Source organism: Quercus suber, unplaced genomic scaffold (genome assembly GCF_002906115.3).
Source record: "Quercus suber isolate HL8 unplaced genomic scaffold, Cork oak 2.0 scaffold_632, whole genome shotgun sequence".
NCBI classification, from domain to species: Eukaryota; Viridiplantae; Streptophyta; class Magnoliopsida; order Fagales; family Fagaceae; genus Quercus; species Quercus suber.
The window spans coordinates 346,725-418,813 of NW_027070074.1; the positions used below are offsets into that span (position 1 = coordinate 346,725).

The 72,089-nt window shown below is 34.4% G+C and overlaps 6 protein-coding genes across 6 annotated transcripts; 2 read left to right on the plus strand and 4 right to left on the minus strand.

Moving 5' to 3' along the window:
• Positions 1 to 8,264: 8,264 nt before the first annotated feature.
• On the minus strand, positions 8,265 to 9,377 carry LOC112007643 (uncharacterized). Its single transcript, XM_024040012.1, has one exon. The coding sequence runs from the start codon at positions 9,375 to 9,377 to the stop codon at positions 8,265 to 8,267; it is 1,113 nt and encodes a 370-aa protein (XP_023895780.1).
• An 11,459-nt stretch (positions 9,378 to 20,836) lies between these two features.
• LOC136064135 (RING-H2 finger protein ATL13-like) lies at positions 20,837 to 21,310 on the plus strand. Its single transcript, XM_065765474.1, has one exon. The coding sequence runs from the start codon at positions 20,837 to 20,839 to the stop codon at positions 21,308 to 21,310; it is 474 nt and encodes a 157-aa protein (XP_065621546.1).
• A 1,549-nt stretch (positions 21,311 to 22,859) lies between these two features.
• LOC112007592 (F-box/LRR-repeat protein 17) lies at positions 22,860 to 28,253 on the minus strand. Its single transcript, XM_024039962.2, has 11 exons — positions 27,465 to 28,253; positions 26,869 to 26,970; positions 26,127 to 26,271; positions 25,822 to 26,006; positions 25,562 to 25,666; positions 24,963 to 25,060; positions 24,620 to 24,831; positions 24,469 to 24,535; positions 24,290 to 24,375; positions 23,517 to 23,615; positions 22,860 to 23,211 (listed from the first exon to the last, which is right to left on the minus strand). Exons 1-11 carry the CDS (start codon positions 28,130 to 28,132, stop codon positions 23,146 to 23,148), a joined length of 1,833 nt encoding a protein of 610 aa, XP_023895730.1. The 5' UTR covers positions 28,133 to 28,253; the 3' UTR covers positions 22,860 to 23,145.
• A 17,942-nt stretch (positions 28,254 to 46,195) lies between these two features.
• Positions 46,196 to 54,487, plus strand: LOC112007576 (phospholipase A1-Igamma2, chloroplastic). Its single transcript, XM_024039945.2, has 2 exons — positions 46,196 to 47,689; positions 54,013 to 54,487. Exons 1-2 carry the CDS (start codon positions 46,368 to 46,370, stop codon positions 54,248 to 54,250), a joined length of 1,560 nt encoding a protein of 519 aa, XP_023895713.1. The 5' UTR covers positions 46,196 to 46,367; the 3' UTR covers positions 54,251 to 54,487.
• Positions 54,488 to 57,529: 3,042 nt separating this feature from the next.
• On the minus strand, positions 57,530 to 58,607 carry LOC112007589 (photosystem II reaction center W protein, chloroplastic). Its single transcript, XM_024039958.2, has 2 exons — positions 58,379 to 58,607; positions 57,530 to 58,012 (listed from the first exon to the last, which is right to left on the minus strand). The coding sequence occupies exons 1-2, from the start codon at positions 58,473 to 58,475 to the stop codon at positions 57,696 to 57,698; spliced, it is 414 nt and encodes a 137-aa protein (XP_023895726.1). The 5' UTR covers positions 58,476 to 58,607; the 3' UTR covers positions 57,530 to 57,695.
• Positions 58,608 to 59,554: 947 nt separating this feature from the next.
• Positions 59,555 to 65,370, minus strand: LOC112007647 (probable galacturonosyltransferase 6). The gene is given in 9 exon segments (XM_065765472.1): positions 59,555 to 60,161; positions 60,625 to 60,684; positions 60,687 to 61,119; positions 61,352 to 61,677; positions 62,685 to 62,755; positions 62,854 to 62,989; positions 64,396 to 64,440; positions 64,798 to 64,832; positions 64,961 to 65,370. Coding segments are annotated over 9 exon segments (1,494 nt in total). The 5' UTR covers positions 65,073 to 65,370; the 3' UTR covers positions 59,555 to 59,885.
• Between the last annotated feature and the right edge of the window lie 6,719 nt (positions 65,371 to 72,089).

A 72,089-nucleotide genomic window follows, 5' to 3' on the forward strand; every position in this document is an offset into this window, starting at 1 on the left:
CTTTCTGTTTTCTCTCTTATCTTTTTTTCTTTTCTTTATTTTTATTTTGTTTTCTTTTCACTTCGTAATACCTCTGTTTTTTTATCCTTCATACAGGGCACGACAAGGGTCCTCTTATAAGGCCTACCGTGATCTAATTTTACCACTTTACCCCTTAACCACCTTTGTCTGGTCTGGGCGTACTTGCCGACCACTAAAGAGTTCGTCTGTGTACCACTTATCCTCGCCAGACAAAGGTAGATTTGTGTCGTTTGTTAGTCCACCGTGGCACCCTTTCCTACCACGACATAAATCCTTTCTTTCTCTCTCCCTCATGGCATGCACCCAATAGTTCCCCCCTCAATCTTGCCTCTTTTGGGTGGTCTGTCATCCTCGCAGGACGTACCTCCTAAAAGGGTTTGGGCAAGAACGGCAAAATAGGTCTTTTCCCATCTCCCCACCACCAAACCATACCCCTTTTACCTCTTACCTCTGACCCATGGCCCCACCACGTCTCATATTGGCTAGGTACAGGCTGGTGGTGTCGGAGCCTTGCGCGTGCTTCCCTCTCATGTATGTCCAAAATCTGCCTGCTGCTCATGCGTTTACCGCATCTGGAGCTTTGTTTGCATAGTCTGCCGCACCTCTTCATTCTTTTATGCGGGCCGTTTTATAATTCACTGTTCCCTTTTGGGGTTGGGCTTCATTTAATACTTGGTTTTACATTTCTCTTGGGCCATTTCTTGATTGCCATCATGTTCTGCTATACTATTCTGTCATTCCTACTGTAATGACTTGGTCTTGCTAGTCCTCTTTTAGACTTGCCGCTTACCCTTTTCCCTAAATGGCTTTACATAGTCATGGGCTTTCTTACTTAGGGGCTCCTGCGTCCCCTTGGGCATCCTCAGCCCATTTACTTGTTTTGGACATCCTCGGCCTATTTACTTGTTTTGGGCTTCCTCGGCTCTTTTCCTAACTTTGAATTCTCATGGGCTTTTACTTACTTCATTGGGCTTCCCCAACCTAATTACTTCATACTCATCCTTGGAGTTTGTGGTCCTGCTAACAATTCCCTACTCTCTTTGCTTACATTACTTTGAGCCTACCGTGGCTCATTCTTACTTTACACTGCCCATGGATTTGTTATTCTCTCTTTCTGGGCCTTTTAAGCCCACTTGCTTCCTCGAGGCCCATTTATTTAGTTTATGGGCATGTGACCCATTATTCCCGCCGCTTGGGCTTAATGGTTTCTTTCTATGCTTGCCACTTCTATTTGCTGCCTGCATTGCTGAGTTGGGCTTCCTTCCTTCTATTTGTGTTTTACAAAAATGACCCTCAACAAGGGTATGATGAGTGTTATGCGTTTTGGATGAAATAAATTTTTCATCACACCCCTAGGTACTTTTGTGATTAAAAAATGAAGTAATCCCATATTATAATAGATGAAAATTATTAACATTTACCAAAAAAAATTGAAGAGCCTATCATATTCACTTGCAAGTATTCAACTAATGGGGAAAAAGATGTAAAATAAAACTTCTATATTTTAAGACCCACAAACTCACGTATACTTTGACAGTTTCTATTTCAATTTCTATCTCTCATTATTCTTCATATTAAAGACATTCAGTTTAGCTCTACACCCTTTTCTTTAAGATAGTAATTAGTATTTAGCTTACAAAATTATAGAATTTTTAAACAAATATTTATAGATTAATACATATTACTCTTAAATATAGTCACTCTAAGATTTGAATGTGATCTAATAGTGTTTTAGAACTTAACAATTCGATAAGTTATCTCTTTTTAAGAAAAATAAAATAAGTAAAAAGTTGAGTTTGAAATGAGTTTGGATTCATTAATAAATAAATGTGAAACAAATTTGAGATTAAATTAATAATTTTTTAAAATATAATTTGGGACAAGATTGAGATTTATATATATATATTTTTTAATAAATTCAAATTTAAAATAGGGTAAATTTCAATTTACCCACTTATGATTTAGTCGAAATTCAAGTTGCCTACCTACCCAAGGTTATCTTTATCTCTTTTTTTTTTTTTTTTCTTTTTGTATGGTACTTTATTTTCAAGAAATCAAGTACTAGGTAAATTTTTTTTCATTTTTTATTTATCTTTTTTTTTTTTTTTTTTTTTTTTGTATGGTACTTTATTTTCAAGAAATCAAGTACTAGGTAAATTTTTTTTCATTTTTTTTTCTTTTGTAAATTTTATATTATTAGGTGGATTATAAATATTGAATATAGTAATTAGTATTTAGCCAACATAATTATAGAATCTTCAACAAATATTTGTAGATTAATACATATTACTCTTAAATATAGTCATTGTAAGATTTGAATGTGATCTAATAGTGTTTTAGAACTGAACAATTCAATAAGTTATCTCTTTTTAAGAAAAATAAAATAAACAAAAAGTTGTGTTTGAAATGAGTTTGGATTCACTAATAAATATATGTGAAACAAATTTGAGATTAAATTGCTAAAATTTAATATAATTTGGAACGAGATTGAGATTTTTTTTTTAATAAATTCAAATTTAAAATATAGTAAATTACAGTTTATCCACCTGTGGTTTGGTCGAAATTTAATTTTCCTACCTTTGATTTGAAATTTGACACTTTACCTACTTGAGATTATCTTTTTCTTTTTCTTTTTGCATGGTACTTTACTTTCAAGAAATAAAGTACTGGGTAATTTTTTTTCACTTTTTTTTTTCTTTTGTAAATTTTATATTATTAAGTGGATTATAAATATTTAAAATAGTAATTAGTATTTAGCCTACATAATTATAAAATCTTCAACAAATATTTATAGATTAATACATATTACTCTTAAATATAGTCACTCTAAGATTTGAATGTGATCTAATAGTATTTTAGAACTTAACAATTCAATAAGTTATCTCTTTTTAAGAAAAATAAAATAAATAAAAAGTTGAATTTGAAATGAGTTTGGATTTATTAATAAATATTGTAGGGTCGGTTTTTGTAGCCCAAGCCCAAAGGATATGGGTTAAAGGCCCAACAAACCTAGAACAATGAATTTGTAGAGAGTGGGTGAAAGAGCTGGGCTGGTTATGAAGTAGACGGTAGTGAGCTAGATTACTTGCAGTGAGGATAACATGAAATAATGCTCAAACAACTCCATGAATGAATGTCCAAAGAGGTGTTTTATTGAGTGAACAGTGATTACAACATTCAGAGTTACAATAAAGCTTTTCTCTCCCTTTTTCCCTCCTTTTCCGTCCCCTATTATCAGGGATCCTTCTTCTTTATATAGCATCCTCTCCTATCATCTCCATCGTCCACTTGTTCTTCATCTGCATATCTACTCAAGTGCATGTCACGTCATGTGTCTACTTTTTATGATTTAGTCGAAATTCAAGTTGCCTACCTACCCAAGGTTATCTTTATCTCTTTTTTTTTTTTTTTTTTTTTGTATGGTACTTTATTTTCAAGAAATCAAGTACTAGGTAAATTTTTTTTCATTTTTTTTCTTTTGTAAATTTTATATTATTAGGTGGATTATAAATATTGAATATAGTAATTAGTATTTAGCCAACATAATTATAGAATCTTCAACAAATATTTGTAGATTAATACATATTACTCTTAAATATAGTCATTGTAAGATTTGAATGTGATCTAATAGTGTTTTAGAACTGAACAATTCAATAAGTTATCTCTTTTTAAGAAAAATAAAATAAACAAAAAGTTGTGTTTGAAATGAGTTTGGATTCACTAATAAATATATGTGAAACAAATTTGAGATTAAATTGCTAAAATTTAATATAATTTGGAACGAGATTGAGATTTTTTTTTAATAAATTCAAATTTAAAATATAGTAAATTACAGTTTATCCACCTGTGGTTTGGTCGAAATTTAATTTTCCTACCTTTGATTTGAAATTTGACACTTTACCTACTTGAGATTATCTTTTTCTTTTTCTTTTTGCATGGTACTTTACTTTCAAGAAATAAAGTACTGGGTAATTTTTTTCACTTTTTTTTTTCTTTTGTAAATTTTATATTATTAAGTGGATTATAAATATTTAAAATAGTAATTAGTATTTAGCCTACATAATTATAAAATCTTCAACAAATATTTATAGATTAATACATATTACTCTTAAATATAGTCACTCTAAGATTTGAATGTGATCTAATAGTATTTTAGAACTTAACAATTCAATAAGTTATCTCTTTTTAAGAAAAATAAAATAAATAAAAAGTTGAATTTGAAATGAGTTTGGATTTATTAATAAATATTGTAGGGTCGGTTTTTGTAGCCCAAGCCCAAAGGATATGGGTTAAAGGCCCAACAAACCTAGAACAATGAATTTGTAGAGAGTGGGTGAAAGAGCTGGGCTGGTTATGAAGTAGACGGTAGTGAGCTAGATTACTTGCAGTGAGGATAACATGAAATAATGCTCAAACAACTCCATGAATGAATGTCCAAAGAGGTGTTTTATTGAGTGAACAGTGATTACAACATTCAGAGTTACAATAAAGCTTTTCTCTCCCTTTTTCCCTCCTTTTCCGTCCCCTATTATCAGGGATCCTTCTTCTTTATATAGCATCCTCTCCTATCATCTCCATCGTCCACTTGTTCTTCATCTGCATATCTACTCAAGTGCATGTCACGTCATGTGTCTACTTTAGTTCTTCGTGAGTGGCGGTAGCTAAGGTTACACTGTTCAGGGGTCTTCTCTACATAAATGCGGCTAGAAAAGCTGTTGCAGTGCATTTAATGCGGTAGTAGCAGCTTTTCCTTTAGATATTTTTCGAGTTCTGATCATCTCCGGATCTACCCAGAACTTATCAACATCATTGAGAGTGTTAGGAAGATTATTCAGACCTTCCACACGTTTGTTTGATCAAGGCTATTTGTGGCCGAGGAATAGGACGTCCTCAGACCAGCAGTGACCTCTTCGGATGGTATTCCCCCTTTACTTTTGGGCTTCCTGCTGTCAGAGGGGCCGTCCCAACCACCTATTGCTCCTCGGAAATAAAAGAGTCCTTAACAGGGTGCCCCGGCCCATTAAGTAGCTCTAGGCTTTTACCCCCCACAAATATATGTGAAACAAATTTGAGATTAAATTGCTAAAGTTTAATATAATTTGGAACGAGATTGAGATTTATATTTTTTTAAATAAATTCAAATTTAAAATACGATAAATTATAATTTACCCACCTATGGTTTGATCGAAATTTAAGTTGTCTACCTGTAGTTTAAAATTTAACACTTTACCCACCTGTGGTTATCTTTATCTTCTTCTTTTTTACTTTACTTTCAAAAAATCAAATACCAGGTAAATTCTATTTTTTCACCCTTTTTTTTTTCTTTTGTAAATTTATATTATTAATTGGAATATAAATATTTAAAATAGTAATTAGTATTTAGCCTACATAATTATAGATTAATACATATTATTCTTAAATATAGTCACTCTAAGATTTGAACATGATCTAATAGTATTTTAGAACTTAACAATTCGATAAGTTATCTCTTTTTAAAAAAATAAAATAAATAAAGAGTTGAGTTTGAAATGAGTTTGGATTCAATAAATATATGTGAAACATATTTGAGATTAAATTACTAAAATTTAATATAATTTGGAACGAGATTGAGATTTATATTTTAATAAATTCAAATTTAAAATATAGTAAATTACAGTTTATCCACCTGTGGTTTGGTCGAAATTTAATTTTCCTACCTTTGATTTGAAATTTGACACTTTACCTACTTGAGATTATCTTTTTCTTTTTCTTTTTGCATGGTACTTTACTTTCAAGAAATAAAGTACTGGGTAATTTTTTTTCACTTTTTTTTTTCTTTTGTAAATTTTATATTATTAAGTGGATTATAAATATTTAAAATAGTAATTAGTATTTAGCCTACATAATTATAAAATCTTCAACAAATATTTATAGATTAATACATATTACTCTTAAATATAGTCACTCTAAGATTTGAATGTGATCTAATAGTATTTTAGAACTTAACAATTCAATAAGTTATCTCTTTTTAAGAAAAATAAAATAAATAAAAAGTTGAATTTGAAATGAGTTTGGATTTATTAATAAATATTGTAGGGTCGGTTTTTGTAGCCCAAGCCCAAAGGATATGGGTTAAAGGCCCAACAAACCTAGAACAATGAATTTGTAGAGAGTGGGTGAAAGAGCTGGGCTGGTTATGAAGTAGACGGTAGTGAGCTAGATTACTTGCAGTGAGGATAACATGAAATAATGCTCAAACAACTCCATGAATGAATGTCCAAAGAGGTGTTTTATTGAGTGAACAGTGATTACAACATTCAGAGTTACAATAAAGCTTTTCTCTCCCTTTTTCCCTCCTTTTCCGTCCCCTATTATCAGGGATCCTTCTTCTTTATATAGCATCCTCTCCTATCATCTCCATCGTCCACTTGTTCTTCATCTGCATATCTACTCAAGTGCATGTCACGTCATGTGTCTACTTTAGTTCTTCGTGAGTGGCGGTAGCTAAGGTTACACTGTTCAGGGGTCTTCTCTACATAAATGCGGCTAGAAAAGCTGTTGCAGTGCATTTAATGCGGTAGTAGCAGCTTTTCCTTTAGATATTTTTCGAGTTCTGATCATCTCCGGATCTACCCAGAACTTATCAACATCATTGAGAGTGTTAGGAAGATTATTCAGACCTTCCACACGTTTGTTTGATCAAGGCTATTTGTGGCCGAGGAATAGGACGTCCTCAGACCAGCAGTGACCTCTTCGGATGGTATTCCCCCTTTACTTTTGGGCTTCCTGCTGTCAGAGGGGCCGTCCCAACCACCTATTGCTCCTCGGAATAAAGAATTTGGAACGAGATTGAGATTTATATATATATATATATATATATATATATATATTTTATAAATTCAAATTTAAAATAGGATAAATTACAATTTACTCACTTGTGGTTTAGTCGAAATTTAAGTTGCCTACCTGTGGTATAAAATTTGACACTTTACCCACTTGATGTTATTTTTCTTTTTGTATGGTACTTTATTTTTAAGAAATCAAGTACTGGGTAATTTTTTTTTTCATTTTTTTTCTTTTGTAATTTTATATTAGTAAGTGGATTATAAATATTTAAGATAATAATTAGTATTTATCCTACATAATTATAGAATCTTCAACAAATATTTATAGATTAATACATATTACTCTTAAATATAGTCACTCTAAGATTTGAATGTGTGATATAATAGATTACCGCATTATAATGGATTCTTTAAATTAACCATTATCCAAAAAATAAAAAAGTTTCTGAGCTCGCGCTCAACACGTGCTTAAAGGTTAGTAACTATAATATATGTTGATTTGATATGTAGGCATACAACAATTCACCTCTAAACAGAATCACCCTCATATTTGCTGCATAACTATAATATATGTTTATGCACAATTTTTCTTGTTGTGTGTTTATAAATAAAAATATTAGTATTAGTTTAATTAGCTGGATTCAATAAGCACACTCTTAATTTTGCTTTATAAAGGACTACATTCATTTCTTTTTTTCTTTTTTTCTTTTTTTCTTTTTTTTTGGAGAAACTGATTGAATTTTATTGATTGATTAGTGTAAACGTATACAACAGAGGTATAAAATAACAGGCCAACCATGCTTGTTTCAGACAATAGCAAGCTCTTTAACATAATAAACAAAAAACAGAGAGGCTACACATTTCAAACTGCTTCTTGAGTTGCAGAGACCCACCGCTTGTGGGTTTCGTATATGGCCTTCCTCCTTCCAGAATCACCTTTGGATGTGTTTGGAGTTTCTCAAAGTAGAACTTATTCCTTGCATTCCAAATTGACCACGACAGTACTGCCCACTGCTCAAGCTCCATCTTAGACATTTGTCAAGATAGCAAAAGGATTGGTAGAAGCAAGGACAAAGAAATGAAGAAGAGCACCAGAGGGCAGAACGACATTACTGATGTATAGCAGCATAAACGGCCTGTAGCTTAAGTCTTGTATATAGATATTTAGATTAGCACGTGTAGAAGTTGTTAGTATATTAGCACGTGTAGTAACTGTCAGTTTGTTAGTTTGTTATTTGAGGGTCCTCTGATGTATATATATACAGGTTTCCCTCTTTGTAATTCATTAAGTGAAATATAGAGTTCATTTCAAAAACTTCTCTGTGTTCTTCTATTTTTCTGTTTTCCTCTGTTTTTCTGATATGGTATCAAAGCGATTTTTTGCTTCCGCTTAGATTCTTCAACAAGAATTTCATCTTCTCAAAAGCTAGGGTTTTCTTCTTCGAAGCTTTCATCCATGGCGTATTTGACATGTGCTGATTCACCATTTGGTAACTCAACAACACAATTAGCAACAGTAGTGTAAGTTTGAAAGAAAGAAATAGAACAGATAATGTGATCACTAGCTCCAGTGTCCATAACCCAAGTACTATTACCAAAAGCAGTCATATTCACAAGCTTAGCAGAAAATATGGAATGCTTGAGATTACCTGCCAATGGTGTAGACTGAGATGTTGAAGCTTGATTGAAGGAAACATTGTTAGCCATGGCAATGGGGTTGTTCTGAGCATTAGACCCTCCAATCATAGCAAGCAATTTCTGGCATTGCTCCATGGTAAATGGAAAAGATGACTGTGTAGAAGCAGCTGAGTCTTGAACAGAATCAAGAGACAAAACTTGATTTGCCCGTGCCTTGGTCTTGTATCCAGGGGGATATCCATGGATTTTGTAACACTTCTTAACAGTGTGACCAAGCAATCCACAGTGACTGCAAGTAGGCCTCTCCTTTCCTTTCTTGAATGTCTTGTAACCACGAATGATTGCCTTTGCTGCAAGGGCTATGGATTCAACAAAGGGACCATTGCTGCTGCTGCCTTGTCCAATTGACCTTTGCTTTTCATCATGAATCAATAAGGAGTACACCTTATCAACTGATGGAATGGGATCCATCAATAGTATTTGACCCCGGATGTGAGAGAAAGAATCATTGAGGCCCATCAGAAGCTGCATGATGGCTTCTCTGTGATGAAGATTGGAAATCTTTTCATTCACATGACATGTACACTTCTCACACAAACAAAGAGGTACTAGCTCATAATTCTGTATTTCATCCCATAAAATTGAAAGACTTGTGAAGTAATCACTCACAGAGAGCTCACCTTGAGAGAAACTGGCAATGTCCTTTTGCAATTGATAGATTCTCGAGCCATTCCCTTGAGAAAACATGGTTTGAAGCTTCTTCCAAACTTCTTTGGCAGTCTTGCGATGCACCAAGCTCGTTGCAATTTTGGGTGAAACGCAATTGATGATCCAGGAGACCACAATATCATTGCATCGTGCCCAGCTTTGAACAAAGAGATGAATTTTCTCCATTGCTAAAGTCAGAGAAACAAAGCCATCAATCAACCAAAACTTGGTTTTGATTCTAAGAGCTCTTTCCATTGATCATGCCCATGTGGAGTAATTTTCTTCTCCAATCAGTGGTTGAGCAACGAGAATTGCACCAGGACTTTCAGCGTGATGAAGAAAGAATGGATGAGATTCATCAATGGTGATGCATGCAGATGCTTGATCAGAAGACACCATGGATGAAAGCTTCGAAGAAGAAAACCCTAGCTTTTGAGAAGATGAAATTCTTGTTGAAGAATCTAAGCGGAAGCAAAAAATTGCTCTGATACCATATTAGAAAAACAGAGGAAAACGGAAAAATAGAAGAATAAGGGGTATTAATCCTTTGTCTGCTTTTCCTTTGTCTGCCCATTTGTCATCTCACCGATTGTCCACTAAACGTTCACACTTCTGTAATGTGATTTCCTCCATTATGGAGCCCAAGTTCTATCATCAAGCAGTTCAGGATCCCAAGTGGAGAGAAGCTATGGCAGCTGAGATTTCTGCCCTTGAAGCTAACAACACTTGGTCCCTTACTTCTCTTCCATCTCATAAAAGACCCATTGGCTGTAAATGGGTGTATAAGGTGAAGTACAAGTCTGATGGGTCTGTAGAGAGGTATAAATCTAGATTGGTGGCTAAGGGCTTCACCCAAAAGGAAGGTTTAGACTATCTTGAGACCTTTTCCCCTGTTGCCAAGCTAGTTTCTGTCCAGTGTCTTCTTGCTGTGGCTGCTGTGCAAGGCTGGTACCTTTGTCAACTTGATGTCAACAATGCCTTCCTTCATGGTGATTTGAAGGAGGAGGTCTATATGGATTTACCACCAGGCTTCCACAGCAAGGGGGGGCTGGTATGTAAGCTTACTAAGTCTTTATATGAACTTAAGCAAGCTTCAAGACAACGGTTTGCAAAGTTTTCCAATGCCTTACTTCTTTTAGGTTTTACACAGTCCAAAGCTGATTATTCTTTGTTCACCAAGAAGAATTCTACTTCTTTTATTGCTCTATTGGTGTATGTAGATGATATCTTAATTGCTAGCAATAATAAGCATGCAGTGGATGAATTGAAGGTTTTACTAGATCAGAAATTCAAGTTAAAGGACTTAGGAGATCTAAAGTTCTTCTTGGGTCTTGAGGTGGCAAGGAATGCATATGGCATCAATTTGTGCCAAAGGAAATACACACTTGAAGTGTTGAGTGATGCTGGTATGACAGGTTGCAAGCCAACAAGAATACCAATGGATCAAAACCTCAAACTTAGCAAGTATGAAGGGAAGGAATTGAAAGATCCTAGTTCATATAGAAGGTTAATAGGGAGGTTATTATACCTAACTATAACTAGGCCTGATATAACCTTTGCAGTACATAGATTGAGCCAATTCATGGCACATCCTAGAGAACCACACTTACATGCAGCTAACAAAGTTCTACAATATCTCAAGGGCACACCGGGGCAAGGACTGTTTTTCTCAAGCAAGTCAGATCTGCACTTAAAGGCCTTTGCAAATGCAGATTAGGCCTCTTGCCCTGATACTAGGAGGTCAGTGACTAGGTTTTGTGTCTTCCTTGGGGACTCCTTGATTTCATGGAAGTCTAAGAAGCAACAGAAAGTATCTCGGTCTTCAGCAGAATCAGAATATAGATCCATGGCAGTGGCTGTTTGTGAGATCATTTGGCTTTTGTATTTGCTCAATGACATTCAAATAACATATACCAAGGCAACTTTATTGTTTTGTGACAGTCAGGCAGCCCTTCACATAGCTGCAAACCTGGTTTTTCATGAGAGAACAAAGCATATTGAAATAGATTGTCATCTTGTAAGAGATAAGGTGTTGGAAGGGTACATCAGGTTGCTTCATGTTAGAACGAATTCACAAATTGCTGATTTGTTAACAAAGGCTTTGAATGCTCAACAATTCTCATTGTTGGTATCCAAGTTGAATATGGTCAATATACATGCCCCTCTTCCACTTAAGGGGGGGTGTCAAGATAGCAAAAGGATTGGTAGAAGCAAGGACAAAGAAATGAAGAAGAGCACCAGAGGGCAGAACAACATTACTGATGTATAGCAGCATAAACAGCTTGTAGCTTAAGTCTTGTATATAGATATTTAGATCAGCATGTGTAGAAGTTGTTAGTATATTAGCACGTGTAGTAACTGTCAGTTTGTTAGTTTGTTATTTGAGGGTCCTCTGATGTATATATATACAGGTTTCCCTCTTTGTAATTCATTAAGTGAAATATAGAGTTCATTTCAGAAACTTCTCTGTGTTCTTCAATTTTTCTGTTTTCCTCTGTTTTTCTGATAACATTTTATCCCCCAACATTTTGAACAGAAGGAAAAAAATCCTGCACCTCGTTGCTGCACTTCTACACCCTCCCCTCATCATTGCCCAGACATTTCTAGCAAACGGACAGGTTTCTGGTTGCTGGCTGCATAGTCCACAATATTGGGTCTACTTGCACACTTCTCTGCTGTAGATTTGCCCGTGTAGGGAGGACAGTGGAGCAAGCTCTCCAAATAAAAGTTTTTACCTTGGGTGGGACCTTCATTGCCCAAATCAGCTTCCACCATTTACCGTCTTCTTGAGCCCTTGAATGTTCAATATCTGCCTGCTGCCTAAGCCGAATAGCCACATGATAAGAGGATTTCACCGTGAACTCGTGCTTGCTGTTTTCCTTCCAAATCGGCTTGTCCCTTGAACATCGTCAACTCAGTAGGATTGCCAGTATTTCATTTCTAGTCCTTGTTGCAAACGTTGCATAAATCTTAGTTCTATCTCATAGTCGCGTATCCCTGTCAATTAAATCACCCACCCTTAAAGAGTGGTCTGCTGCCCCAATAAACACCGGTTTATGATCCAGCCAGTTGGAAGCTGCCACCAAAATCTGATTACCATCACCCACCATCCATCTTAAGGCCGCTAAAATGACCTCTCTAGCAGACAACAAACTTCACCATACATACGATGGTTTGTGACCCAATTCAGCCTCCAAGAACAAGTAATTTGGAAAATACCTTGCCTTGTAAACTCTATAAAACAAGGAGTGTGTGTGATGTATCAATCGCCATGCTTGCTTTGCTAGCATAGCCAAGGTGAAGGCATGTATATCTCAGAAACTCATTCCTCCCTTCTTCTTTGGTGTGCACAGTTTTTTCCAATTTATCCAGTTAATTTCCTGTCATCCTTTGTTCAACACCACCAACATTTTGCCAAAGTTGAGTTAATTGAGCCCCCACCATCTTTGGAATCTTAAAAAGACTCATAGAGTAAGTAGGAATGGCTTGTGCAATGGTCTTTATCATTAACTCTCTCCCCGCTTTTGAAATGTATTTTTCCTTCTAACCCATGACCCTCTTGCTAATTCGTTCATGCAGCTCTTTGAAAATATTTACTTTTGATTTTCCTCCCACCATTATTAGCCCAAGATATTTCTCAGTCATTCATAATCCTAGCTCCCAGCAGATTTTGTATGTCGCTCTTTACCTTGGCTCTAGTATTTCTACTAAAGAACAGGGAGGTCTTTTGTCTATTTATGGCTTGACCCGTAGCTGATTCATACATGCCCAAGATGTCAAGAAGGCATTGGCACTTCTCCACTGATGCTTCACAAAACAGAAGGCTATTATCAGCAAAAGGAAGGTGAGAGATGCGAACACCACCTGTACATGATAATACTCCTTGTAACTCAGTGACACTGTGTGCGCGCGCTAGTGTCTAACATACAATGTCACATTTGATTTTTAATTATTGTAGGTAGAGGTCGTGATTTCCCTATGGCACAAAGTGAGGTTTATGGTGCACCACATGAAATTCCAGCATTACCTCCTTTGCAGAGAAGATCAGGAGCTCAAGTCAAACAAGCAGCTAGTGGATCTTCCAGAGATGAGGCAAGACATATTAGGAGCCTAGGAGGTAACAATATCTTCAATGCTATAACCTGATTTGGTCTGTGTGTTTCTTAATATTTCTACACAACTCAGTGACTCACTTGTTTCTTGTTTATGTTTGTGGTTGGCTTAGGATGATGGCAAATCGAGAATCAACTAGATGCTCTAGAATAAGAAAAGAAGGAAGAGATGAAACAAATTGAGACAGAGGTAACGCTTTATGTTTGTTGTTAATGACTAAGCGCACACTGACTATCTATATCCTTATATCCGTGATTTTTTTTAATGGTTTTTAAAGTTTATATGGCTTTATATAGGTTGGTGTTCTAAAGGCTGCATACTCTAAATTATTAAAGAATCTCTCAGAAATGGAAAAAAAATAATAATAATAAATAAAAATGTGGCACATCTTATTATGAGCTTAAGGTTTTATACAGGCCGGCTTAACGAATTTAGGAGCCCTAGGCGAAAGCTTTAAACGGTGCTTTTTATTATATTTAATTATAAATTCATATATTTTTTTCAATAAAAATTTATTTTTCTTGCTTTTTGAGAGGCAAAATTACTAATTAAATTTTTGCATTCAAGTTCTGCTAATATTTCATTTTCAATTGATAATATAGCTAATCTACTTAATCTTTCTTGTGATATAGTTGATGTTAAATAGTTTTCCATTGACTTGGATCAAAAACATTTGTAGGAATATAATTAGGTTGATTATTAATATTTTCACTCTCCTCTAAATTATTTTGAGCTTCATTATCAAGAATGGTGACATTACATGTTTGAACATTATCATGACCACCTTTGTTATTATCATTTTGTTGTATATTTTCATTATCTTCTAATTCTTTTTGATGAATTTTTTGTTCATTTATGAAACCTTCACTTAAATTTTCTGCAAGATTTTTTTTTTTTTTTTTACTAGTAATAAATTTGTCCATAGCTCCTTTTTGAGATTCAATTAGTTCTTCTCTTTGTCATTTTTTTTTTTTTTAGTTTTTCATATCTAGATGGATATTTTCTAGTAGACATTTGTAATTAAAAAATATTTATGAATAAATAAAACACAATCTATAATAAAAAAGAAATTACAATTTAACTAGAATAATATAAATTTAATGTATAAAACAATAGAACTTGGTTTATCAAAAGCACAATTGCAACTTTACTTAATATGATCACTTTACACTTTAAACCTGCACAAATAAATTAAAATAAATATTAATACAAAGTAAATTATTCTAAATTTATAATTTTGTTATCAATACTCTTTTTTTTTTATTTAGCAGTAAACCATTTTTTTTAGCAAAATGTATAGGACTCAACTAAATTGGATGATTGGATTTGGATCCACTAAGAAGTAAGACCAGCCCACTAACAAAATGTGTAGGACTCAACTTGATAGTTGATCCACTAAGACTAAGACCCTTAGACCCGCCCACTATCCCTCCATCACCATGACTCCATCCTACTAAATCTAATTTCTTTTATAAAAAAAAATTAAAAAAAAAAAAAAAAAAAACAAACAAACAAACGTGTAGCACTAGGATCACTGGATCAAAAACATCCATCCTACTAAATCTAATTTCTTTTATAAAAAAAAATTAAAAAAAAAAAAAAAAAAAACAAACAAACAAACGTGTAGCACTAGGATCACTGGATCAAAAACGTGTAGGACTAAATCTCACTGATCAATACAATACTTTAACTTCCATCTACATCCACTAAATTTGACTTCTTAAAAAAAACAAAAAACAAAACAAAAACAAAAACAAAACAAAATTAAGTGGGCCCATTTGGACCATTCCATAGCATTCTAGAGAAATTTAAAGAAATAAAAATTTAAGAGAACAAACAAAAAAAAGAGTAAAGTGTAAAGTAGTGCCAATAAAAAAAAAAGAGTATAAGAACAACTAAACTAAAGTTAAGCAAAAAAGAAAGAACAAAAACCCAGCAAGGCTAGCACTCCAGCAGCAAACCATGAAGTCATGAAGAAGACAAAAGAGGCAAAGGAAGAGAAAACAAAAAACGAACCTAAAATGAAGATTTATGAACACACCAAGTCTATTGCCAACACCAATTAATGAGTAAGCCATCTAAAAAGAGTGTTTTTTTTTTTTTTTAGAATCAAGGATTCAAGATGGAGAGAGTCATAGAATGGGTGTTTTTTTTCTTCTTTCTTTTTTCTGTCTTTTTTTATTTGTCTCTTCTTTCTACCTTTTGTAATCTTTTCTTCTGCCAAGCTAAAGATTTGATGATGAATTAGCCTTCATGTCACTTCAGTATGAGAAACGGGCCTTTTGTAATCTTTTTTCCTGCAAGCTAAAGATTTGGAAATGGCATTAGCCTTCATTTCACTGGCTTTTTTTTTTTTTTTTTTCCAAATGAGAAAACAATATTATATAATATATTATTACTAGTTGGGGCCCTCTTACAAATGGGGGGCTTAGGCGGTGGCCTAAATGTAGGTTCAGCCGGCACTTTTAAGAGATGAGAATGAGATAATGAAAACACAGGTAATTAAGCTACCATGCATTGTCGTTAAACTATGCAATTCTTATTATGAGCTTAAGGTTTTATATAGGTTGGTGTTCTTGCTTTATTACTATTTTATACTTTATTTGAAAATGAATGCCATAGAGGTTATTGTGCTTTCATTTAAAGTTTTTGCATTCACAAAGAATATATATATGGTTAACATATCATATGGATTTCATCAGACCTCTATGCGGGAGCTACAAAGTATGCAACGCAGCAACAGACAGGATTCCATCCACTCAACAACCCAAAGTTTTTATCTATTGTTAACATAGATGTCTGATGTTCTAAGATGGCGCTTGTCAACAGCCGGACCCGATCCATCACTTACCACTCATATCCAATATAGCAAATTGTAAGGTGGTTTCTCCTGAAGATTTTATTCTGTCTTCCTCTTCGTCAATCCGCCTTGCAATTCTAAGAAACAAACTCTTTTTGTTAGTTTTTTGTTTTAAGGGAATTTGAAAGTTTATTTCTTTATATTATGTTGTTATTGTGGTACTAATAACATTTATTATCCCATCAATTTGTAAGATTTTTGTATTAAAATTGATAGTAGTTTTATCATTCCCCTTACTATATAGCCAAATTTTAGTAGTTTACCTCTCTCTTAAGTAGCTTGAATTGGCAAAGTAGATGGGGAGCGTCAATTTCGATCATGAGAATTCCGGGTACATTGTTTGCATTTCGGTACGGCTCAACATTTCTGTAAATCATGGAGTTTGGAATGTTTCCAAGAGCCACAGTTCTTGGTCTGGCAATGAACAAAAGTACTCTGATCGAAGATATAGCCATCTGCATGCGCACATAGAGAAAGTTTAATTATTAATGGCTTGTTTGAAAGTTTAGAGAGGGAGGAGAGTAGAGGGGAGTAGAGGGAAGGGGAGTAGTGGGGAGGAGAGTAGAGGAGAATGATTCACCTCCACCTTATTTGAATGTTTTCAAAATTAGTAAGGGGGAAGGGAGTAATTAGTCCTTCCCCTTGTGTAATTTTGTTAATATAATAATAGGTAAATTAGGTAATTTACTTGGTCAATAGTTTATGTACTCTACTCCCCCTCCAAATTTCTCCAATTTGGGGGAATTAAAATTGGGGGGCTAGAGGGAGTCCAAACCCCTCCAAACTCCTCCAAACCCCTCCCCCTCATTCTTTAAAAAACTTCCAAACAAGGTAATTGCATTACTCTCCCTCCCTCTACTCTACTCCCCCTCCTTTTTTAAACATCCAAACATGCCATAAGTGAAGTAAGAAACAGAGTGTACTTTTTGGAGAGTAGGGAGTGGCTTATATCTTTTTAATTGCATACTCGTAAAATTAATTTATATCTTTTTAATTTCTTCTTTTTTAAAATTCACAAACACACTAGGAAAAAAAAATCATATTTATTTTCATTCCAATTTAATCCTTTTATGGTGTACCAATTATGGTTTTTTTTTTTTTTTTTTTTTGCTGAATACTAATTATGTTTCATTTTATTCTTTGATAAACCCCAAGATTTTTTTTTTTTTTTTTTTTTGCTGAATACTAATTATGTTTCATTTTATTCTTTGATAAACCCCAAGTATATTGTAAATGAATAAGTGGTTATCCCACTTTTAAGATAAATATTTACAAGAAAATTGATTAGAATATTATGTAAAAATCCCTTTCAAGTTATTCTATTTCATCTATTTTCTCCCTCCCAAACAAGTCGGAAGAGCTTCGTTGGTAACATACCATTTTTTTAGGCACTTATTCAATATTTTTTACGTAATTTTTATATTAAAAATATTACAGTTCAATAGGTGGCCTAAATGATTAAATTAGTCCTACTGAAATCAACATTTTTTTTTATGAGTTTTAGTTATTTAACCTAGTAAAATCTCTTATCATCAAAAATATTATGTAAGTTCAATTTTAATCTTACCTACCCCAAAAATCAATCAGTGTATATGATAAACACAATTATCTTGGAGCAATTTATAGGTTAAAATCTACAGTAACTTTAAATAAATAAATAAAAAACAATTGTTTCCTCAATCAAAATCTCTAACTAGATTTCCTCTTTGGAACTCCAAACTAAATTTGGGTTCTGTTATGTTTTGTCAGAGATATGGTTCAGGTTGGATCAAAATAAATCCAAATCTCCAACAAAGAACAGTCTGGCCCAAGTGCTCCAAAATAATTAAAGCCTTAGCCTTAGCCTTAGCCTTGTTCAAACCAAACGTACTATTAACAATGCTAGCTCATCTTATGCCAAGTAATGGCCTAATGTGCAATCTGGGAGTGGGAACAAAAATAAGCTTACCCAATTCCAACTCTTTGGCCTAATGGGCAATCAGATTCAGAATCAATCCCACCATTGAATTTGGAGTTCACAAATTAGAATCTGTATGGATCCCTCTCTTATTTACTAAATTGAAAATGATTGAAAAACACAAATACATTATGTGGGTAATTAGTCAATGTGGTAGATCCTTTCTATGAAAGAGACTGTCACAAATTACCATTCTATTTTCTCAAATCTTATTATGATAATATATATTAGCATGAGATGAGATAGATAGTCAGATCCTGTACAAGAACTTAGAAATGTGTTTATTGAGAGTAAACCATATTATGATGCTATTCTTGTGGATATCAAATCAAAGGTACGATCAAGAGAAACATTGTGCCTCAAGTTCTAAAACACCCTTTGTCTTCAACTTATAAGGCATATATTTGTTACTCTGTTATATGTTGAGGATTTATGCTTGGAGGTAAGTTAAACTCCTTTGTCAACAAAATCAAAATGTAATTTGGTATATCATACCAATTTGTGTACTATTTTCTTTAAAATCTTGTTTTTTGGTGAATTGTTTAGTTCATTTTTGCTAATTCATGATTATTTTGTTATCGAATGGCATACAAGCAACAGTAATTTAGGCCTATATGGTTTGTACTTTGTCCTACTAGTGAAAGTATTTGTAAAGCCGGAGGGTGTCAAAATTAATATACTCTAAATTGGCACTAAGGCATGGGCTAAGAGCTGAGATCATTATGTGCCTCTTTTAGTATCTAGCATTAGTACTATAGTATAAAAAATAATTAGAGCTAGATCAAGTTGGGTTTTGTAGATTTGGTTCAGGTCTAACTCAGATAGTTTGTAATCATCTGATAAAATTTAATGATCCTTTTTTACTCATTTTAATTTCAAAGAATATTGATTCTCAAAAAAAAAAAAAAATCAAAGAATATTGATAAACTTGTATATACATTAGAAATATAGAAAATATTGATAGATTTATCAATGAGGTAGAGGAATTGAATTCAAAACTCATTGTGGGTGCGAATCATTTGAACTATTATTTGCGCGTGCATGACCTTCAATAGAACAATTTTGGTTACCAACATATATTCGTATTTTTTAACCTATCCAAACCAATGAGGTAACGCTTTTTGTTTGTTTTTAATGACTAACTCTCACCATCTATATCCTTATTTTTATGGTTATATGGTTTCATTTTTTTAGCAGTTTGGACTTGATAGTTACTTTAATTATTCAAGTAAAATGACTTTTACTAATTGAGTTAAAGGTCGATTTTTTTTTTTATTAAATAATTCAATAGTTAAGGCGTGGGAGGGAAGATTTGAACTTTAAATGTCTCCATTGAAAACACTAAGAAGTGCCAACTAATTAAATCATCAATTTATTGACATGCTTCACAACGTCTTAAAAAAAAACATATTTTGAGCTCGTAACATTAATTCAAGCCAAGAAAGAATAAATATTGAAAATCAAACCAAATATATCTCAAGTTATCGAGGAAGAATCTATAAAAACTTGATAATTTATTTTATATATTGCATGATGATCTACATCTTGAAGATAGAGTAAGTGTCATGACTAATATTGAACTCAACTAAAAAACCAACACTAGTACTGGATAACATTACTTTCTACTCTTATGTAATCTAAATATAGGACATACTAAGTAATGGAGCAAGAAACATGATGGACATGACTCAAAAGCATTGATCACAGTATCACATGTCATGCCTCATAATATAGTACTGTGACAAAAGGTTCTTATATTGGTCCAATATGGCCGTTTCAGCCCTTAAATTTGTATTTTCCAAGTCATGTGCCTTTTGATTTCCTTTAATCATAGCGCACTCTTCATGAATTTTCTCGATATTGTTCTCCAAAGAAGATTTTTGATTCGTCAAGCCTTTCGTATACAGATCTTTTTTATTGTGTGCTTTCTTTACAGCTTTTCGATTCTTCCTTTTTCTCTTTTCAATTTTTGCAGATGTTGCAGTCACACTCGCCATAACAATGGTAACTGAAATTACAACATAAAATCTTATTTTAGCTAACTTACAACAACAATTAACAACAGTGTACCATATAGAAAGAAAAGAAAGAATCAAATTAAACATATGTACAATAAAATTAATAACTCAACTTAATATTAAAAACATAAAGTAAATAGAACAAACAAATTAGAACTATAACTTACCTTGAAAACCCAATGAATATTAAAAGTAGTGAAAAACTTATAGAACTTTTTTTTTTTTTTTTTTTTTGAGAAAGAAAAACTTGTAGAAGAACTTGATAATAAGCTTTCAATTGTGTTGGTATTTATAAAGGATATATAGGGCCACACCCTGACCCAGTGCAGTGCTGTTTTCCTAATCCATTTATGTAACGGAAAGGTATGATGTGATTATTGACAGCGTGTTTGGCCGTGTTGGGTCTTAACTCTTATGTCATTAAGATAAAAATTATTGTACTATTTATCTATCCTAAAAATTAAATTAAATTAATTAGATTGAATTTGGGTAAGGAAGTTGTACTCGGATTAGTTGTAAAAATTATCTTGAAATTAAGAGTATAGGCGGTAGGTAAGTAGGTTTTCTATAATATAAATATAAATAAATAGCCGTGGGAGTATATATTCTTCATTAAATTGGAGTTCAAATTAATATTCAAAGGCGCAAAAAATCAATGAATCAAAAATCATTGTCTCTCTCAATGAACAACACGGCCATGTCGGCTCCTCCATTCTCGGCTGCGGAGCAGGAAATTACAGAGGTTGGCGGTGGCAATTTCAACTTGGCTCCTCCACTGATGATCGCCATGGAAGAACAAGAACAAGAAGATTATGATGATGGTGTTTATTACTACGAATTTGAGTTTGTTGATGATGAATACGATGGTGGTGTTAACGTTTTTCATATCGAATATGGTGGTGATGATGATGATGATGAAGGTGCTGTTTATTACATGGAATCATTCCATGATTATGATGGTGGAAGATTAATAGTAGGATTGAAAGTGGTGAATATTGAAGAAGGGCCATGGGTGCTTTTGGGTGGTGAGCACTGTGCAGTGTGTTTGGAAGAGTTTGGTGTTGGGTGGCAACCTAAGTTGCCATGCTCACATATCTTTCATCAAAACTGCATTATTCAATGGCTACGTATGAGTAATTTCTGTCCATTGTGTCGCAATAAGATGGCTTAGTGTTTTTTTTTTTTTTTTTTTGATGGCTTAGTTAGTTAATTAGTTTTTAATTTCTAGTTTTTTTCTGATTGTGTGATTTTTTTTTTTAATGCAAACTTCTACCACACTTCATACAGAACTGATCTGAACCTTTGTGTTTGTTTGTTTATGGAATTATGCTAATATTATTATTAAGAACTTTTTATGAAATCATTCCAAAACAGATTTTTTTTTTTTTTTATGATGAAGTACCAACTTATGTACTCTTTATATATGTTTATAGAAATATCTCCTTCAATGGTCTTACTCTGCATGTTTAACTAGCACTAGATATTTCTCAAAGACCAACTTGTGCAAGTAATACCCTTGAAATTGTGAAAGCAAATATCAAATTTTCAAGTTGCATAAACAAATCCTATATATATATATATATATATAAGATTCCTCATCAATAAACATGAAAGGCCCAATCACTGTGCCTATTTCTATCAGCCCCAAAGAATAGTAGAATAAGTTCTCCTATGTGGAAGATTCACATGAAACATGTAACTTCTCAATTTAAGAAAATTACAAAAAAAAAAAAATGCTGAATTTATGAAAATTATTATGAATTGTTAAAAAGGGATTTAATGGCCCATATTGACCACATAAGGAATCGGGTGAAAGTTTATAGACCATAAGACTTTTTTTTTTTTTTCTTTTTTGAGAATCTTATAGACCATAAGACTTGGATATATATGTGATTCTTAAAAAGAACTTTTAAATGAGATTACTAGACTTTTGAGTCAACAAAAGTGAGGTGAGTGACATTCACCTCTTTTATATAAGCATAGTCATGTATATTTCTTTTAATATTGTCTTATTATTGATCTTCAATTCTTATAAATTCAAATTTAAGGAAGGTTTTAAGTTTTGCTGTACGGCACAATAATATACATTTGAAAAATGAAAAATACTAAATACAAAGTGAACACAAGATTTGAATCCCCTCCTCCACTTGTTGTAACTTATAACAATTGAATTATCAAAAATAAACAAGAACATAGTAGGTTAGGGTGTTTGAAATATCTTAAGTATTATAAACCAAATCTTTCAGGGATACAATGACTTGTTTGAAAGATTAAAAGGCCTAAGAGTTAGCCAGGCACTTCAAAATCTAAATATAAATTTAGGGGTTTATGGCATACCAAACAGTAACAAAGGGCTGATTTTTAATATTAAATTTTAGGTACTGAAGTAAAAAGAACTGAGATGGCAAAACACAAGATGGCACATAGCAATACCACAGAAACAACTGGTATACAACAATACTAATCTACTACTATTACAGATGAACTAATCTACTACTATTACAGATGAATACTACATCTTAGGTTTCCCCAGGCAAAGTTCATATGTTCCACTTACATTTTTGGATGAATGTAACTGAAATTTTGAAAGAAAAACTGACATTAATCATTTCAATTTTGATTTCTAGATTTAGTGGCCAAAGAAGATTTTGTGATTCAGATTCAAATTAATACCCTTTCCAGATTGGTAGAAAGACAAGACATAAGCAATAAAAGAAAAATTGTGAGAATTATAGATCTTTATTTCATAAATGTGGAACTGATAATCCAAAGTTGGTCATCCAGTTTTTTTTTTCCAATAATGACATCAAGTTTGAAACAATAACACCAGTTGGTGTTTTTCTTTTTTAAAGGGAAGGTGATTCTACAAGGCACCAGTCCCAAGCATGTTTTTGCAAAATTATACTGTTTGAATACATGGGCCACACAGCCACGGGAAACTAACATAACAACAGATGAGATTGCACCATGTGTACAATAACATAAATCTTCAGAGAACATATGCGATCAGCTCACAAGAACATTACAGTGCCGTCTCTCAACCCTCCTTCGCTTCTTATCATCATCACATGACTGTAAAAAGAAAACGAGTATAATTCAGTAAGATATTTAAGTCCAGTAATTCACATAATCAAAAGAAGCATTAATTTCTAACAAAATAAGCTTCAAATCTTATATCTTCAAACCAATAGGGTGTCAGGCAGCCAATGATTGACAAATATATCAAATCAAGAACATATAAGGTGATTAGTATAGAATTTATCTCTATTGTTTTTGATAGAATAGCATGATGGGGGATTTTCCTATAACCAATTTGATGTCAGTACTCCAGAGATTCAAACAACGTTTGCAGTTAAACAAATTTTTTTCAGCTTTACCTGCGCACTTAGAAAATGTGGAACCCGAACCCTTTTGGAGCCATCAGCTAAACGTTTACATGGCAATACATTTTCCACGGCAGGGAAATCATTACTGACCTGCAAGCATGCAAGGGAACAACACAAGTGTAAGAACAATTTTATCTTTGCTGAAATCAAATTCAATTTCCTTAAATCATGGATAAAAGTTTATGCTATGGTTTTACTCTACAATGGGATTTAAAAGATTAATTAAGACAATAGTTAGGACCAGAATCTGAAGTTTAATCTACCAAGAGTTGTATCTTGTAAATGTTTTGTCTCAATAGTATATAAGATTTAAAATAAAAATTAAAAAGATATTGTAATCGCAGAAATAAGGTTTTCTGGGTCCTGGTTGCAACAAAACTCTGCCTTGTGAATCAGAATTTATGCCTAACATAAGGTGAATGCAGCAAGAATGAGCATATCCCCAAAAAAGAACCATTATTCATTCTAAGAACTTACAAAACTTATTGTAAACATGAAATTAAAATTCAGTTTGCTGTGCACTTCAACCATGTGTAGGAGTTAACTTTGCTTGCTATTAGTCTATTTCTACTATAGTTGCCTACCAACTTAGACGGTAAACGAATCAACAATTCCTAACGTTTAAAGATCAGAGAATTTAGCACTAACACAGTACAATGCGCAATCATGTTGATCATGCAATTTAGATGGATCTATTTCCAAGATTCAGTTTTCTGAATATTAAACGCAGCTTGTACACAAGCTGTTTTTGGATTCTATCTTACCTGAATTTCAACGGCCCCTATCAACAACTCTTGACAGCCTGATGCATGCACACTTTCTAATTTGGAGCACTGAAGTAACAGTCTCTCTGGGTACATAAACATGGTCATCAATTATATGTTGTTTGATAATAAAGAAAAATTACAATCATTACTTAAGAATGATTCATCAAATAACATACCTGGATGCAAATTCTTACAAGAGTTTAGATTTAGATCATTCAGTTCTGGGCAGTTTAAATATAAAGCCTGCATTCAAATTCACAAACTAAGAGAACAAGAGAAGACCATACAAGAATGCACAAAGTAACTTTTTAATTTAAAGAGTCTCACGTCTAAGCCAGAACAACCCCACAAACTGAGTTTCTTCAGCCGACCATGCTTGATAATCAGCTTTTGGTAAATAAGATGGTTTGCAGTGTTTCTTAATTCCCAATCACTGCTTTCATCAGGGATTCCATTTTGGGAATTGGGATCACAAATGGTCATGCCACAATCCATGAGCTCAAGAAGGGGCAATTGAGCTGTAGCAAACTGAATGCCACCTGAAAATTACAGACAACACTTCAATGAACAAAGGCAGTGTGAAAACAAAGATTACCAAACAAAGGACTAAAAATATACATATATAGGATTCAACAATGAATTAGATGAAGATCCTCAAATGGGTAATTACTTGAAGTAACATTTGGACAAAGAGCAAGGAGGAGTCTTGAAAGTGTTTCAGGGAACACATTGCAGATCATTCCAATGCCACTATCACTAATGCTTGATCTGCAAATAGAAGTATGGCGTTAAAAATAAAATCTCAAACATTATGGGAAGTGAAGAAGCTATCATCTTGAAGTTTACATATATTTTAACATTTTCTAATTTTATTACAAAGCCTACAAATGAAGGTTCAAGCCAACTTGATCAGTAGGCAAACTTAAGGCAAGTTACAGTGTTACACAAACTTGAAAGTTCTGAGATTCGTAAGATAAAAATGCTACTCTGCATCCATAGACATTATAATTACCTTCAAAACATGGGAGCATAAATTCAGAATTGGATATAGCAGCACTCATTTTTTAAAAAAAAGGCTTTGGCTCCCATGTGCAATTCTTACCTTATAAGTCCCTATTCTGGTATTTTCTTTAATATTAGGTCAGATTCATTTCATAGTGCTTATAAATTATGTTCAAGCCAGTATTTAACTCGGTAACAATACTAACACAATCAATTAACCATCTTATAGAACGTTGGAAACAGTTGTACTTGGGAGGAAAAACATACCCACTCAGGTCAAGCAATTCTAAGTTCGGATAGCTTGAAGCAATGGCAGCAACAGATGCATCAGTGATTTCAGATCCAAGAACAAGCGAAAGCATTCGCAATCCCCTGAACAGTGAAGCAGCCAACTTATATTATTGTTATCCAGTGGTCAAAATAGGACTTTCAGTTGCTGAGTAGTGAAGGATCTGAAGATTTCTAGACATGTTAAAAAAAATACTAAATCCCACACTAAAGTCATAAATCATGGATATGTGACAAACCTTAGATTTGCAGCAGTAAGAGCAAGCACAACAGAATGAGAAAGACGAACTGATGCAATGTGTATGTTTTGCAACCTTAAGCAATTCCTTCCCAAACCATCAACCATGGTAGTAAGATCAGTGCTATCATTTTCTTGACGATAAAATTCTAAGGAAATCTCCTTGAGATTTGGGCAGTTAAAAACCTATGGACACATACAAAGGAATTAACTTAAATGCAGAAGAGAGAGAAAACATTGAATTGCAATTCTAGAGAAAGATCACACCTCAAGCAATAATAAAAAGGAAAAGGGAAAAAAAATCACCATCTTAGAGAGTGAGTAAAGATCCGAAAGCCAAAGTGTAGAAAGGCTTGACGAACAAAGAACAAAACCCCCTAGATTAGAACACCCTTCCATCTTAAGGCTTTTAAGACATCTTTTATCCGCAACAAAACGACCCAATTCATCGCTGCATTTGAAATTCATAAAATCAACTCTATCAATAAATCAATTGATACAAACAGTTTTGTCAGCTTGAGGAAAAAAAATGGTAAATGCTATGGATCATGTAGCAGCAAAAATAATGGCCTAAGCACAAACTAAAATAAGTGGTAAAACAGAGCCAAAGTAGTGAACAGTGACCAGTTGGTATCCTAAACAAATCCAACACTCTTATGAAAATTTGAAAGCACAGCAACCACACACAAAAATTAGTTCAATTTAATAGCTTCATAGAGTAAACTATTGCACATAACACACACACACATGGGAGAATATATCCATAACAATTGCATCCAAATATCAAACAGAAAAAAAATTTCTGAGTCATTTTACATCCACTATTTTACAAAATTGATGCATTAATATACACATTTTAAAAGGCAAAAAAGTAATGTCTACATTAAAAACAAGAAAATAGATGTGAGAGAATAACATCCCCATCCAACAATAATAATAAAGTTACGCTTCTAAGCTAATTTTTAGATTTGCAGTGTAGATCACATTGTGCATTATACAAGACAACGCAATAATTTCACAAAAAGCAAAAAGTGAACAGGAATTATACCCATTGATCCGATTAATCGCAGTATCGGATTTCAAGATCTCCATAAATTCCAGATTAGGGCATGAAAATGCAATGCAAGCTAACATTGTTGCATCCAAATCACTGCAACACCATCAGAAACAAAAAAGAAATATTAGAAAATTCAAAATCCACAGTACCAATATTATTCTTTATTGACCATTCACATACTAAGCCTTATTTATTTTTAGAAAAATATATGTCAACCTCAAAAGAAAAAGAAAAAAAAACAAAACTCAATTTTCCATCATTACTTTACTACCACTGCATTGTACTATTAGAAAGCTAAAAACGCATTGAACGCTTGGAAATCATTAAAGAGCACATTGAAAATGCTATTAGATCGAGCAGTATAACATCGTTCCTCGCGTCGATCTATATAGATCAAACACTACGACGTCGTTTTCTCACATCGATCTTTATAGATCAAGTTCACATTGCACTTTTAGTTCGTGTTATTCATTAAGGTTCAGTTATTTTAAGCAATTCATGTTGTTTAAGCTTAACGTCCGTTAGATCAATCCGATCGGGCCGATAAAACCATAGATCTGACAGAGTTTCATATCAGAAACCCTAACCTTTCCATTCTAAGGGAGAGTCTGACGAGCCCTGGGCATTTCTGCAACACCGATCCTACGAAACCGACCTGAGCTCTGGCTGGAACCCTAAGCCTGAGCTCCTCCGCCGCCTTCCACAGCCTCTTCGACGTCTCTCTCCACGACTTCGAAACTCTCGCCGCCGACAACAGCCCCGCCGGCGGCAATCTCCTGAGTATCTCCCACAAGCAACTCGCCGGTAACGCGCCGGGCTCCGGATCCATTGAAGGATAACCGAAGTCCTCCTCCTCCTGCTCCTCTTCTTCGACCCCGGGTTCCGGCTCGGGGAAGCCGGCGCGGATGTCGTCGTCGAAAGAGAGGGCACGACGGAGGTGAGTGTAGGGCTGACGCGGTGGCGGAGGACGCGTGGAGGAAAGAGAGGCGGAGGAATCGGCACGCGAAGTTGGAGTGTTGATAATAGGACTAGAAGTAGTGGTGGCTGTGGTGGTATCGGTGGTGGTGGTGGTGGTGGTTGTGCTGGTGTGGCAGTTGTGGCCCTTCTTAGGAAGGCCACAGCGGCCACAGTTGTAACTCCCACGCTTCTTGCCACGTTTATGATCGGCAGCAGCGGAGGAGAACGTAACGGTGGGTCCGGCGCATGGAGTGGTGGGAGCATCGGCGGAGAAATGTGGTTGGTTTTGGTGCTGCATTGTGAAAATGAAAACTGAAAAGAAGATATTTGTGAGTGAGAGAGAGAGAGAAAGAGAGTGAGAAATGGGGAAAGAAATAAAAGGGTAATAGAGAGAGAAGAAGTGGTCGGAAAGACGCGGGAGATTGAGGGTTATTTCGCGCGCTGAGTTTGAAATATGTGATTAAAAATATGTATATAAAAAGAGAGAGAGAGAAAAGCGTAGCTGAACCTGAGCACTGAGGAGCGTGCTTTGTTATTTACATTGACCAAAATGACCCTCAGTGAGTGAGGCGTGGTGGGTGAGTGAAACACGTGATTTTTCATTTTTGGTCCTTATTTTAGAAATAAACAAATATACATATATATTTGGGGTATTTAATTTAATTTGTTTCCTATAGAGATATGCCCATTATGGAAATTGGAAATGGACAGATTTCGGATTTTATGTGGATCTTGGAAGTTATTGCTTGCTCTTACAAATTTACTAATCAATTTGCTAATGACATGTCAGAAATTTAAGATGCCTTTTGATACATAAAGTAATCTTTGATTTTTTTTCACTAAAAAAATAATAATAGTAAGGGGCGATCAAAGTTGCCATTTACGAGAGTAGAAAATCCAAATGAGTCATAGTTATGCATCCATTATCATCGAAGACGCTTTAATTATCATCCACCTCATTCACTACTAATATTAGGGATAGAATTATAATCAAATATGATATTCTCTTCTTCTTCTTTTTTCCTCTAAATATATAATTTAATAATTATGATAGTTATTTATTTGTGGCACAAAAATATAGTTTTTATTATCATTGTGTTTATATTTATTATTTATTCTACTAATTTACATAAAATACTCTCTCTTTCTCTCTCCCTCCCTTCAACAACCATAATCACTATGCACGTATCCTTCATTGATGGATGAATAGATGGCCTTAGTAAATAAAATATGGAAAAGTTAATGAATGCTATAAGACCATTGATTTATAAAATATTTTTAGAAATGTTTTATAAGAAAAAAAAAGAGAAATTAATTTTTTTGAAATTTTTTTATATTTCTATAAAAGTGATGTAAAAAATTTCCTAAAATTGTTTATTAACAATTTCTCTAAGGACATTCGTTAACATGACGCAGCAAAATTATAATAATAATATAATAATAGAGATAAGACTAAAATGCAAATTAACCATTTAAATTTGATTGAAATTTATTTCAGTCCTCTAACTTTACTTTTGTTCAATTTAGTCCTCTAAGTTTTAAATTCACTTAATTTAGACATTTTGTCCATGTTATAAGTATGGATGCTACAAGTACAAGATAATGAAAATAAAAGAGAAGACCGGTTTAAAGGAAACGTTTCACAACAATATTTATGACATATGTCATTATTTTACAAAACACTTGTGTGAAAAATGAATGTAATGTATTCTAAGACATGTGCAACCACGTCACATTTACATTGAATGACTTCTTATTAGGTGGGTCATGCTTCAAATAATTTTAGTTGGCTAGCTAGATGACAACATTGAACAAAGGTGACACCCTTTTTCCTACTAAAAAAAAGTGACAACCTTATTAAATAGCCTCCTCCACCTAGTAGAGAGAGGAGATTCAATTTATCAGTCACCTAAACAGAAAAGTACAATGCTTGAATTCAAATCCTCTATAGGAAAGAATAGTTTTATAACATAACATGATTGAATTTGCTTCCTATAGGCTATATCATTTCCTTTTCAAATCCAATGCATGTTGTTAGGCCATGAATAATTCCGACTGACCTTTTTATCTCTTTTGGATCTATGATTGTAACGTGTCGTTTTGACTGTTGTAGATGCTGTATGTGCCAGGATGAGGCTGAGGCTATACAACTTTTTCGTGGATGATCGATCACCAACGGAGAAACTGTGCATCAACTTTATATATATATATATATAACCATTAACATTAAGTATTAACCACACAATAGCATATACATTTTTTATACGCCTTTCCATCAGCAAAATACAGAGATTCAAAGACAAACTAGTGCGAATATTGCTATTCCATTTCCATAGCAAAGAATGGCGCCTATATATTATTTCAGCAAAACACAAGGACATTTCAGTCCAGCACTCGATTTATATTTTTTCCTAATTAAAAGAGAATAGTACATGTTTTTTGTTTTTTCTTTAAATTTTTTATTTTAAATATGAAAGCAAATCTCTATTTTAATTGTGAGCAAAATAAAAATGCAAGATTAGTAACTCATAATTTTAATGTCACATTACATGTTACGCGCATAACATGTAATGTGAAATTAAAATTATGAGTTACTCTATAAATTACCACATAATTAAATTTAAACTTATAAGTCTCTCCATAACTTACTATAGAATTAAACTTGTGAATCACTCTATAAACCTTGGGAGAAAATGATTGAGTTGAGGTAAAGATACAAAACAACAATATTAGAGAGTTGTTGATGCTCATTTTGAGGCCCAATAGTAGGAAAAAGCCCAACAATATGAGCAGAGAATAATTAATGGATGACTAGAAAAACCATTAAACCTGGATGGTAGGAACAATGGTTCACAGAGCCATAAAGTACACAAGTGGGCCTTGAGGAAAGTAGACGAGCCTAAAAGAGCCCGGAGAGAGAAATAGTAAACCCATAGCCATTGAGATAGTAAACCCATAGACATTATGTAATGTAGCAAAGTTAGCAAAGTAAGAATGGGTTACAGCCGGCCTGAAGTAATGAAGTAAGAAAGTAAAGGGTTGATGGGAAGCCCATGAACCCCAAGGATGAGGAATAAGGTAATTGGGCCAAGAAAGCCTAAGAGAGTTAATAAAAGCCCATAGGTATGCAGAATTAGAAAATTGGCAAAGGATGCCCAAGGAAAGCAAATGGGCTAAGGATGCTCAAGGAGAAAGAAATGGGACAAAAGAACCCACAAGCAATGAAATGGGTCAAGAAAAGTCCAAAGTAGCACAAGTATAAAATCAATGACCATATTAAGTCATTGGGAAAGGAATAAGTAGCAGACCCAAAGAGGCTCGACAAGCACAGGTCAAATAACACCACAGCAGGAACAACAAAATGGTATGGTAAAAAGTGGCAGCAGGATTACGGAAAGAGCAAAGAATGGGCTCAAGAAGGGAAAGCCTATAGTTGGGCAAGGCCCAACCTTTGAAGAAAGCCAGCTATAATGAATGACAAATTAGAAGGTAGTTCACGCCATAATGGGTCAAGGATGAGCGGCAAAATGCACAAACGAGCATCTAGACTACGGCAAACGCATAAGCAGCAGACAAGTTTTGGACAAGCTCAAGAGTGGAGCACACAAAAGGTGTAGACATTACCAACCTGTACCCAGCCAATACAGGAAGTGGTGGGTCATAGGTCAGAGTTAAGAAAGGGTATGGTCTGGCAGTAAAGAGAGGGGAAAGTCCATTCTAGGGTTCCCACTCAAGTTCTTTTGAGAGAAATATCCTGCTGGGATGACATACTACCCAAAAGAAGTAAGGATGAGTTGAAACCACTAGGTGCATGCTATGAGGGATAGGAAGAGAGAACACCCACACTGTGGCAGATAAAAATGTCATGGTAAGTAAGCAAACAAAATAATCTTCTTTGTCTGATAATGGAGAGTGGCATAGCTAACACAGGTAAGTGGTGGTGGCTGGACAGCTGATAAACAAGTGGTGGTCGGCAAAGACACCTAGACCAGACAAAGGTAGTTAAAGGCTAAAATGATAAAAGCAAGACACGGAAGGCAGTATATAAAGGACCCTTGCTGTGCACAGTAGGGGATCATCATCATGACAATAGTAATCACTAGGAGAGAATCACAACATTACTAAATAGGTAAGCACTAAGAAAAGAAAAGAGGAGAAAAAGAATTAGAAGTAACAAAAGTAGAGAAGAAAGAGAGAATCAGGAAGAGTAAACAGAGAGTGTAGAATGGGAGTCATGCACCAATAGGTTAATCATTTCTCTCATTCTAAAAGCCTACCATCTGTTAGGAAAAAAGACTCATTTGGGCATAAGTCATTCAGGTCCGTTCCCTCAGAGTGGGTAATTTCCGTGGCAAGATCATCCTGTGAAGTTACCCATGTTGAGGAAGTGGTTTCCTCCTTGGCCTTAGCCCCGTAGCACAATCAAATGTAGCAGACTGATCTTTCATTCTTCGATTATGTCTGCTCTTGCCATTGCCTCCAATCCTATATTTCATGCTTGTACAAAGCACATTGAAGTTGACTATCATTTTGTCAGGGAACATGTTCTTAGGCATGATCTTCAAGTTAAATTTGTTGCTTCTCAGGATCAATTGGCTGATCTCTTGACTAAAGTTCTTACTTCTCCACATTTTCATCTGTTGAGTTCCAAACTCATGTGCTCATCTCCCCTGAGTTTGAGGGGGGGATGTAAGGCAGCAAGTGGTTCGTAAAGAAGATGATACAAATAAAGATAAGAGACTGAGGCCAAAACACACCTATAGGAGCATTGGGCCTAGGAGCTCATTATTTATGTATATATTGGGCCTAAGGCCCAAGCCAAGGACTATAGGTCGTCCGATGATGAGTAAACATTGTCAAGAGAGTTCGAATTAGTAAAAGAAGAAGTTAATTTTAGTTATAATGGCCCAAGAGGGTGGTCTGAGGATAAATGCCTCATCGACTAATCAGAGCCGAGGTCCAAATAGGTAGTTTGCCGTCCAGGAGAACGTTTCAGGAAGTTCTATTAGTACGAATAAGCATTGCAGAGATATATGACAAGGGGGAGTCCTAAAATATCTAAAGGGAAAGCTGCTACCACCTCATTAAATACTCTGCAGCCAACTCTATAGTCGCATTAATGAGGAGATGATACCTAAATAGTGGTTTTCAGTCTACATAAAGACTTTAGAAAGGTACTGATGGGACAAATATCAAGAAAAACCATCTAGCCTATAAATGGAGGGTAAAGATGAAAGGGGAAGAAAGTATAAAAGGAGAATGAAGCAATGAAAAAAGGGGATCGAGAAATTAAGAGGAAAATACTGTAACAATCAAGAATTGCATTTGTAACCAAACTTGAGAGAAATATATAAGAACTGATTTTCTCAGATTGTGCCGAAGACGATTTTCTTTAGTCTAAACTTGTCTATTTTCATTCTCTTGTGATTTGAATCCACTTTAGTGATTGTCTGATTCACTAAGGCCCAGTTTTTCCAACCCACTCTCTACAAATTCATTGTTTTGGGTTTTTTGGACCTAAATCCATCCACCTTGTGGGCTAGGGACTCAAATCTAGTCCTTACAGCATCGTATCATTTAGTTATCAAATCCAATACGCAGTGTTTTGGCATCACTTAATGTTTAAGTTCAAAACGCATCGTTTACTAAATGTCTATCATGTATTTGGTAGTTAATTTGTTATAACAGATTTCCTTATCTTGCATCGGGTCTCTCTCTCTTCTGTTAGTATATAAACAGATCAAAGACTCTCAATGTAATCAGTCACGCATTTTATAAAAAATCCTTTCCCTCTAGATTTTTCTTCTAGACTTTTCTCTTTAATTGGCAGCAGGGCAAGAGATGTCAAGCTTGCTCTTGTAATACGCGCGCTCAGTATTGAAGTCAACAGCATGAGAATGAGGAGGAGCCATCGGTAAAGGTGATGAAACCACACCAGTCACTGCAGAATTCAATGATAGAGGAACAAACTCGTCTGCAAAATTATAATAAGAAGTAATACCATTAGCATTAGCAATTGGAGGCTGAAATTGAGTATTGTTCACTGCATTGAATTGTTGATTAACTTGTTTGAGTGCAGTGCAAGCGAGGTCCCTCTTGCTCTTGTAATAAGTGCGCTTACTAACAAAATCAACAACAGCAGCAAGAGGAGGCATCAGTAGAGGAACCGAGAAGGATGATGCAGAATTCAATGGTAGAGGAACCAAGCTATTTGATTTGGAAAAGGAAGCTTCAACATTGGAATCAACAGTTCGGGAGACCATGACAGGGTTAAGAAAGTTTTATACATGGAAAAGAAAGACCCGAGTCAGAATTGCTACAACTAGCAACTTTGGAGGAATCGATGGTAGCATACATTGGTGCCTCTGACTTAGTAATCTCATGTTCCAAACTAGAATCCAAAGGCAGTACTTGTTCATTCATATACATAAAAAACGAGTCACTTTGAAGCTTGGAGTTGGAATTGGTTTTGGTAACAACATCCTCTTCCTCCTCATCCTTGGAATCGACAGCTTGCACAGTTGAATCATTGGTTTCAGTAACAACATCATCCTCCTCATCCTCGGAATTGATAGCTTGTGCAGCAAAATTAGAAAACGGTAACTGTTGGATAAACAACATAAAATTCAACGCGGACTCACTTCGATGGAAGTTGTGAAAAGAAGACCATAAGGAGCTAGAGATTCCGCTCTCCGCAAACATCGTTATTAATTCTCTCAACAATGTAAGATAGAAATATAGGAAAGAAGGAAAGAAAATATACTACTGAACTTTTTGTTGAGTGCAATTATATATAGTCTGTGTATCTCTTTCTCAGTCCTAGTCTCGCATGCTCTCTGTCTCTCTGACAATGATTTTTTTTATTTTTATTTTTTTGGTGTGAATGACAGCTTAGGACAGCCATGATTCGAATTAGGAATTCCTGTTCCTTCTTTGAATTGGATTTGGCCTATAGTCGTTCCAACTAATTACACCCGTGTATTAACTATTAAGTGGCATGCACTAACTTGATAATCTAAAATTGGAAAAGACTAAAATTATCATCAGTTTTTTTAGCTTACAAATTGACGTGGTAATGACGTAATGTACATTAATCACAAAAAAAAAAAAAAAAATCTATCATTTATTTATTAGATAGTTTAAACTTTAAACTTATCAATTAAATTCATTATCACTGAAATTTAACTTTACAAGAATTTTTAATTCTAAAACACAAATATAATTAACTGTGTGCCACTCAAATATTCATTTATTTTCTTTTCACTCTTCCTTTATAAACTTCCACAAAAAAATAAAATAAAAATAAAAATCACTATATATATATATATATATTCCATTCTTTTATGATATATCCATTATATTTTCAAAGTACACAACATAGCTATCAAGTTTTCATTCCTCTTCTTATTTCCTTCCTTTCACTTCCATGTTGTCAAACATACTATTAGAGTCGAGGATGAATCCAAAGCTAAAGGATCTAAAGGGCTGTCTGGATTTCAAAAAATGCTCACTCATGTTGGAGAGAGTAAAAAGTTTGACCGTGGGTCCCAAGCATGTCTGTTTATTTACCAAAATGCCACGGAAACTCAGTTTCCATGACTTGAAAACACCCAAAACGTGTTTTCAGTTTTGCTAACTCATCATTCAAAAATCAAAGAATTAAGTGATGAAAACAAAAACTGAAAACAAATCTAAACACACCTTTCTGCTGTGGGATCTACTAATTTTGAGTTATGTGTGATGAAAATAGTGATAATAGAGTGATGGGTGATGAAAATAGAGTGATGGGTAATGAAAAACATGAAATCCAAGCAGCTCCTAAGTAGTTGTTTGGTAATTCGTGATTCCTATCTGATTTGGTAACACCAATTTTGCCATAGAGACAGATCTTGGAGGGGGCCCAAAGGGGCCCGGGCCCTTTGGCCCAAATTTTTTATTATTAGGTATGTTTGAACTCGTTTAAGGTACGCCCCTCTATTTCAAAAACTTAGCCCCCCTAGGCCTCCCCTAACAGCCCAACCCAAAACAATTAAAAACCCAATTAGATTACAACCTACAAACCCAATTCAAGAAAAGAAAAAACAGTGGAAGTCGAGATTTGAAAGACCGATCGAGAAACAGAAACTATCGGAAAGATTAGAGAAGAGACTGAAACTCACTCCGTCAGCCATGCCGCCGCCGCCACAGCCGTCAGCCACCCTGCCATTGCCCATGCAAGACTCACCTCGCTGCTAGGCCCGCCACTGACCCACTTACCCACGAGCCGATTTACCCAGTGAGAGCAACGATTGATCTACCCACAGTTCACAGCTTCACGCCGGAAGCTGCAGCCTCCAGCCTCCACCCGAATTCAGCTTTTTTGTCTCCTTCAACGTCAAAACCTAACTTTGATGATTTTTCTCTCTCCACCTGATATGTTTATGATTTGTGAATCTGTCATCTGTGACTCTCAGACTGTTTTCTTTTTTGCTAAGCTGATTGTGAATTAAATTTGAATATGTGAATGTGTTTGGAGTCTCTGCAGCTGCTGAGTGTCTGAGATAGTGAGAAGTGTGATGTGAATAAAATTATAATACAGAGAGAGTGTGTAGAGAATAAGCCACAGACAATCTTCCCCGTTTTGACAGCAAAGTTGGTGTTGTTTATCTCTCGTTGAAGAAGGTAAAATGATTGCTTGTGTACATAAGATGAGACTTGAGAAAATCTGAAATAAAATAGTGGAGTAGTTTTGAATCAATACTGATCCCATTTACATGCGAATTGGGGACTATGGGTGATGCACCCAAACGCATGGCATTGGCAGCCATGTGTCTTTGAATGTATTTTTCTTCATTTTTTGTGTGGGTTAATAACTTAAATATTAATTGGTAATGATATATAACTTATTTATTAAATATTAAAAAATAGTTTGTATTTTAAATCATTAACATCTAATTTAACACCTTTTTATTTTAGAAATTAGATCTCTACAATAAAAATATATTAATCCTAAGTTGAGGGAAGTTCAATTAAATTATATATTCTTAATTATGTTGTAAAAAAAAAAGTTATATCATTGTCATAATTTAATTGTTTATACTTTTTTTCCCTACCCATTTATATTTAATATAAAGTATGACCACCATACATCATTGGTGCGATGGTCACTTCACAAGTATAAGTGCTTGTAGGGTGTGGGGGGTAAGAGTCAGTGTTCAAGTTTTCAATAAGGAACTTCACACACATATACACTTATATTATGTTAAAGTATGAAAACTCATTTAAAACTGTTAGTAAATAATGTGTTAATTCATTTTTAATTTTTATAAATTTAAAATTATTAATTAAATTATTTATGATATCATCAGTTCGACTCCGATCCAACCATAAAATCAAGAATCACTCCCTTTTTTGATTCTTTCACCGATCTAATTTTTAAAACCATGATATATGAAAGAAATATAATTTTGACATTTAGTTTAGATCCAAAATCAATGACAAAGTCAAGATTTTAGTTTAGGAGGGGTAAGATATAAAGACAATATTAAACGACGATAAACTAAAAAAATTAATCGATATCAATAATCAAATGAATAAATAGTTGTAAACAACTATAATTGTCATACAAAATTTTATGTAAATGTAAGCTATATTTCTTTTTCATAACAAGTTTAATTTATTTAGAATAGCCTTTGACTTTATTTTTTTTTTTCATATTTTGAAACTATTGCATGGTCACTAACAATCAAAGTAAAAAATTAATCTAAATACATTAAGTTTAAACATCTAATTTAATTCTTTAAAATAAATTGAGAAAAAAAAATCGATCTAAATATATTAAGACTATAGCAATAACTTGTAAATTTGTATACAAGTATGTGAAAATGACAGACAACCAATTAAATTTGCCACCTAGAATAGTTGTGGAAATATATGTGTGTGAGTGTGTATATGTGTGCGCGCACGTGTGGTTATTAACAACCTAACAACCTCGACAATATAAAAACTTAGAATAGAGAGGTTATATTACTATGGTAAGTGGCGTGAACTATGAAGTTTTTCCTCTTTTTATTTTTGGGTGTCAGGCTTGTTTTTCTTTAACAAGACAAATTACTTTTTTTTTCCCCCTATGTTAGGCAAAGTATTTAAGAAAGGAACATTGATTCATATCACCAAGGGACTTTTCAAGAGGAATAGCCACCCCCCCCCCCTGGCGGCTCCGCTCCTGAATTCAATCATAGAAGATTTCGAATATTTAAAAGAGTATTGAAATCCCTTTTCATAGATAATATATTAAGAAACAATAGTGTTTTGTATCATTTGTCTCTATTGGTAGATGATTGCATTTTAATATATTAAGAAAAAATTTGTGTATTTTTCTGATAGTTAGTTAATACTATATGGATTCTTATTTAAAGTTTATTTTTTCTTTTGCCTATCGCCAGCCCCCTAACTTGAAGTCTTAGGTCCGTCCTTAATCAAAGGGGCAGTAGAAAAATCCATCCCAATAATTTTAGTACTAACTAGAAGCAAATAAATCATTGGTGATTCATGCTACAAGTCATTATGTAATTTCAAGAAAGAATCAGAGAGGAAATATCTATAGTTCGGGGCAATCAATTTAACATAAGGAAAACCTAAGAGCATTAGTATTGGCAGTACTAAAAAACTAAATTGCTATTTTTAGCACCATACCACAAACAACAAAGTACATGCTACATCAATGGTGCCACAGTTAAAAAGTTTAACAACCTTGCTACAGTAAACTGCTATCTTTAGCAATATACTATAGCAGCAAAGGGGAAAAAATATTTGTTTATTCTTTGTCTCTCTCTTCTCTCATTAAAAAATCATTTTCTCTCTTTTTGTTGGGAAATTTAGACCCCAGTTGATAGAATTAACAAGTTTTAAACCCAAGTTGTTAATTAGATTTATTATGAATAAACCTTGTTAAAACAAACAAACATCAATATCATGCAACGAAAAAAAAAAAAAGACAATATATGATGACCTAGGAAAATCAATGAAACAAATTAGGTTCACAGTTAAAAACATAGGGGTAAACCTTCCCAAAAAACAATCCACTATAATAAAGTGAAGTTTTAGATCTAGTACAAAATTTTTGTCTTTAGACTCTACAATCCCCGTAGATGAACTTATAGTAGAAACTTTCTATCGTTTCAGAACTTTAGAACTCTTTAATATATGAACGCCGCCCTTTTTGCACAAATCTCAGTACGTGACTAACCAAAGATGCATGACTCCCAATACGTGACTAACACACCAACTTGAAAAAGATTGTTGGCTGCAAAATTCTTCACTTCATCAACAATGAAGATCAATAAGCACTTTGTTACAAAACCCTAAGGCGCAAAGACGAAATAGCTTATTTCAGAGAGAATAAGGCACTCGGTCACTTTTTGCTTGTGTTCTCCTTGTATTCTCTTGTGTGACGGCCTTTGAAATATTCCTTATATATGTCTAGGATTGTGAGAAAAGAAACTCTAAACAAAGACATAAGCATGGGCCGAAAATCAGATCTGAAAAACTGATTTTTGTAATTCTCGATAGATAGTATTTGTCGAGCAGCTGTCGAGCTCGATAGATAGCTATCTGTCAGGAATCTGTCCAGTTTTAATGAACAGCTCTTCTTCACTTGTTTTTTGGACAGATTTGCATGGTTTCAATATTAGACTTGAACTCTTGTTCTTTGAAGTAATAAGCACATCTTAGATTTACCTAAATACAAGTAAAGTGCATTTTGTCAGAAGATTAGCTAATTACATAAAATATGTCCTTAACACTTTCTCTCTCCGGTCTTCTCTCCTTCTCTCTTTTTCTCTCCAGCGCCGTCCCTATCTCCCTCTCGACTAAACCAAGCCTTTCTTCTCTTCGTGGTGTCACCTAGGTTCGTTGAGATTGTTGGAGTGGGTTTATGGTGTGCGTCGACTGGGTGGGTTTGTAGTGGTGGGTTCGTGTGGGTTGGGTTTGTCTAGGTTTGTGTGGTTAGGTGGTTGGGATTGGTGGTTTTAGTGGTGATGTGGGTTTGTGTGGTCTGGTTGTGTGGTGTGGGTTTTGGCTCTAGCAATGGTTGGATCGCTGATTGGCTTGTGGTGGTTGGTCATGCCGTGGGTTGCTGTGGATGTGGTGGTTGGTCATGCCATGGGTTGCTGTGGATGTAGTGGATTGTTGATCAAGCTATATTTGTTTGATTATTATTGATTTTGTTAGAGATTGGAGATTTGGGTTTAGGTTTGAAAGGTGAGATTTTGTTGTGGTGTGTGGTTTGATTTTGGCTTGTGGTTATGGTGGTGGTGCTGGTGGTGGCGGCGGCAGCTGTGGGTTGTGATTTGTAGGGGTGTGGGTGGCAGTGGTGGTGGATGTGACCAGCAGTGGTGTGGGTTTGTTGTTTGTTCACAAACAGGAAGAGGCAGAGAGAGAAAGAGAGAGAAGAGAAGAATAAATAAATAATATTTAAATAAAGTGGTAAAAAAAATAGAACCATTGATGCTGGGTATATTGTTAAGCGTGGTGTTAAAATAGATAAAATTAAAGTAGCTTTTTGAGTTGCTATAAACTAAAAAATATAGTTCCATCAATGTGGATGTTCTAACAAAGCTAACTTTAAATTATGCAGTGAAAATATTTATTTATACTACTATTTAAGGGGTTTCTCCTTGTTTGAGAATCTTATTTTTTGGGTTAAAAAATGCCCTTACACCACTATGTTTAAGTAGAGACAAAAGTAAAGAATAATCTGGTAAAAATACAATTTTAACTCCTACTAAAACATTGCTTAAAAAATAGGGCTACTCTCCTGTTGATTTTCAAATTGTGTTATTCACTTATAAATTCTAAATGCGTAATATTAATAAGAAAACGTATAAATCTTGAATTAGAATAAATGAAAAATTATGACACTAAATAAAATAAATAAATAAATAAATAAACCCTCATTGCACACGTGAAGCATGTGTAATGAGACTAGTTATTATTTAATAATGTTTGCTCCATCCAAATAAGCTATCATGATGAGTTCCCTCTTTCAAATCTTTTCATACAGCTCATCCAACCAACCAGTCTTGTTGCTGGATTGCTCGCTAATTTAGTGCGTGTTGTTTGGATTATCTTTAAAAAGCTATACGTAAACCAAATAAACTAATAGAAAGTTAAATCAAACTCACTTTAAACAAAAACAAAAAAACAAAAAACAAAACTTTGTTGGAACTACAATATTTCAAACTCGAACTTTCTTTTTATATATATATATACACACACACTTTATAGTCATTCTTTAAAGTTTAGACTGTAATAGTTGGCAACTCTTGAAAGATTGTCAACAAACCAACAAACATGGTATGGCCCCTTTTATTAAATTTGCCATCATGTGAGTCATTCAATACTATCCTCCATGCCTAGCTATAACGTAGCCCAGAAAGTTGTTTGCCAATTGCCATGACTTGATCTCGGGCTGCTACTGCATAAGTCTAGGACTATGTTCTTTCTCTCACGGAGGGATGGGTCTCACCCATCATGGAGCTCACCCCTCTGCAAGAGGCAGAGAACATAGTTCCGGACTACACAATAATTTTCCTCTTATCAATAAGGCCTCTTAAGTAAACCTCTTTTTTTTTCTTTTTTTTTTCAATGATAAGAGTCCTAAAATCCAGCTCCAGCCTACTGTGTAATTCAACTGAATATTTAGATAGTCTTTTGGCCCTAGCTAGTTCTGCAAGACTAGCTGCTAATTTAGTTGAACCAAAATGTTATTATCTATCAACCTATATATTCACGGTTCCCTAATGTAATTGAATGTCAAGCCTATGATTTCACAGGCAACTTGCAAGAAACCTGTACTCCTTTCAAAAGTCAAAGAAGTTGGTACTTGGTAGTTGTCATCCTTATAACTTTATGAAGCAATCAAAGATATCACGAAAGTGAATAAAGAAAGCTTAAAAAAACACCACATATTAATTTTTTTAATTTTTAATTTTTTTTAAGTTTTAAACTAATCACTGCTATCTCTAAATTTGTAGCTGATACTCAAATTATTTTGAGTTTATCTTCTTTGCTATACAAGGCATTTTGAGAGTATTGGATGCTAAATTGACTTTTTTAGTCATTTTAGCAATCTTATTGGGGATATTCTTAGTACATTTAAGAAAAAAGAAATGCTATATATATAGCAATATTTGTTGAAAAAAATATATTTAATAAAAAACTATTAACTGGTATAATATTGATAAAATATGAAAATTTACAATGTGTGACTTAATAAGTAATTTTATATATTGACAAATTCTTTTTTTTGGGGGGGGGGGGGGGGAGGGGGGGTTTATTGTACTTTGTCAACTACTCCCTTCGTCCCACTTTATTTGTCATGTTTAAAAAGTCAAACTTTTTAAAGGAACATCATTTATTGTCTTGTTTACCTTTTAAAAATGTATAAATTTCCAAAACTACCCTTAAATAAATTTCTTGTTGATTTTCTTTTCAAATAGTTTTGAAAATAAAATAGGGGTATTATGGGGGGAAAAGGGCCCAGTCCAACATAATGGGCCGAGAGCCCATGTGAGAGCTATTTTGCGATCGAGAAGAAGGAGATGGTAAGGGCAGGGCCTATCTGGAAGTAGGACCCTTAGAAGGAAGAATTATTACAATCCGAAGAGGATATCTCCTGTCCGAAGAGGTTGTAATCCTCTGACGCAAATATTATAAATCAATTGAGGATGTAAGAGGCCAAAATGACCTTCCGAGGACTCCACCTGATCAAGATAAACTCTGAGTAAGCTGGGAAACGATAAGGATGAAGAAATATCTAAAGGGAAAGCTGCTACCACCATATTTAATACTCTGCAGCAACTTTTCTGGCCGCATTTATATGGAGAAGACCCCTGAACAATGCATCCTAACCTACCGCCACTCACACAGAGCTAAAAGAAGATGCTTGACGTGACACGTACTCAAGTTAACTCATGGATAAGGAACAAGTGGACGATGGAGATGAAGAAAAGGGGGGCTATATAAAGGAAGGAGGCTCCTAACGGGAATGAGGGGAAAAAAGAAAAAGAAAGGGGGAGAGAACTGGACTGTAACCCTAAGATCTTTGTTCATCATATAATCAATAATATAGCTCTTCGGATATTCGCTCTTCACGTGTAGTTTCATTTTGGTTTGTGCTTGAAAGCTGTGATTCGTTGTTATTAATCTCATATCTACCCTAACTCTTTCACCCATACTCTACAAGTTTATTATTTTGGACTTGGGCCACAAATCCTAACTCTATAAGTATAATAGGAACATTAGTAAATTAATGACTTTTATTTTTAGAAATATGACAATATTTTGAGACATCTCAAAATAGAATAGAGGACAAATAAAGTGGTGGGACGAAGAGAATAATTTTTATGATAATGTTCCTTTTTTAATAATTACTTTGTCAACTAATTTGTAGTACATGTAAAAGCATAAAACATTTTTATTGCCGTTTTCTTATAAAAAAAGGAGATAGAGTAACACACAAATGGCAATTAGAATCAACAAGCTACATAACCATTAAATTATTTTAAGTTCAGACGATTATTCATATGTACTTTTTAATATAACTCATTCAACCATTTATAAAAGTCACACAAACATTAAATAAATTATGTGACTAAATGCACATTGTGGTATGTTTAAAGGAAACGAGGAGGATTTATTTTATTATGGAATTGGATTTAATTATTATGAATTTATATGTGTAACTAGTGGCACAAAATTTTAAATTTAGTATCATCAAATAAGGAAAAATAACATATTTTAAATGAAATGACACTATATTTGCTTTTAATTTTTTCTCAAAAAGAAATTCAAATCTTTTAATTGCTTAATGGAGAAAGCATATCCCATTCGTCATTGGGGATCAGAAGAGATGTCGTTTGGCTCAAACTTCATCAGGGCCCAACGACATGGGGCTGGTTGTCAACTACTCTTCTTAATAATGCATTGAAATGTCTTCTTCAGAAAATGAAGGCAAAGGATATTTTTCTCGACAAGAAAAGAGATAGCAGATCTCGACAATCACTCACAATTATATTTATAAACAAGCAATTGCATTGTGTCCTCGTTGCCACCTGTATTTTATTTTTTTAAAAGGATTGCTGTCGACCTCAATGCTGAATTGAATTAAAAGCACGCATCGAAGTTCAAAGTTGTATTGGCATTCATGAAGGAGAAATGGAAAAAAAGAAAAAGAAGAAGAAGAAGAAGACAAAGAGTGCCACTATTGCAGTCTGACTAATACAATTACAGATGAAGTTGAGTCGTGACTTGTACTTCACATGTGAAGTACAGTGTAAGGTGTGTACAGTTGAAGACATGATGCAGAACAATTGGAATCTTTTAGGGTTTTATAAAATCAATTTATTGCACATGCTTGAATACATTTAATTAACCCTAGACCTTTGTGTTTGGGGGATTACAAAAAGATAATGATATATAAAAATATTTCGATTATATTTATAATATTTCTAGAGTTCTATTTTTCACTCTTGCTCCTATGCAGCCTAATTTGAATTTGCATCCTCTTGCTTCTCCTATTTTTATAATTAATAACTTTTTTTCTTTTTTGAGAAAGTTATGATAAATAACTTTAAAAAAAAGGTTAATTTGTGAAAATAATGTCAATGAATTTCACATTTTGCACTGTGGGGTTAAGATTTGTGGCCCAAGTCCAAGACAATAAATTTGTAGAGTGTGGATGATAGAGTTAGGTTAACTATGAAACTTACCATGGTTGATCACAACATACAAGTATAAATCAGCATCAAAGTATACGTAAAGATCAAATAAGCTGAAGTCCGAAGAGATTTATGATAAATTGGGTACAGGTTACAATTCTTAGGGTTACAGTCAGATCTCTCTTTCTTCCTTCCTTTTCCCCCTCCTCCCCTTTTTTATTAGGAGCCCTTATTCTTTATATAGCATCCTCCCCCATCATCCTTATCGTCCACTTATTCTTCATCTAGCTCCCTACTTGAGTGCATGTCATGTCATGTATCTCCCTCAACTTTTTGTGAGTGGCGGTAGCTGAAGTTATACTGTTCAGGGGTCTTCTCCACATAAATGCGGCCAGAAAAGTTGCTGCAGTGCATTTAATACAGTGGTGACAGCTTTTCCTTTTAGATATTTCTTCATTTCTCGTCTCCAGGCGTGTCCAAAACTTATCTAGACTGCTGAAGTCACTAGTAAGCTCATTCGAACCCTCCAGATATTTATATGACCTAGAATCTTTTCATCTGGGGATAATGATCTCTTCGGAACATTGATGCTCTCTTCGGACGGAGTTTCTTCGTCCCCATGTATCCTTCTTTCACGCGAAGTACCCCTTCTACAATTTTAGCTTCTTCGGATATACAATAACCTTCACATTGGGCTTTAGGCCCACTATGTATGGTTGAGTTTTTCCCCCCACATGCACAATTAATATATAGTGGACAGTGGACATGACCTAAAGTGTTCAGAAAAAAAAATCATTTTTATTAGAGTATATTAATAATACCATTTTTACTACGCACCAAAATAAATTAATTATATAAAAAAAAATTGTAGAAAAGTCTTATGTCCATAAACCTATTATCAAATTGTCTTATTACAAACCATATTACTATTGTAGAGAGATAAGGAGGATGCATGTAGATTTCAATACATATGATATGCCAGCAATTTCCAACAAATCACACTTATGATATGCCAACACTGGAAATGTGTTGCATTAAGGATAGATTCTCTCAAGGTCAAAAGAAAAATCAATATCAAGCTATCCTCTTACAACTTTAGCGCCGGTGCAAGTAAATTAATGTCACAAACTTCTGACATAACAATTCATATATAATCAATTTGTATTTGTATTTCTTTTACCATGGTGGCCATGACAGCTAATTAATTCATCTAAATACATCATTTATATAATTTTTATTATACACTGATTACAACTACAAATAATTGTGAAAAAAATGTTTTGTATTTACCAACCAGTTGATCTGGGCTAGCTCTTGAGAATGGGATAGCAAGAACCACAAAGCCAAAGAAGGTTGGTATATTTCTAAGCTTTTTCATTGGAAAGATCCCAATCCTCAACAATCTGAATTTTCCTTTTCCTAGAACTTTCTTGGAATCATAAAACTAAACTAGTCCTAGTCCCCATTTGTTAATTAACAATGACCTTGACCATGACCAAACCCCACATCCACATGATCCATGTGGGCATTAAACAAAATATTTTATAGGAAATGGATAACATCGACCAGCAATGCACATTGCACACCCTATACATATAGAGAAGAATAAATGAATAAAACTTGTGCCATAACTCACTTATTTGGCGAGTTGTGAGTAGTAGATAGGTAATGGTAGGTTCATGTGGGGTCACCTCTCTACCACTCACAATTCACTATGTGAAAGAGTTGTGACACAAATTGTGACATTTTAACTGAATTCTATAATCTTACACTATAATACCCCCCTGGTTATATTAATTTTCACCAACCTCTTCACATTTTTTGGTCATAGCTATGGCGATTTCCCTATCTAACACCAGTGTCCTTCCCTTCACCAAACAACCAAGGCCATTTCCGGTACCATTGCTAGCCAAAAAATCCCAACTTGAAGTTTCAAACTTCGCCACAAAAACACCTACATCTACAATATTATGCAGGGTACTCTCCAATACAAGCCACTCTCTCTCAAACATCATCACCGAGCTAGAGAAGCAAACACCACACCAAGATCAAGATCAAGATCAAGATGTACAACTTGAAAACATCACCACCCAAATTGATGATGATCATCAGCGCCAAGTAGAAGTAGCCGATGCTTGGCGCGAAATCCACGGTCAAGATGACTGGGTTGGCTTATTGGACCCCATGGACCCACTTCTCCGATCAGAGCTAATCCGCTATGGTGAAATGGCACAAACATGTTACGACGCTTTCGATTTCGATCCCTTTTCCAAGTACTGTGGAAGCTGTAGGTTCATGCGCCGTGACTTCTTCGATTGCCTAGGAATGTCCCACATCGGCTACGACACCTCTCGTTATCTCTACGCAACCTCAAACATTAATCTCCCTAACTTCTTCAAGAAATCAAGGTGGCCTAAAGTGTGGTCCAAGAACGCTAATTGGATCGGATACGTCGCCGTTTCTAACGACGAAACATCCAAACGCCTAGGCCGCCGTGACATTAGCATTGCATGGAGAGGCACAGTGACACGTCTCGAATGGATAGCTGACCTAATGGACTTTCTCAAGCCAATCTCTTCCAACAAAGTCCCTTGCCCTGACTCAACTGTCAAAGTCGAATCTGGGTTCTTAGATTTATACACAGACAAAGATGAATCCTGCAAATTTTGCAAGTACTCAGCCAGAGAGCAAATTTTATCCGAGGTCAAAAGGTTACTTGATATGTACGCAAACGAAGAGATAAGCATTACTATCACAGGGCATAGTCTAGGGGGTGCTTTAGCTATCTTAAGTGGGTATGATATTGTGGAAACGGGTTTGAATGTGTTGAAGGATAGTAGAGCCGTGCCTGTGTGCGTGTTTTCTTATGCTGGTCCAAGAGTTGGGAATGTGAGGTTCAAAGAGAGGCTTGAGACTTTGGGATTGAAGGTGTTGAGGGTTGTGAATGTGAATGATATGGTGCCAAAGTCACCAGGGTTGTTTTTTAATGAGCAAGTGCCATCTATGTTGATGAAAATAGCTGAGGGTTTGCCTTGGAGTTACTCGCATGTTGGGGTTGAGCTTGCTCTGGATCATAAGAACTCGCCCTTCTTGAAGCAGACTAGTGATCCTACTTGTGCACATAATTTGGAGGCTCACCTGCATTTGCTTGATGGGTAAGTGTTTTTAATTATTTCTATTGTTCATCTTGGACTTTTAATTCGCTTAGATTTTTAGTTTAGGATAATTGGATTTCTTTTTTTGTGAAGATTTGTGGTTTAGGATAATTGGATTGTTTGAGTTCGTTCGCCCAATTAACCTTAAAAATGAAAAATAAATAAATAAATAAATTGTAAACCTCATTTTTTTTCCCCATAACTGTATTTTTATTTCCTTAACATTTTAAAAAAAAAAAATTCAATAATAAAAAAAATAAAAAACCCATCCCCAAAACACACTAATGTTAGTAGTTGATTAACTGATTACAATTACTGTAAATCTAGGACCAGCTGGCGGGGGTTGTCATTTTTAATATTTTTGATAAACTGATGAGATGACAGATGTTATTAGTTGAAAATTGAAATAATAAGGATTTTTAAAATAATAGAGGAAACAAAGTTTAAAAGTCAATGTGTTTGTATATACTTTAATTACCTCATGATTTTTGCATTGATAATTTTTATCTAAACTCCAAAAATTGTTGCTTCAACATTCCTTCTCTCATGACCTCAAGAATGGAAATATATATTAGATTTTTTTTTTTTATACTTTGATAATTCTTTTTTTAACCATAAAAATTGTTCTTCAACATTCCCTCTTTCAGTCCAAGGGAAGTCGAAACAACAATTTGGGAGTTAAAATTTAAAATAGTATTAGTACCCCTTGTTGGTCCAATTCAACAGCATCACACCCCTCTTTCTCACAAAATGAGAGGGAATGTGACAGCAATAATTTGGGGAGTTAAAAATAAAACACCCTATGTTAAGTTTTAAGTTTATTTATTTATTATAAATTAGTAAGCTAGATTTTTTTCCACATTATTCAGGAATTAAAATGGGGGATTAAAAAAAGAAGAAGAAACATGTATACAATTTTACATCTCCATTTCTTACAGAGATTGCAAGTTTGTTTTTTTTTTTTTTGGATGAATCGGTCAATAGCTTTTAACCAATTAAATAAGCTTCACAATCACACTTCTATATCAAGTATCAACTAACTAAATAAACACCCACGCTACTGATCAAGTACTAAAGGCTAAAGCTGCTTAGCCTACCTAAAAAATAAACATAGAAAAATAGTATAAAACAAATTAAAATAAGGCTGTATAAACGTGACAAGAAACTAAAAGGTATCAAGGACCTAGGTATGGAATATATTTAATCCTGGAGATATCTCTTCAATTGTATTAAAAGGCTGGAAATCATTAAAATAAGAAACCACGCCATGTAATGAGATCATGTACATGTCCCCTTATAGCTGAATGGTCAAAGTGAAAAGTATTGATTTATCACACAACTAAGTTCCTCTAATTGGTAGTTAATGACTGGGATGTCTGTTTGTGACATTATTTAATAAATAAGATTGGAGTGAGATAAGCCTGAAAGCAACTAGATGCTAATGAATTATAAACAACTTAATTATGATCTAATTTCTATCTCTAGCAGACATCTTATGCTTATTTAGGAACAATGAAGTCCCAGTCCCAAACTTCTAAACCTAGGTTTCACACTAGTTGAATGAAAGGTCAAACCTCGATACATGATGTCTTCCTGTGATAGAAACGGTCAACAATACATTAACTATTAGAAAGTAGAAACACGATGACCCTTGACTTATAAAATTATCAGATTTTATGTTTACACTCCCAAGTACTTATTCCAACAATTTTAAATGGGCCACGTGAATACTCTGATATCTCTACTCTATTTTTTTTTTTTTTTTTTTTTCTGGTCATTTTCACCCCTACTGTTTCCAATCCTAAGTTCTGCAATCAAAAACATTCTTGATAATTGATTTCTTTCCTCATTCCATGTGTGAAATTTACAGTTGCTTTGAAAGGGGAAAGTGTGAATTACAAAGTAGGGCATCTTCAGGTTTGCTTGGTTACCACCTCCCCAGAACCACATCAAGGGTTAGGAAGCCTGGTTACAACACTTTAAACCAGTTAATGAAAAGTATAAATCACACCTTTGCCTTGATATGGCCCTGTCAAAATGGTAATCCAAAGGACCTGATGAATACAGTAACAATGAGAAGCATTGAATCAAAAAAATATTTAAAAACCTTCGTATTAGGCCTACGTCCTGTCGCAAACATAACATGTGAAAAACCTTCAGCAGTTCCTTTGTTGGTCTTCAAAGACAATGAACCGTCAGATGATTTTATGATAGCTTGGGGTGACTCCTCTGTGTGGAATTCAATTCCTCTTAGAGACATTTGTTCTGCAACAAAATCTCTGATCTGTGGGAGCAAACAGCACAAGTTTGAATGTGAAAACTTTTAGCCTTGACCACATAGGAAGTGTTTTAGCATTGTTCATGGTTTCTCACCTCTTCATCAAAACCCCTTAAAACTTTCTTCTGCCGTATAAATACATGAACTTCACTTGTCAGACCATTGAATATGCCAGCAAATTCCAACGCAATGTACCCACCACCAACTATTGCTATTTTCTCAGGCTTTGAGGGCAAGTCAAGCGCAGCATCTGAATCTATTACATATTCACTTCCAGGGATTTCAGGAATGAAGGGGCGGCCACCTACTGAAATTAGTATGTGCCTTGCTGAATATAACTTCCCATCCACGTCAATTGTGTGTGGGTCCACAATCTGTGGGCATTTTATTATGATGAATGTGTTACTTACAAAAAATGCATATGACATGAAGTAGTAAGAAATGAAGAGGAAGAATAAAGAAAGAAATAAAACTAATTTAGATGTAAATGTGGATTCAAAGCATCATCTCACCTTTCCACGACCTTCAATTAAAGTGACACCAGCATTCTTCAGAACGTTCTTGTAGATACCAGTAAGACGCTGCAACTCTGCATTTTTATTAGCCATCAAGGTGCTCCAATCATGCTTGGGTTCGACATCATATTTCCATCCAAAACCATGACTCTCTTCAAATTCATGAGAATAATGTGAAGCATACACCATTAGTTTCTTTGGTACACATCCACGAAGTACGCACCTGAAGTAGAAAGTTTGATGGAAAATGACTCACAAGCTCTTTTATTATATAAGCATATCTTCTCCAAAGAAAAACACTAAGGAATTTAGGCGCAGCCCAAGCTCAAAATTGTACAAAAGAGAACCACCTCCACAGTCAAAAGAAAGACACCGAACATTAAGCTAAGGCAACACTAAATCCAAAATTGTAGAGGACATGAATTTGGCCAGCCAAGCATGTGGAGTGTGAAGGAAGTATGATTCCCCCCCCCCCCCCCCGAGGCGGGAGCGGCAGATGGGTTCTCCTAAAGGTCAGTGTTTTCCTCTCTTTTCAAAGGCATCAAAACAAAACAGACACAAAGGAACTGCTCTCCAAACACAGTGTTTTCCTCTCTCTTCAAAGGCATCAAAACGGACACAAAGACTTGGGTCAAAAGCCTAAACCACATACAGTGAAGTAGAAGAATCTTAACTGAAAACAGTAAAGACAAGGCTAGTTTCCAATGGCAAAAAGACACTGAACCTCCAATGAAATAAAACTCAAAACTAAATCATTAAAAACAATCAAAACGAAGCACCATAAAAGCAATAATCAAAATTCCCCAATCATATTTCCAATAAGTATTTACACTCAACTTGCTATTATATAATAACCAACCCAACAATAATAAACCCCTCATAAAGCAAATGAAGTTCATTCAAATCTCACAAACACAATTTAAAGAACCCAAAAAAAAAGTCCAAAACTTTTCAACGCTAAATAAAAAAATTGTAAAACCCCACATAGCAAAAAAGCTTTAAAAAAAAAAAAAAAACTTACGTGCCACCAACTCCACCGGTGGTTTCGGAAGAAATGGCGGAGAAGGGAAGCTCACAGACTGCGACTGAGGCCCCAAAATTGGCGGCGAAGCGGGAGGCGCGGACACCACCGCTGCCAGCACCGATGGTGAAGAGGTCGAAGTCGTAGTGGCTGGGTGGCTCGGCGCCGTTTTGAGAGTCGGCGCGAGCGGCAAAGGTACGGTGGCGGGTACGGTGTTTGAGGTTAAGAGAAAGAGAGAGAGGAGATAGGGTTTTGGGATTGAAGAGAAGGCAGGAAGAGAGACGAGTTGGTATTGGGATAGAGAGCTTCTTGTAAATGGTTTTGAGTTTTGGGGATGATAAGGTATTGGTCACTGTGAGAGAGCTGGCCATTACTACTACCATTACACTTTTGTATTTGTGTTTGTGTTTTTTTGATTTTCTTTCTATGAGAGAGAGAGAGAACCCAACTGAACTGGGTAGAGGGTAGAGGCTAGAGCATGGAGGTAGAAGAATAAATATACCTTTTGGCTTTTGCTTTGTGGGTAGAGATTATTCTAGGCCCGTCAATGAGGAGTGGCTCCCACCCCTTCAGTTCTTGACGGTGGAGATTTGAGCCAACTAAGGTTAGGTGTGAATCTGTCGGTTGGATGAATTTTTCCGACCCAACCTGGCAGGGTTCAGAATTTCCCAATCCAATCCATATGTTCTAATTCATATGGATCAGGTTAGGTTGGATTGGCTTGTTTGTGCGTGCTGGTTTTGTGCCTTACAAAAATCGGGGAAAATAGGTAATTGGCCTAATTTACAAATTATGCAATAAAATATTTATAATTTACAAATTATTTAATAAAATGTCTCTGTTTTTTAAACTTAATTTTAATAAAATCAAATTACGGATATTTTGTCATTTAAATTTTTTTGAAAATTTAAGTGGAATTCGATATTGCTAATGTCAAGTTACACTTTAAAAAAATATACACAGAGCTCAATTTTGAAAATATTACCCATTTTTCCTCTATCAAAATCTTCAATAAAAATATTACAATTTGCATAATATTCTAAATTTACAAATTCATCAAGCTAACTCTCAAAATACCAAAGTCAATCAAGAGTAATAAAATAACTTATTTATATAGTAGCTCAGGTAATATTAGAGACTGATATCATTTCGATGTGTTTCGATACTTTCGAACAAGAAAGGTTTGATAGGTTAAAAAATATCAATCCGAACCTAACTCAACCTAAAACTCAAAATAAAATTCCAACCCAACCCGTTAACCACAAATATCAACTTGACAGCGGGTTGGGTAAAAGTTAGGTTAGTTTAAGAAACTTGGAGATTAAAAAAAAAAAAAAATTGAACTAAATTTTTACTCCTTAAAATATTTGATTTTTTTTTTTTTTGTTTGATGGGAAAATATTTGATTCTTAAACAACAATTTATTTGCTTTCAATACAATGAGATGTAAAGCAACTAAAATATTTGATCCTTTTCTTTGTTATTTCTTTCAAAGGAACCAAGCTTATCTAGATCGGGTGGACCTGCGTTTGGTTCTACAAATTGCCCGATTCAACCTTGGTTTGTATTGTTATTGCCATACTGGATATCATTTGAATTAGCCTATTCACACTTCAAATCCCTGTTTGCAAAGAAATTAAATCTAAATGGGAGTGAGTTATTGTAATTCGACGAATATAGTATTCACATATGGTAGAATCTATTGTGCCTCCTAAATAGGCAGTAGTTAAGTAATAAGAACTCCACATTATTTATATTATTGTGATTTTGTTATAATTAGATTCNAATAATGCCTGTAAACTAGTCTGTAACCATTCTTGTTGTTAGACCTCCGATTCAATCCAACATTAGAACATAATTTTGAAGAATATATTTTTCATTAGCTTACAAGGAACTAGATCCTCTCCATTTAATGGAGGGTTCATTTCGCAGTTATATTGACAGAATCTGTTGTCAAGTGAGTAATGTGATCGTTCATTGCTTTCCTTGGAGCAATCATCTTGATTAGTTTTATAGCACCGCATAGAATTTGCAATTCATATGTATGGTCAAATGGCCTCCCTTCCTTCATTTTTTTCGTGTGTCTTGAAAATAAAATAATGATTTATCTAGAAGGAATATAAAGTTGTTATTTATTGTTCATATAATTGTTATCAATTAAAAAAAAAAAAAAAAAAACCATATGAAAGTAACTAAGAGTGAGGTCATGATTTAGAGTCAGTCTATAGGTGCTAAATTTGGTTGGTAGTGGTACAGATGTGATAACACTTAAGATTGAGCTAAAAAAAAGCTCTTTGGAGTTCTAGGTTGCACAGTTTGATATTAACTTTGAACTTCTGGTTAGCGACCCCCCAACACCACCGCCCCCCCCCCCCCCCCCCCCCTCTCTTTCCATGTATTGCTAAATCTTATTCATTTCTCCTAGTGTTGAACATGGAGAAGTGAAGCAACAATCTAAGATAAGTAGCAAGAAGTCATTGGATTTTTGTTGTTTGATTATGTGATGCAGATACCATGGGAAAGGCCACAGATTTGTGCTAGCAAGTGGAAGAGATCCTGCACTGGTGAACAAGGCCGCTGATTTTTTGAAAGATCATTATTTGGTTCCACCCTACTGGAGGCAAGATGAGAACAAGGGTATGGTGAGGAACAAGGATGGTCGTTGGGTGCAGCTTGAACGGCCAAAACTCGATGATCATCCTCCAGATATGCATCACCATCTCAAGCAATTAGGCCTGGCTCATTAATGAAAAATGCTCTTTTGCTTTCTTGTTTGTAATTTATATGGGGTTACTGCTTAGAGGAAAAGTTCATTATATAAGGTCAAATAATGACACTAAGGCTAGTACAGAAGTTATTGTGTTAATAGTCTTAGGGTCCTCTAAAAAGCTGTACAAATTCAAGACATTGTACTTCTTATCTTTATTCTTCACACTTTGCAAGGTATCAACCAAAACTTAATTTATATAAGATCACTTTTGTTATGACGTAAGTTTACTTTTGTTATGACATGTTTGATAATCATTGTTAACACTAAAAATTGCCTCTTAAAGAATTTTTCTATAGATATAATATGATTTAAACATATGATGTGCTCTTCATGATAATTACTCTTATTATTAACTCAAGATACTAATTAATTTTTGGTGTAAGCAAGATTCGAATCTAACCTCCTAAAGAATAGTAATTGTAAAATGAGAGCCAAGACTAGGGCAACAAATGGGATTGAAGTTAATATAATGTATGTAACTGTTGAAAAGGCTTCTCTAACGATAATAGAAAGGTAAATCTTTTAGAAATTTAAGGGCCTCTATAATTTGGGTATTAAAAAATTCCTATGAAAAAGTATATAACAATTTTATTTGCGAATGATTATAGAGCAAATTTTGCTTACAAGAAATATAGAATTTGAAAGAAACCTGGTGAAGTGGTGAGTTTGCTCAGAGTTTCAGGAGCAGATATTGTATCTGGATGATCACCACAAATTGAAGTTGTAATAAAAACAGCCTTCCTAATTATGTCCCTCTTTTAGCATTAGTTTCTACTTTCTAGCAGTGTGGCTCTGCATAGAGCCAGTTGGTGCCAAAGGCAAGGATTCAACTGGGAATTAGTCAGTAACAAAGCGATTTCTCAACTTGAGTAACAAGGTCCCCCTCTCCCAAAGCATTTGTACATTATAGCAGAAGTGGTAGAGCAACACTGCACCTAGAGAAATAGAATGTAGCAAGAGGCAAAAACCGAAACCCACTTGTTTGTTTGACAAGATATACTGATATAGCAACTCTGACACCTTTACCTCAACAACAATTACAGAGTACAGGGTAAAATCTTATCCAAATCCGAATAGCAACAACAGACGCTGCCCAGATAGTTTCAGCCCAGTGATTACTTTCAAATTAGCTAATACTATTATTAACGACATATATTATTATTTGGCTGTGTAATGACATCTCTTTTCACTTCATCCTAGTTCTCCCCACAGGTTCTTTATATAGAACATCTTTAACGAATGTGTATAATCATAACTTTCAAAATTAAAACATCTTCAACCAACATGTTTTCTGTTACAAGTGTTCAAAAAGGTGGGCCTGAAACCAAAAAGAGAAAATAAAAGGAAGAAACATGTATTTCCTAAACGTAAAGGAAGGGTATGTTATGACTCCTGTAAGGCAAAATTACAGAACCATTACTATCGAAGACCTTTGTCTTCTGCTTAAGTATGTCGACAGTCCGGTGTGAAAATTAGAACTATTGATGCTATCTTGAGAAGCCCAATCACTTGTCCAAGTCGGCTTCTAAAATTTTCCAACTATCCCTTTACTATTCCACATTAGGATGTTCACTTGCAGTAGCCCAGATGACAACCTGCCCAGTTATTTCGATGTGTTTCGATACTTTCGAACAAGAAAGGTTTGATAGGTTAAAAAATATCAATCCGAACCTAACTCAACCTAAAACTCAAAATAAAATTCCAACCCAACCCGTTAACCACAAATATCAACTTGACAGCGGGTTGGGTAAAAGTTAGGTTAGTTTAAGAAACTTGGAGATTAAAAAAAAAAAAAAATTGAACTAAATTTTTACTCCTTAAAATATTTGATTTTTTTTTTTTTTGTTTGATGGGAAAATATTTGATTCTTAAACAACAATTTATTTGCTTTCAATACAATGAGATGTAAAGCAACTAAAATATTTGATCCTTTTCTTTGTTATTTCTTTCAAAGGAACCAAGCTTATCTAGATCGGGTGGACCTGCGTTTGGTTCTACAAATTGCCCGATTCAACCTTGGTTTGTATTGTTATTGCCATACTGGATATCATTTGAATTAGCCTATTCACACTTCAAATCCCTGTTTGCAAAGAAATTAAATCTAAATGGGAGTGAGTTATTGTAATTCGACGAATATAGTATTCACATATGGTAGAATCTATTGTGCCTCCTAAATAGGCAGTAGTTAAGTAATAAGAACTCCACATTATTTATATTATTGTGATTTTGTTATAATTAGATTCTTTTTAGGAAACCCAAGTAAAAAATGTGATCAATGAAAGTGAAAATTGGAATGGTGGGGGAAATAAAATATGACTTTTAATTTTTGATTTTTTATGATTATATGACATTTGAATTTAGGCAACAAAGATTTGAAGACTTAGGCTGTGTTTGTTTTGGGTTCAAATCACTTTCAGAAATGCTTTTCCATAAATGCGGGTGTTTGGTTGCGCAAGGAAAATAAATTTTCTAAAAAATATTTTTCAGTTGACCATGTGTTTTAATGGCTTTGACCCAGAAATTGGTTTCAATTAAATTTTCACTTCAAACCATTTTTGGACTCACGCGCAAAGAGAGAGAGAGAGAGAGCCCAGATCACACCTTCGACTTTGCCGACAAACCCAGAGCCTAGATCACACCACGAACCTAGAGCCCAGATCACGCCTTCGACTTCGCAGATCTATGAACCGATCTACGAACCCACGAACTGATCTTCGACCTAGAGCCTTCGACCCACGAGCCTTCAACTTCGTTGGCGACCTAGAGCCTTCGTGCCACGAACCGATCTCTCTCTCTCTCTCTCTCTCTGTGATTTTGATTTTTTGTGTGATTTTGATTGACCCACGAACCGATCTACGTTTCTATGTGATTTTGATTTTTCACTTTCTCTCTTTGATCTCTGATTTTTTTTTTGTTGTTGTCGTGGTGTAGGTGGTGGTGTTTTGGTGGTTTTCCTGTTGTGTGGTGGTGGGTTTTGCATGGGTGGTGGTAGAAAATAGCATTTTTTGAATGTTACCAAACACATGAAAATATTTTCTAAAACAATTTTCATAATGCAACCAAACACGTGAAAATATTTTACTTTCCCGAAAATAGCATTTCCGAAAAATATTTTACATTGAACCAAACACAGCCTTATATAGGTCATGACTCAATGTTATGTGTGTGGATTCAATTAATTTAATTAGTAAAGTTTTTTGTTGCTGAATTGGAGTTCTAGGATTAAATTATGTCTATGTTAAAAAAGAATCCCATAAATCATTAATGATGGAGCTTTATTGAAAAGAAGAAGAAGAAGTAATAAATAATTAAGAAACAAGTACAATACATTAACACATAAACGTAGTTTAATTTAGTACAATGGAGGAGGAAGGGCCAAACTCTTGGCTTTGTCTACATTCCCTTCAGCATGAGATTTGGGTTTAGAGGGACATTCCAGACTCCTCATCCTCTTCGAGAGAAGATGTGTAAATAATATAGAAAGCCCAAATGAGACCAAACACACCAAGCAGGATCCAACCAAGAAGGTTGTTGCTCAAACCAAAGGGAAGACCTGTCCCTTCAGTGCTCATTCTCTCATCCACTAGGGCCATGGCTGGGCTTGACATGGTTGCAGCGCAGATCGCTGCAATCAATGATGCTCCCATGCCCATCTTTGATTCACTTTCCTGCATTGATTTTGAAGACTTTCCCTCCATCGAACATCTCACTTTTCCCATCTTTCTCATTGCTGGCAACCCTGGAACCATATTTTGGAAATTATAGAAAGAAAAAAAAAAAACAATCACAAATATCATTTCAAAAAATGGTGTGAAGTCATGCTTCATTTACTTTAGCTTGAGCTGAAGTATCAATTATGATAAACAAACCACGTTGCATTGACCATAAAAAGAACATTCTTCTTCAAAGTCGAACATTTTTGAAAGAGTAAATTATTTCATAATCTTATGGATATGGACAACTAAAGCATTGCAAATCTAGATTGAAAAATTAAGTAGTATTTTTATAAGCAGGCAAGAAAATCATAGTAGATGCAAACTTTCCAGGCCCAGAATGATATGATGAAGAAGTCCACTAGAAGTGAAACAATAATAGTATGTCTTACCAAGAACAGGTGAGGATGAAACCGTAACCAATGGCTTGTATAGGAGACCCGCGCGGGTGACAGATGAGTTTAGAGTGCCAGCAGGGATGGTTGCCATTTCTCTTCAAAATTTGATTGCAAAAATGAAATCTAATTTTATTTCTGTGACGGTGGTAGAGCTTATTTCATATGTAAATGGTAAGAATTTACAAATTATATTTTATCGGTACAAAGTTTGTATCACACAGCTTGGATAGAATAGATTCGTAGCCCCTCATTAGATATCCCCTATCTGCAGAAACCCAACCAACTTTCTCCACGTGTCTCATAATCCGTTCACAACCAATATTGCTCTCAGAAGTGAGAAGCCCAAGGCTTGTTAACTAAAAATCTTGGGGACATTAAACTTCTTATATGAGCCGAAACTGTTAGTTTCGCTATACATTGATTATAAATAAGGATACAGTTTAGTTACAAAATTGGTTGTAGCCTAAGGTTACAAATTCACTTAATAAAATAAATATTACTGCATATTTTGAAAATCTAACCGTTGAATTACATGGTCTTTACGTTCTTAATGCACATGTCAATTTTTGTGTCAATCGGATATCATTTACTATATAATCTATAATCTTATATTTTATGTATAATTTTAAATTACAAAAACTTGTAATTTAAAAATTTATTGATGACATAACTATTAATCTTTAATTTTCTTAAAATTTTGCAAACACAGAGGATATAAGAAGAAGATGCAATCCAATAGTGGATTTGTCAAAATTCACCTTCAATAAAGAGATATTGAGTAAGTTTGTAGCCTAAGGCTACAATCGATTTTGTAGCTAAACTTTGTCCTATAAATAAATGCTCACGAAGCTCGCACGATGGTCCACTTTTGGTCAGTCATTTCCAAGTTTTACCCGAAAAAGCTGGAACTCTGATCATGAATAGAAAGGGCTTAACTTGAACAAACTACCATTTTGGACGGAATATTCAGTTAAAAGGCTATATCATCATCACATATATTAGGCTTCATCTGATATGGGACAATACACACGCACACAAGCTGATAGTTGGACAAACGATTAGGCTCGTAAAGACTGTTAGTTCAATCAATAAGTAAACTAATTGGTGACGTAAAAAAAAAAAAAAAAAAAAAGTACCAAAGCATAACTTGTGAAGAAGAAGAAAAGAAGGTAGCAAAGTAAGTGTCTATTGGAATTTGGAAGTGTAAGGTGTTTGAAATCAAGTGAAGTATCTCAATTGAGTTATGTACATGCAAGAACTAACCACCATTACAACATCCCCCAGGGACTCTTATTTCACTTCAGAATATTGCTATAAATTGACTCAAAAAAACTCCTAGAAGCTTGCGGCCAGCAAATTTTGGCAAAAAATGAGTTGGACTTTACATGAAGAATCGCTAAAGAGAAAGAATCAAGTGAACAAATGCAGATCCAAGAACAAGAAGCAATTGGGTGGCATCTGCATCTGTCAGTTTATACCACTGAGTCAAGCATTATTTCGCCTACTCTTGGATATTGCACTGTTGCAAGTAAGGGTGGTCATACTTGACATATTTGGTCCAATAGTCCTTGTACCTCCGAATTGCAATATCCAACCATGGCTTCGTAACTCCATCGTAGTGTATCACTGCTGCCTGTTCAATGTCGGCTCGTCTAACAGCTGAGTCATAACCAAGCCCTAGGACATGCCATCGCCTGTCCAAAGCCATTGTCTGGTTATAGAAGGTAATCCAACCTAAGGGCAGACTCCCAGCCTGCCACAATGACCTTTCATTACCCTGCAAATAACCACCCAGCAAAACAAGCATGAAAATATATTGCATAATAAACTTCATATATACATTAACGGAGAGATATGTGCATTTGTGATTGTATTATGCATAGGTAATCTATATAATAGTGACCATCTGGTAAGCGATTAATTGCAAAAAAATCTTTGCTTATATTAACAGAAAACAAAGCACAATCTGCCTGACTTTTCTTTGGAGGTTGACAGAGAACGAGGGAGAGAATTAGAAATAAGAATTTAAAGATATAGAGACCTAAAAGTACAAATCTCCAAAACAAGAAGAAACACCAGTATCTTAACCAGCAAACACGGGAAATAAATACATAGGAGACAAACAATCATATCTTTAAAGAAGGCAGCACTGGTAGGTGTGCTTCTTCTGGACAGCAGAGAGATCTTAAAATCCCCTTAGATATAAGCATGCAAATGCAAGGACAAATGTAAAAACTTACCAATTGCAAGTACTTATGGTAGACAGAATTTAAATTTTTTGTCTCCACTCTTGTAGATCAATTTATTCTTTTAGCAATACCAACAAGTTATTGATCGGTAACCCAAAACCACCAAAGATGTTAAGTTGAGGCATTACCATGGCAGCAGAGATGGTGGAGTTCACAACAACTGCACAAGCCAGAACATTGTCAGAGAAGACAGCATAATGATACAGCTCTGCATCTTGCAACTTTTGTTGGTTAGGGAGCTGTCTCTCCTCAGGCTGCAGGGCGAAGTATTCAGCAGTCAGCCGCATAGAAAGGCAGTGAAGGCCCTTGGGAGTGGTCCTTCCGGCAAGGCGAACAAGATATGTTGCTTGATTTTTCTGTGCCCGTACAAGCTCTTCAGTATTTTGTGTCATAGCTCGAAGCTTACTGACCATAGCAGAACAGTCTGGGTAGACAAGGCTAGCTTTAGACAATGTAGCCTCCATCTTTTCCAGTTTCTGCACAGAACTGCAAATTTCACTGTTTTTTAGATTAAAAAAAAAAAAAAAAAAAGACATTTAAACCATTCCTTGTGAAATTAGAGCTCATCACGGTTTCCTTTCTTAGAACTCCACATATACAAGCAATCATTACATTCTTATTTACTGATCATAATTTCAAATACCCTCTTGATTTCCATCTCTAAAATCAAACATGTTTGCAAACTAAAAGCAACAGATAAAATCAGGAATTTTTATACCTTTCGGACAAACGTGAATCCTTGGTGGCTTGACTAAGTGCTCGTCCCACCTCTCTGATCCGCTGTTTCAAATCTTTCACTAAACGGGACTTGCTGTCTGGTGGTGCAAAGTTCAAGTATACTTTGGCTCTAATCATTAGATCTTTCATCTTTGTAATATTCACGTCTGTCACTTTATATGATTGGGAGCGTAAACTATGATCAGGCCAGACTCTTGTTTGATTAGAATGTCCACCTTTCACCTCTTTAATCTTCTTATCAATCATTCTCCTATACTGAGAGTGTGCATTATGATCGCGTTCAACTGTTGTTTGATGAGATTGCTCCTGCAACCAAACCTAAATTAAAAACAGAGGTACAAGGTTCTGCTAATAATTTATTCAAGTCAATGAGAAGAACAGATCGCCCCTGCTTAAATATACCAAAACTACATACACATATCTAAAATATCAGAATAAGAAGAAAAAAAAGGGGGGGGGGGGTGTTGGGGAATGACCTTTGAACTAGAGCTTAGTGGTAAGATCTTGAGATTTTTTAGAAGGGTTTATTTTCATTATATTTATCTCATTGGCTGAGGATAATAAAATTGAATAATCACATCAACACCAATAATTGATAACAAGCATTAAATATATTGGCCCCAACATTAAAAATCCTGACATATCATCTTCATCCTCAATAAATCTTGAATTTCCAGCCAAGAAGATCCGACCAACCCACACAACGTTCACATTGAACGTGAAATTTACAAAGAATACTCCCTGATTTCAGAAATATAAATCTTGTTGAAAGTTCTTGAAGTACTCCTTGGATGTCTACCAGGTATTTTGATATACACCATTGGCTAATAGACTAACATGTTAGAGAAATTTGATCTGAGATATATAGAAAACCAGCACCCGCAAGGCTAACTCTTTTTTTTTTTTTTTTTTGGGGGGGGGGGGGGGGGGGGGGTTCTTTCCTTTCAATTTTAACTTTTAAGTAACATTGCCCAATCTAGGTTAAACGTGGCATCATACAGAGTAGAACAAAAGGTTGACCTTGTTTAACAGATAAAGCTCTACCTACTGTAAGGATGAATAACTCAAGCAAATTACACTACATACATTATATATGCGACATAGATTTGCATGCCAATTATATTTTGAAGCTTTTATATTTATACAGTTATGACAAGCATTGTCATTCTAAAGGTTGAGATTTCCATAAATTGCAGAATTTTATCCTGAGGGATCTTCCATGTGGAAGGATATAGGTGTCAATGCAATTTTCTGTACTATAGTCACAATTACAACCTGCCCTGAAATGAGCATATACTTGCATGAATACATACCTTCTCCCCAGCCATTGATGGTATTTCTCTTTGGTGAAACTGCTGAGCTTCTTCTCTTTCATGATTAGTTTCTGAAATATATGGAAACTACAATCAGGACCACAGTCAACAAAGAGAAAGCAAAATAGATAGAAATGGAATAGATGCGCCTAACAATGCCAATACCAACCATTTCTCTCCAAAAGATCAGTGATGTCTCCGTCATTTTCAGATTCCTGAGTCTCACTATCCTCATTAGCACTATAATTAACTACCCTATCTTCATAAATAACTTGTTTTGGCCCTTTCAATTCTTCGCGAGCTTCCTAAAATCGCAACAAAGACAGAAATCTGGATACATAAATAATTATTTAAAAAAAAATCAAAATCAAAATAGAATGTTAACACTTTACATAAAACTCTATCGAGCAATAAATATTATAAAAAATATAAATTANTGAGAGTAATAACTATTAAGGCTATCTCTAAAGCAAGCATCCTCTGTTTCTCTGTTTGGTAAAGCAATTAAGACTAAGTAACCATTCTTTGAAAAATATATTTGTATTGCTTGAACTCTGATTTACAAGAAGAATAACACTGCACTATTACATATTCCAAAATTTAAAGCTTAACAATTTCATTCTTGATCCCCTTTTTGTGATAATAGTGTTTATTCAATGGTCCTGTGGAAGAAAACTTTGAAGGTTAAATTTATGAACAAAACAAAAATGTGCTCAAACATTTCAATATGAAAATGTTCATTGCTAAATTCTCTATCCTAGGCCGAAGCCCTATTGTAGTTTCTCTATATTCACTCATTATAACCTCAAAATGCACAGTAAGAGCAATTAGTTGAGGTAATAGCTTAGAATGGGGTTTAGGAGAATATGAGCCCATATAAAATAATCAAAGAAGTAAACGCAGTGGAATCCCAAAACGCTGAGATCCTAATCAAAGAAGTAATTGCAGTATGCACCATACTAAGTAATGAAGCCAGCCTTATCCTAACTGTCCGGCATCAGACAAAGATTTGAAATACTGTACACCATAAGCCACATTTTATACTACATCATAAGCCAGCACATCCTTCTTCTTTATCTCATCCATTGTCCTAGCATCCGCTAATATGTTTTCACTCCCTACCTTGACCAAAAAGCATTTCCATGTGTGCTTTATTATTTACTTAAATCAGTAAAATAAAAATCCGTCTCTCTAAAAACTGTGGGCAGGGGGGCGAGAGCCATACGCATTGGGCATGACCATTTTTGATAAATCAATTGTTATACCAAGTGTGGAGGGGGATTTGAACCTTGGTTCTTCTCATAAAGAAGACCAAGTAGTGCTGCTAAGCTACAAGGGAACCTATTTAAAAAAGAGCCCTTTAAACTCGCCTTTAGCTAGTAAAACTTATAGCAACTGAACCCACCAACCAGAACTAGTTGCTAGGTAATCCAAGGGCATTTACCACCCCTCACCCACCCCCCCCCCCCCCCCCCCCCAACCCGGGCTAAGCATGCCCAGGAGCCTCTCTTTTTTCTTTTCTTTCCTTTCAATTTTAACTTTTAAGTAACATTGCCCAATCTAGGTTAAACGTGGCATCATACAGAGTAGAACAAAAGGTTGACCTTGTTTAACAGATAAAGCTCTACCTACTGTAAGGATGAATAACTCAAGCAAATTACAATAAATATTATAAAAAATATAAATTAATTAAAAAAAAAAAAAAAAAAACCTGCTTGATCGCATTAAGTCTCAAAGCAGCATCAGTCCTATATTTCTGCAGCAAACAAGGAAATTATATCTTCAATCTCCATAATAAAATATAACAAACACACTCCATTCAGTTGCTAAGAAAGTCTAATTACAGTTAGATAAATAAAATCAAAATTACAAAACTTAGATTATTTCACAATCTTTATAATTTCAGTCTCCAAGAAAGTAAAACCTCCACTTAACTGATCCTAAGCAGGATTTCATTTCTCCTAAACGCCAAAAAAAAAAAAAAAAAAATCACAACCATCAAGGCTTTCAATATTCTCTTCCGTTTTTGTTTTCGTTTTCTCAGTAACCAAACAGAGCATAGCTAACATAAAAATTATTTAAAAATAAATAAAATAAGAAGCTATAAACATACAATAGCAGATAAATCCTCAACAAATTCTTTCCGTCCTGCAAAAACAAATTCACAAATACACGATCAAACATTAGGAACAATTCGACCTCAATATACAAACTATCGAATCACGTATATACGTATACATATAGATTATATGAATGAAAAGAAGAAGAAAATATACCGATGGGAGATAGGTGCTTGAGCTTGATGGTGACGAAAATGATTGGAATTAAGACGGAAACACAGAGCAGAAGAAGGAGGAGACTCCTCACGCATCGACGAAAGTGTTTCATCGATGAGAGGCGTAGACGAAGAAACTCTCTCTAAGTCTTCTAGGGTTTCCAATCCTTCTCGGAATGCACATTTCACGCACGCTTTCAGATCACACTCGATTCAATGCTTCATTCACAAGCAACACATAACCAAAGATCAATACCAACACAAAAAATAAAGCAAGCGTTTCAGATATTATTCCTTTTTTTTTTTTTTTTTTTTTAAGCTTTAAGTTTTAGAGAGAGAAAGATAGGGAGCTTCAGCCATGTTCGGGACTCTGGGGGGGAAGGTAGTTTCTGTTTCTGTTTCTGTTTCTTTTTCTTTTATTTATTTATTTATTTATATATATATATATTATTGTTTAATGAAATTTATTTTATTGGGTGTGCGATATTATTTTAGATATGGATGACGAGGCAATGATGGAGTTGGATGAGGGGCATGGATGGTGTATGATGATCGAGTATTGCACCGTGTTTCTATGTTTGAATGGTCGCGATGACGATGATGTTGATGTTAATGATGTGATTGGTCACAGACTCGCATGGCAGGCATCGGTCGTTGATCTTGATCATGTTAATGATGATGATGATGCGTTTGATGTGATGGTGTTTTGGCAGCCAGCAATGTTCATTTTGTTCTCTCTCTCTTTTGTTTTGTTTTCATTTCATTTTACCATTCAGATTTCAGGTTCTTATTATTTAACAGAAAAGGTTAAAAAAGGTTTCTACTGAATTGAATAGATAAATGGGTTAAAGTAGGAAACAGCCTCAGCCCTGAGTGAAAAGTTACATATCATATCGGATCTGAAGAATGCGAGGAAGGTACAAGATTGTATATACTAATAAGTCTAAGATTAAACAAATAATTGATCTCAAGTACCAGCAAATTTTATTAATCTAAAGGAGATTACAATAAGTTAATTTTTGTACTAAAACATGTGACGGGAAGTTTGTACATATATGAATGATCATTTTCCGTTGATGTATGTGTAATGTCTTGGTGCTAAATGTTAATAGAGTGAATCACAATTATTAACACAAAGCATATATTAATATTTCGGTGAAATGATAAACAGATTCCTTTTTTTTTTTTTTTAAGTTTTTATTTTTTATATATAATGCTTGTTTTACTATGTTTTTATTTCCATAAACGTGGTACAATTATTGATCAATTCAAATTTTCAAAAATTTGCGTTTTCATTGGGATCCTTAGCTAGGAAGTATGAACCACCTTGCTTTTCTGTGAACATGGATGCTGGAGTAATAAAAGAGTTTGGTATTGTATTGGTACTATAAATCACACTTAAAGCTGCCGAAAGTCTTGCCTAAACTTATGACACATTGACACAAAGTCAACAGCTTTAAACTAAACTCTTTTTTTTCGTTTTGCCGTATGTGGCGGTTTTGGTTATCCAACTCATAAGATACCTAACTAGTAAGAAATTCATAATTAAGGTCTTTTTTTTATACAATTTATTTTGTTGAAAATTAAAAACTGAATATACTATAGTAAAATAATTTATAAATGTGTGAATAGTATCGTAGGAGATATTTTAATATTTTTCTGATGAACGGTGCATGAACAGTGCATTGTCTCCAAAAAACTGTTGAGCATGAATCAAAAAAAGAAAAAAAAACGCAAACATGAAACACAACTCAAAACGTGAATTCAAACAAATACTTAAAATGAGTAAATGTTAAGCTCTCAAAATCCACAAGTCAAATCTATACATCGGTTATATATTCTTCTTTCTTGCCTTTAATAATTAAATGCCTTCTTTCTTGGGAGAGGATAGGCCAATGGGGGGATATAAAGAAAAGAAAAAACAAATAGGAGTACAATTTGGATTTTTTTTTTTTTTTGAAGGGACAGTTTGGATTAAATAGAGCGTGAGCAATTTTTGAGATTGAATAAGCCTATCTGGGGTTTAAAAATCAAATACAGTATGAAACAACCTACCACGGGTTTTTTTTTTTTAATCTTAATTTAATTGGAATTTAAAGCTTAAAGATTAGACTTTGGGTTATCTACTATCTTATCAATCAAACTTAGTAGAATCTTTTTATAAAATTAAAAAAAAAAAAAAATTAGTAGAATCTATCATTACTCATTTTTCATACATGATATTGAATTGAATATTTGGATTCGAACTAATTTAAAATTTTAATTTACATTATTATGATTTACTTTTTTTTCCCCAACTTATAACTCAATTAGTTAATACTTTATTATATTACTATAGATTCAAATCTTACTCTCTCCATTATTGAATTATTAATATAAAAAATAGCTGGATTCTATGAACCTGAAATTTTAAACATTTTAATGGATGAGACGGACATGATTGTGGTTGAAGTTAGATATTTTTTTGCAAAGATACTTACAAGAACAGTAAACTGTAGCTCGATAATATGTGTCTTCAAAGTAAAAATAAAATGAAGATATTCTAGGAGTCGGGAGAGCCTTCATAGTAGTTCCTACACAGGAGAGAGAGAGAGAGAGTAAAACATTTTATTATGGGGACGTGGTAGCACTTTAGGAGGTTCTAGGTCCTAAGATTAGACTTTTCTTTGTTTGGCTCGTTAAATATTGGATGTCTAAGCCTATAATTATAATGGCTTGTGGACCGTAGTAGACTAGTCGGGTGATGGTGAAGTGAGAAGCACCGTGAAAGTGACAATTGATGATAGCGAATTACCGATAATTACTACCATCTTAACAATTATCACATATATATTATCATTGTTGATTGTTGATGGCTTTTAGCTGTGTTGTGCGGTATGGTACAAGTGTACAACAACTTTGTGGACCCAGAAAACCTTTTTTCTTTTTTTTAAGGACATATTTCGAATTTCCTTTTTTTCTAAATAATAGTACATTTTTAAGAAAGGAATATTAATTTTGCGTAATTTGTATAGAGTGGCTATCAAAATAGGAAAGGAAAATTAATATATGGGCCAATAGAAAAGGAAGGAATGTCTTATATCTTGCACTCTTGCTACTGCTTTGGTACACTAACTATACCTACTGCTTAGAAAATGGAGGTTGTTTTCTCCATTTTGGACAACCAAAGAGAGGCGGTCATGTTAGCCATTCGCAGTTTAAAAGGAAAAAAATTTCCGGGAGCTTGGTTATCCATCCAGCATGGAATCTCTTATTCATTGGAGGTGGAGTAATTCTTAGATACTTTTTCGAAGTACAGAAAATAATACTTCATTCTCTCACATTTATAATAGAGTCTACTCATTAAATTTATGGTAAAGTAGCATCATTTCTTTGAATACTTAAGAATTTTTCAGTATTTTCTTTTTCTTTTACTTAAAAAAAAAGGATTATAAGGTGAAAAGGTACTATTTAATTTATATAGTAGAGCAATATAGAAATAAATGAGAACACTTCTGGTAGTGGTGGGAACGAGACTAAAATTGCGCAATATCAACACCCACTAATGATAATAAAAAAGGAATTTTAAAAAAGGTGGAATTATATTCTCAATCAGCGTTTGAAAGATGGAAATGGAATAGAAGCCAAAAACGTAAACAACTTTAATTGTTCAAGAATTTAACCCTTTTATTATTTATTATTGGCTGCATCTCATCATCATAGTACCAAATAATTGAAGGCCCCATTGGTGGTGGGCTCTTTTTTCTTTTTTTATTTGTTTTTTATTTATGAAAGGTGGGCTCTTTTTATTGACACATTTTATCAAATCTTTTGTGCTTTAACTTAAGGAAAAATGGTGTGGTTAAAGCAATAAACTGGTTTTATACTTTTACTACTTCCTCTCTCTCTCTGATATAGTCAGCATATATCTCTAATGCAAAGCCCCTCTATACATAGATTGAAATTTGAAATTATGATAATGTGGATAAATTCATTATAACTAAAATCACTAAACTGAAAAAATAAAATCTAATAATATTAAAAAAGATAAAAAGAGCACGCGTTTAGCGCATTTATCATCCACAAAATTAGGTGCAAATTAGAGAAGGAAAAGGAAAGGGAATCTCCTAAAAATTGGAATCGAAATATAGAATAACGCATGCTAATTGCCATTGCTCTCTTGAACTTGCCTGTACGGTTGTACCTACCTTCTGTCACTTGGCCTCTCTTTCTCTATGTCTCACGCGCCTATACACTGTGGAGGATCAGGATAACCATCCAATTTCCGAATAATACTTTTATCTACCAACACAAAAATTGCAGGGCCTATTTGTTAATATTGTTTGAAAAATCGTTTTTTTTTTTTGTTTAAATAATATAGTACGTATTTTTACAATATTTTTTTTATTTATATAAATTTCTAAAACACTTAAACAACTTTACTATAACAATATTATCAAACGGGTAAGTGTGTATTTGACTCTAGCTTAAAAAACCAGTTTATTTTTACTACTATTCATGGCATACTGAACTTTTTGGTACTGTGGGAGTAAAAGTCCAAAATTGTGTATTGGGCCTAAGGTCCTATTTGAAGACTAAGGTATGTGCGAAGAGGAGAAAATGATTAAGAAGGATTCCAAGTGAGAGAGATATACCTGAAAATAATCAAGGGATATAGTCCGAAAAGAACATCAGGAGTCCTAACTAAATTAGTTGTGTGATGTTACAGAAATCATAATTTACCTTTTAAACAAGTTTTTTCAAAAAAAAACTGGGAAACTTATAATTATGTGCTAACTAACATTGCTTGTGTAAAGTAAAAGCCACCACATATGATATATCTCATTGCTCAGTTGGCGGCCAATACAGCATATCTTCGAGTGAGAAATTATTAGGTGATTGATTGCCATCAGTTAAATCGGCGGATGCATGTCTCCTATTAAAACATTGCTACATTCATAAAATATTGGTAATAAGAAGTTTTAGCATTAGTTGTGTGAATTTTGATTACAATGTTTTGATACTTTTGAAAGACACCCCAAACATTTTTCGCTTTTAAAACCAAGAATACCCTTCTTCCTACAAAATAAAAACAACAAAGTTATTATTTTAAACTTATATTTTGATCCCTAAACAATATGTCAAAATTCAATTTCATCCTTAAACTATCAATTTTTTCAATTTATTCCCTAATATTTTGAAAGTGACTTAATGTTACTGTAGGGTAACACAATCTATTTGTCTGCTTTGGGAGGTAGGCCACAGGCAAGCTTAAAGTGCAACATCCTGAGCTTCTATCCCCCTCACAGCTTTGTCCTTTCAAGTGACGTGGACATGCTTTGTGCAAGAGTCCCACATAGAAGAAAGAAGCGCCCCCCCCCCCCTCCCCCATGCCTTATAAGCATGAGCTGAAGGCATGAGGGTACTCATGCTTATAAGGCATAGGGGGGTGCTTCTTTCTTCAATGTAGGACTCTTGCACAAAGCATGCCCACGTCGCTTGAAAGGACAAGGCCATAAGGGGGATAGAAGCTCAGGATGTTGCACTCTAAGCATGCCTGTGGCCTGCCTCCCAAAACGGACAAATAGATTGTGTTACCCCACAGTTATTATTATACTTTTATTTCATGTCAAGTTTCTTCCAATTATTCTGTCGTTCTTGTCAAGTATATTTACATGCAAATTTATAAATCTAAACTTAGAAATTATTTTTTTAAAAAAGACTCAATTACACAAGTGTATATGCATGGGTTACAAGCTAATATTAGTGATGATTAAAGTTAATTATAGGTCAAATCACTTGATTTATAAAGCAATTTTATGAAAATTTCATGATAAAATCGAATGCACATAATTTTAGGTCCAAATTGTAATTTGCATAAATTATTACTAAAATCATATTTCTAATTGAATAATGCTACAACCACAAACTATTTTACAATATTTTTACAAAATGTTGATGTGGCCAACCTCTTATTAGTTTTCATTTAAGCCCACCATTAATATCACTTTGTCATTTACCAATAATTACTCACCACATTAGTAGTTTGTAATTTTTTTTGTAAAATAGTTTGTACATCTAGTATTATTCTTTCTAATTTATAGTTGTCTTTAACCAAGAGTTTTATATCTTAATGATATTTATTGATATCCCTTCTAAGGAGAGTCAACATTTGAATTCTATCTCTCCCACTTAAATGCTTAATAAAATAGATTTTTTGGAACAAAAGATATGCATTCATATCCCACCATTTAAAGAAAATAATTAATTTATAATATCAAATGCTCAACTAATATAGTAATAGCTACACCATTATTAAAAAATAAATAAATAAATAAATAAACCAACTCATCATGAGTTGCCATGTTCCTTATATGGAACGAAACAGAACAACTTGTACAAAACCCCTTGTAAAACACCTATTTCATTTTCACTAAAGGTGAAATTTTTTTTTTGGGAGAATCCACTAAAGGTGAAAGTTGTGCACAAAGTCTTGTGCCAGTAGGAATCATCAATAGGTTTTTCCATTTATTTATTCTCGAAATAAACCAATATCAAATCCATGACCTTGACGTGTAGGTCTAATTATATATAAATAATTCAAGCACTAGTCATATTGATTAACAATGGAGATAGCAATAGCCAATAGCAAACCGCCCAACCATTTATCTCATTCATAATATTATAATTGACACTTGTCAATCTTCTTTAACTCAAAAGAACATTTACTTTTCTTGTAAAGTTGAGAGTATAAAATATGGTAGGTTGAACAAGTAGAAGGTCAAGTTATAAGTTTAACACGCTAAAGGTGAATATAAAATGGTCATAAGTTCAACACACATTAGGGTTGTCCACAGGTCGGGTCGGGTTGATTTTCGACCCATCCCGAACCCGACTCGTCGGCGTTGGGTGGAAGGCAGAAGGACCCGAAATCGATCGTTGGCGTTAATCGATTGAGTCGGTTTCGGGTTCGAGTAATGTTCAGTCGATTCGGTCAGTTCAGAGAGTCGCCAGATTCTACAAACGTCGCCGAAATCTTCAAAAACTCAGTACATTTGCTTCGAAAATCATCGAAATAAGCTTGAATCTCCTCAAATCTCACAAGATCTCACCAAATATGGTCAAGATCTCGCCGAAATCAGCTTGGATCT

Coding starts and splice junctions, on each gene's coding strand:
- LOC112007589 (XM_024039958.2), bottom strand. CDS start 58,475: ATGGCAACCATCCCTGCTGGCACTCTAAACTCATCTGTCACCCGCGCG. Junction 58,013..58,378: donor TTCATCCTCACCTGTTCTTG/GTAAGACATACT, acceptor ATATGGTTCCAG/GGTTGCCAGCAATGAGAAAG.
- LOC112007592 (XM_024039962.2), bottom strand. CDS start 28,132: ATGCAGCACCAAAACCAACCACATTTCTCCGCCGATGCTCCCACCACT. Junction 26,272..26,868: donor GCGATTAATCGGATCAATGG/GTATAATTCCTG, acceptor TTTCAAATGCAG/CGATGAATTGGGTCGTTTTG. Junction 25,667..25,821: donor CTTACTGCTGCAAATCTAAG/GTTTGTCACATA, acceptor TTCACTGTTCAG/GGGATTGCGAATGCTTTCGC.
- LOC136064135 (XM_065765474.1), top strand. CDS start 20,837: ATGTCGGCTCCTCCATTCTCGGCTGCGGAGCAGGAAATTACAGAGGTT.
- LOC112007576 (XM_024039945.2), top strand. CDS start 46,368: ATGGCGATTTCCCTATCTAACACCAGTGTCCTTCCCTTCACCAAACAA. Junction 47,690..54,012: donor CACCTGCATTTGCTTGATGG/GTAAGTGTTTTT, acceptor TATGTGATGCAG/ATACCATGGGAAAGGCCACA.
- LOC112007643 (XM_024040012.1), bottom strand. CDS start 9,377: ATGGAGAAAATTCATCTCTTTGTTCAAAGCTGGGCACGATGCAATGAT.